The sequence below is a fragment of the Hibiscus syriacus genome, unplaced genomic scaffold (genome assembly GCF_006381635.1).
Source record: "Hibiscus syriacus cultivar Baekdansim isolate YM2019G1 unplaced genomic scaffold, ASM638163v2 tig00111151_pilon, whole genome shotgun sequence".
In the NCBI taxonomy this organism is placed as follows: Eukaryota; Viridiplantae; Streptophyta; class Magnoliopsida; order Malvales; family Malvaceae; genus Hibiscus; species Hibiscus syriacus.
Window position 1 is genome coordinate 433,917 of NW_024062999.1, and position 72,089 is coordinate 506,005.

Sequence of the window (72,089 nt, forward strand, 5' to 3'; positions counted from 1 at the left end):
GTAAGGAATTACCAGCTCGATCGGTCTGAACCTATATAAGGAATTACTAGTTTAACCGAGCTGAACCTGTAAAAACTTCATACCAGATCCTAGAGTACCCCAAAGAAATCAATTTTCAGACATTATATTACAGGAGCAGAGAAATCAGAGTTCAGACATATCAATTCAGTAGGAACAATATCCATAGATCATGAATCAGACAGGCAGACTTAAAACTTCAGTAAGTCAGAAATCTCAGTAAAACACATTTCAGAACAGATAAAACAATCATATAACACATAGGGATCACACTAGAGGATCCAGTTATTTTCTGAAGGTACTTGATATTTATCAGGTAGGGAGCCATGAAACTTCTGTAAATTGATTAAATTCAGAAACAAGATCCCTATAAAAGGGTTTGATAACTAACGAATTCACTAGTTATTCGGGACATGATTTATCAAGATCATATAATATTCAGATATTTTTCGGAGGCACTATGTAATCAGAAAGGTATTCAAAATCTTTTGCATCATAGTTACTTGTGATTTCAGATATGACAAGAGTGATTCCATTATTCAGTAAATTAGGGGCATTTCAAACATTTTGGTTCTTGGAGAATTCTCAGTAATTTAACTCAATAAGGATATAGTAATGATTTGTGGTATTCAAGATTATAAATATTAAACTATTAGGATTTCAAGTACGATTGATCTACAGTTCCCAATATTGTTATACTTGTCAATCATTTGGAACGCCATACTTCACAATTTTTCACTTCTTATTACTGACTGCACCAACTGATCTGATCAATATCAGAATCATCATTGATGAATTCTTGAGGAGAGAAATAGATATTCCATTGGTATTTATTTCATCTTTGCGTCGTAAGAGTATCCAAAATGTCCGACGACTTGAGTCATGCTCTATAACCTTTAGAGGAAGTACAATCATTTAAGTTCATCGGTGTTCCCATAGTCTATCTATATTCCTTTTTACATTTTAAGGGTATTATCGTCATTCCATTCAATTATGTCAATGGCATTACTTCTGATAAATTAGGCTTCAAGGTATTCTAGTTCTTTTAGACTTCAGGGTATTTTGGTTATTTGAACATTGAAGGTTATATTTCATAGCTCGAGGACATTTTGGTAATTCTGATCAATCTAAACGTATGTACCTTTTCGAATGTTAGGATCTGATTATTAGTGACTATCTAAGTAGATCGTGAATTTAACAGATGAAATAATGATTTATCGAATTACAAATACGAATTCTCAAGGTACATTTGCTCTCACGTCAGTCCGGGCCATTTTTACTCCATAGGGGCAATTTCATAATTTTATAATGAGGCGATTCTGGTAGTAAACTTTTTAACGAAAATAATTAGAATTTAATAATTCTGAGGTCATTGGCTCTTCAGATTAATTATTGTACCTGAAATCATTTCTTACCAGTCTTCCAATTCCTTTATGTAATTCAATCGAGTCTTAACCAATTTATCACTAAAACTGTATTCGATTCGAGTCCATTCATAATCAAACATGCATAGTAGACCAATCATATACATCCATGCATTTATCCATTATCAACATGTTCCATAAAGCATGAAAAGAGGTAGTAAAGTATTACCTCGAATTTCGTGCTTCACCGATCAAACATTTAAACTCCATTCGATCACTCTCGAACTTGAATTCAACGTCCAATAAATTCTGGATACTTAGCAAACGAATTTACGTCATAAACTGAACTTAATTGAAAAACCAAATTGAATGCAAAGATAAAACACTGAAAAACGGCTTACCGAGTACGAATTTGGCAAAACGTAATTCGAATTTGGACTCCTGACGTTGAAAAACATAAAATATGACTTTTTGGAAAATTTTACTTTTTTGGTCAAAGTCAACGGTCAGACCGGTCAGGTCGGGTTGACTCGGTTCAGCTCGGGTTGACTCAATTCGGGTCAAACAGACTCGGTTCTAGAAGAAACCAGAGTTGTGAGACAAGCCTCACGCGCACGTGGCGGCACGTAACGACGGTGACGGGTCGAGGGACGGCTGCCGATTACTTCATGTTCAATCACTCACCAAATACAATCAATATTTAGCCAAAACCATGACAAAGTCGGAAGAAAATTAACCAAACTATAAAACCCAAACTTACCCACACCGACGACGAGGAAAACGACAACAACAGAGTAACCCAAGGGCTGGGTTTGGAGTGGATGACGATGGTGAATCCAATGGTGCAGGCGGTGAGGCGAGACGATGGCCTAGGTGGCCGAAATCAAAGGAAAACCGTGTGGCGGCTATGGGGGTTTCGACGAAGCTTCATCGGCTTCTCCACGACAAACGATGGCTCCGTTCGACAAATTGACCGAGGGGTTTTGGTCGCAGGAGATTGGCGCTTCGCCTGGTGTTGGCGGTGTAAGCACCATCGATCGGAGAAAGGCGAATCGGGGGAGGGAAGGTGACAGGCTAGGGATTTTGAAGTTGGGTAAAAATTAGGGATTTTTGGGTTGGCTAGCTTGACGGGGGGTTTATTTTTCAATGCCAAGGAAAATGAGTAAATTCAAGGTTAAGTCCCTAAAATTCCCAAAGTTTCAAAATCGAGCTACAAGTTTCTAGAACTTGCAATTTAGTCCTTTAAATCTACTTAAATTAATAAAATCCAATCTGAAATTGGGATGTGACAAATCACAATTTGTGGAATGGTATAATTTTTTTAAAAATTTATACACTAATTTAAAGTGATAGTCATAATTTGAGAATATCATGTGTAATCTCTCATTTTGATGGCATGACACTTTAGACTATGTAATGTCACGTAACACGATCTAACAGTGTCATAGAATTAAAATGATTAAAAAATTGATAAATTTAGAGTTTAAAAATTAACGATCAAATTTATTTATTTATTTATCAAATTTTGAATTAAATTAATTTATTTTTTTAATATAGGGTAAGTATAATGTAATATCTATTCAAAGATAATTCTCAATTATTTGATGCTGAATGCTTACACCCCTAACATTCCTCATACTCGATTCTGAAATCTCAAGAAATAACAATAATTCTTTTATCACCGAGTTAAATTATATTAGACTTTTAAGAAAAAAAGCATATTTTCCAATACTACTTTCTTATGAATTTTAAATTTTAAATTTTAATTTCAAGATATTCGTTGATTTATGATCATCCGATAAGTAAAAGTAGATGAATGAAATTAATAGTACAAAATGAGAATATATTCGTTAAAAAAATAAATTTTGAAATATTAAAATTTTGAGGAAAAAAAAGAAAGTATAAGAAATAGAAAAGTGTTGAAGAAACACATATGTGCCACAACTTCAAACTTTAAACAAGATAAATTTTAAACAGTAAATTAGTGAAATGGCCAAGTGGTCGGGGGTGGAATGCAGAAACTAAAATAAAATGGAATTGTTATAGTAGTAGTTGGTCTGGGAGGTTGGAATAATTAATAAAATTTTAATTATATATAATTAATGTTTGTATTGGGAGTTGAAAAAGACAGTTGGGTATTAAAGGTATTATGTACTTATTTTTTTAATATTTTTATTTTATTGGTTTACGATTGAATTATTGTTCCGTCATAAAATAAATTTGTATTTTTTTATTAAAATAAATAGAATTTTTGACGAAAAAAATTAATTTCATCGAAAGTTATAACTAAAATCAAAATTTTGTGACGAAGTATTTTATTTTGATCGGTAAATTATAATGGATTTTAAAGTCTTTAAATTTTTTCCCTCGAAAATTTAATTTTTTTTAATTGATATCTGATAAATGTCCCCATTAATGTACTACCTTTCTTGTAGGTAGTCTTTTATATTTGTGGATTTTACTTAACAAAATCCTTAAATCAATACAAGTTTTGAAAAGTTTTTTCCTTGCATGCGTATAAAATGGGGGTGGTGAGGGCCCTAAGTGTCGGGGTGAATTCAAACCTATGGATCTAATCTAGTTAGAAAATGAACTATCCCTTGGGAACAAAATTATGAGTCAAAAACTTTGAAATTTCAAAGAGCTGAACACATCAATTAGATTTTATATTAATGATAATTAAGGGATAACTTTGGTAGCAGTAAAAAGAATGATGAAATTCTGATGCGTTGCTGATCTTATTCGCCACCATATTTTCATCACTGCTTTGCTACTTTGCTTTACTTTTATACTACTCAGCCGAGTGTAGAATATATTAAGCTTTGTCAAGTTGTTTTATATGTTCGGAGAATAGAGTTTTATCCTCGTCCAAGACGTGACATTCCCTCTTATTTAGTTTCATGACGCCCTTGTTACGAATGTCCACCATGCTATGCCTACCCATCTACTAGGGTGCCCGGTGTGAAACCGAACAACGAATGATCACTGTGATATCACTTATACATGACCATTACTCTCCTCCTAAAAGACACGTCTAATAAAATATACAACGTCATGTAAATATGAGTTAAACACAAATATCAAACACCAATAATTTTAAGAACATTAAAGGTGGAAATAACGCAAGTTTTACTTATTTTGCAGATGTTGGAAACTCCAGAGCTACTGTATATCATGTACAGAATTGTTTGATTTGGCTTCTGTTCTATCTACTTGAAACCATTGAAAGAAATACAAAGATAGAATCCATTACTTGAGAAAATCATGAAAGAACTTTGAATATATAAATATATATACAGCTTTCTGTCAAAGGTGTATGATTAATCAGTTGCTTGCAGTGCTACTTGTTGTGTAATGGATCAGGGCAAGAGGGCACTTGTCTGTCAACTGTTGCAAAAAACCTAACTGTCCCATTATCCACGTTCTCATACTTCCATCTCCTCTGAGCAGTCTCCGCTTGATCATCTTCAAGCTTCTCTCTTAGAAACTTTGCTCCCGAGACACCATTGTTGAGAGCTGAAATACTCAGAAACATCAACAGAAGATAGCCTATTAAAACACCCTTCGAGACCATTGTATGCTCTTTCACAACAAGCTGCTAAAAGTGGGAGATAAAAGACTACAAAGAAATCCACAAGAGAGAGATGGTAGAAATATTTATATAGGGATGCAAAATCAGGCTAAAAGGTGAAATTATTTTATGGTCGAATTCTTTTGCATTGACAAATGAGAGTGATGTATAATAGACCTTTGCTTCGGCAGTTTCCGTTGGAGGAGCCCACTGCAGTTTTCTTTATAATCTTGATTAACAAGTTGTCCCTATGTGTTAACAGTGTGTAAACGAAGTTTGACACGGAAGTTAACCAAGTTATTAGGGTGTGTAAAAATGAATTCAGTTTAAATGAATAAAGTTGTATTTATGTTCGTTTGTTCGTTTTTAGATTCAGTTTGTGTTTATTTAAAATTTTAGTATAATATCCGAATTTGTTTATTTATTTTTGAAGTTGTAACCTATGGATTTACCAATTTGTATATGGATTTTATCTTGGGAAGTTACCAAGTTATTAGGGTGTGTAAATGAATTGAACTTGAATGAATAAAGTTGTATTCATGTATATTTGTTTGTGTTTAAAGATCTTTATATTTGATTTGTGTTCGTTTGAATGTTTAGTATAGTATTCGTGTTCGTTGACTTATTTTTGTTTTGAGAAGTTAATGATCTTTTCCTAGTTAGGGGTACTCTTTTCCTCCATATAGATTAAGATTAGGGAGGTTTTTAATGAGGCCCCTAACTTAGGTCTCGTTTTATTAATAAAATCCATTTTGCTGAGAAAAAAAAATTACTAATATAATTATATTGTAATTCTAGATTAAAAACTACTATTTATGAAATGGTTTAACTATTTACTTTCATGATTTATATATAACATACTCGATAGTATGTTCGTTTTGTCGATATATTTATATTAATTTTAAGAGTATGTGTCCATGTTGTTGGTGTGAAATCTTTCCTCATTGATATTGCATTTTGAACTTCGTTGTATTATGGTGAGCTTTACCCCTATTTTTCTTTGGTCTCTTAATTGTTAATTTATGACAACTTTGTTAGGTTAAAGTTTAAACTTGGGTTAATGACATAAAGGATGTACTTGAAATTAATTTTTTATTATGTAAGTACGTTATTATTTTGTGGAATATGCAACCTCTTATGTGTCCAACTTTCACAGGCTTAGCTAGTACTCCAATTCTGGAGTATGCATATGATCCATTTGGTAACCATCATAATTCCTATAAAGTAGATATTGGTGGTCTTGAATTAAATGCATATATGACAGAAGATGATCAACCATCGATTGATTCGACGTAGATGTTGTACGATAGTCTCGTTACTTTTCGAAGCAAATTATAATGGACAACCAGGTCTTAAAACATTCTTTCAATTAAATATTATATATAATTATAATTATTACTTGTGAGTTCATTTTCAACTAAAAGTTTCTTTTTAGTTTTCTACCCTCCGATGGATCATCCTACACTTTATCCAGGATTCAGTGGCATGCAACCTCCTATGCATTCAATTTTCACAGGCTCAGCTAGAAAATCGAAGCCTTTGCTCCCACAATAGATATATCCATCTAGAGGTAGCACATCTTTAGCACCTTTTGTCCAGCCATCCAACAATCAAGAAAAAGCTTATTATTTGATTCCTCCATAACCATAACAACGCAATGGAGAAAATGTGTCTTGAATATAAGATGATATTTGCTTTTAGATTTTGGATTTTACTTTAAGTTTCTGAATATTATCTTTTGTTTTGTTGAACTGTAATGTTTCAATATTTTTATTTGCTCATCAATGAAAAAACAACAAGGTTAGTACACTTTTCCTCCCTTAGGATTTAAAGGGATTTAGAGGGATGTTTCAATATCTATATTCTAGATATAATATTAAATATTATAAATATCACGAAAGTCCGAAATGATACAGTGATCAGTTAAAAGTTTCAGCTGGGATGCTTTGCACCTTTGAAGCAGTTGCATACAGGGCCGGCCCTGAGCATAGGCGAGGAGTGCGACCGTCTAGGGTCCAGGTTTGTAGGGGCCCATTGTTGAAAGTATTTTTAAGTTTAATAATTAAAAAAATATTTTTAAAGATCATTTTTTTATTTGAAACACTCGGAAACATTATAAATGTCCTTAATTTTTATAGTAAATTGTGATATTTATAGTAAACTGTGATATTGATTACTTTTGTCTTACATTACACGTGTAATGTTCGGTGTTCGCACGCAGACACAATATAAGAGGTCCCACTTGTCTTCCTGTCATCACGTCCTGACCTAGGGTCCTTAAAATGTCAGGACCGGGCCTGGTCGCATAGAGCTTGAAAGGGCGGCCAACGACGTATATTATACACTAGATCTTCATTTTCCTTGACATGAAATGCTGCAAACTGGGTACTTTTTCCTCCACATAGTCTCCGAGATTTATATGCTTTAGAATCTGATCTGCACTGGCAAAAATGAGTTTTTGCAGGATGAAGTCCACCTATAACTGAAGCCAATAGTTTGGCTGGTACTTCCAAAATGTTTCTCCACCGATCTTATGAGAACTTGTGTCGTTCGATCACTCGGAATGCTCGACAAGCTGAAACAATCTTCGGGAATAATAATCTGACCAGGTGCGACAGGGTCCGGATTAGGTAAGTGCAGCAGCACGCCTCCGACTCGATTTAGAACCGCAGGATCTCTAGCAAACCATCCTACAAAAGAACTCATGTGAGGTGTACTTCTATAGTTTATCAGAATTGAAATCTCTCTCAACATTTCTGAGAAAGACAAGCTATAAAGACGTTTTGATCAGATACTTACCGACAGTATCAAAACTCTGGGACATCGGAATAACGCCGGAAGTACAAAAGGCATCATGTGAAGGCCTAAACCCGAGAATCCCACAATAAGATGCAGGAGCTCTCACACTTCCTCCAGTGTCAGTTCCTATGTTAGACACCAAAAATTACTTAAAAAACACAGCTCTGGAGAAAAATAAAGAAAACCAGTCCCTGTTTAAGAACACACACCTATGGAGAAGTCGACGAGCCCTGCGCCTACCACAACGGCAGAGCTACTGGAAGATCCTCCAGGTACTCTATCAGGTGCACATGGATTTGTGGGAGTGCCATAATGTACATTTTCCCCATTTATACTGAAAAAAAAGAAACAGTTACTCACACATATGGTGAAGACATGTAAAGAGATTTTAATGCTAACCTGTATGCCATTTCAACCATGACAGTCCTGCCAACACAAGTGGCACCACCCTTCAAGACATCGACAACAGCTGGTGCCGTCGATACGGCAGCCGAATGAGTCCTTTTCCAGTCAGGGTTCCAAAGCCAGTGACATATCCGTCCACATCAAACCTAATCCCAAGTTTTCAATTTCTAAAGTTACCCATAGAGTATAAAAAGGAAGTGAAAATGGGCATATAACCATTAAATAATATCTAAACAAGACGCATGCTTTGAATTATCAAGTAACCATTGCTATTTTTTTTTTCCAATAACCATAACGAGAGAAAGATTATAAAAAAGGATGGCTTACATTTCTTTAACAGCAAAAGTGAGTCCACCAAGGGGAAGTTGCTGAGAGGAAGAATTTGGATGGAGAATAAATTTCTCCATGAAGGCTCCATATTCCATGCTTGTTTCTCCACTTTCTGAATTGTTTCACAGTAGGATAAGTGAAAGTTTGGCCAAGGCAAGAACTGCCCTCAGTTTGAAGGTAAGTGGTAAACTAGGTTGCCTAGAAATAACCGTACCGGTGAATCAACGTAGTAGTATAGTTAATGGCTTAACGCTGCAATATATGACGCAGAACACATCTCAACTGCTACTCTGTATAATATATAGTTTAAGTTTGGACGCTGCTGTTAAGCTATTGGACACAAAACTTGTTCCTGCTATTTTGTTTTTCCTAGAGCCACTTTAGTATACAATACAACTAGCTGAAACACATTGAGAAAATCAATCACCATATAAACATTCTGGTATCTTCCCTAACAAATTGTAATGTGCCAGGTCCAAAATTGTGAGAGAACTATGAGCACAGAGTTCACGAGGAATATCACCTTGTTAATCATTTGAACGAAGACCGACAATCATGATTTTTGACAGCTTTTCGCCAATCCAGCTCGGTGAGTTACATTCAAATTTGTTTTCACTGAGGTCAAGAGCCGACAGCAACGAACAATTCTGCAGTGATGGTGGCAGAACTCCAAAAAGTTTGTTCTTGCGTAGGCGCAAAGAATGAACAAAGTTTAAAGAACCAAAGGAGCTAGCCAGCTAGGAAGGCTACCACTGAGATTATTGTTCTTCAAATTCATGGAAAATATGTTTGGCCAACTCGTCCAACAGTCAGGAATCTGTCCAGATAGATAATTTCAGCTAAATGAAGAGTTCCCAAGCTCTTTGGTTCCTCCATCTTGCAGCACAAGGGTGACATCGACCCTGAAAACGAATTGTTCGAAAGATCTAACGTTCCGACATTGGATAGCAAACAGGGTGATGAACCCCGGAGGAAACTAGAGCTCAGATCAATGGATGATGCATAACAAGCTGGAGGATTTGTATTGAGAATTTGAGCGACTTTCCCTTATATTTGATTGTGAGAAAGATTCACATAAAAGAAATGAGATGACAAGTTCCAAAACCAGTCAGGAATTGTATCAACGATCCCTGCATCGGATATATCCAGAAACAGAAAATCTTTCTGGAAACGTAGCCAATGGGGAAATCTCGGCCCTAAATTCCATGATGACAAAGCTATAGTCCCGAGTTGGAAAGGTTTCCAGGACTCACTTTCAAACTCAGTCCAGGATTTCCAGAAGCCTGAAGTATTTCAATCTCGTGACATTAGAGAAATGAACCTCAGTAACCACATCCTCTAACATATTTTCACCAATCCATAAGACTTCCAGTTCTCTAAGCTCCCGTGGAACCTATTTTCTTATAGGTCCACTTGTCTCAAGGATGCAAATGTTCTTAATGAGTCTGGAACTGGACCCGAAATGGAATTCTTCAAGACATAAAGATCGCGTAGATTTTTGAATTGATCAAGTTGATTGCTAAGATGACCGGAAAGTTCACAATTAGTCAGAAACCATGACTCAAGTCTACCAGACAGGCATCCTGACAGAGATTCTAAGACATCTGATATGTCTTGACTCAATCTGACACCAGACAGAGCAAGAGTTGTCAAGCTGCACAGGTTTCCCAACGATCTTAATGCTGCTCAATGGAGATTGTTGTGGTCAAAGGTGAGGCTTATGGCAGATGTCAAGTTTCCAACATCCTCCGAAATTGTTCATTGTAGGTTGTAATCAAGATTGAGGTATTGAAGACGGTTCAAACTGTACAACCAATAGGGTATCGATGAATTGAATCGGTTCCTCAAAAAGCTGAGATATGTAAGAGAGGTCATGTTTCTTAGACCGTCAGGGAGATGACCCTGGAAACTGTAATAACTAAGATAAATGAAACCTGGGAAGTAAGGGTAAAAATCCAGCTAAAAATAGAGTTACTAAATGTGTTGTAGGAAAGATCCAGGGTTCCTAGAGATGAAAAATTATCAATTGGATAGACTTATGACAATTAAAGAAGGGAGAGCATTCGTCACTTCGAACCAATCGGAGGCTTTGCTGAGAGTTATGCCACTCAAAGAAAGGAATTTCAGCTTTGTAAGATTGGTAAGCCATTGAAGATTCTCTGCATAGAGATAGTCAGATAAAATATCATGGAATCCATAATTAGAGAGGTTGAGATATCTGAGGTTGTGTAAAGAACCTAGGAATCCTGGAATCTGTCCTCCAAAATTGTTGCCACTCAGATCCAGGTACTGCAAATGTTTCAAATCAAGCAAAGAAACCAACTCACCATTAAATCGAGATTGTTCGAAAGTCTTTGCCTGGGGCAGCCGTATCATTGTTCGAATGGTGGAGATTTCCGAGACGAAGCTCAACGACACGCGCGGTTACATTGTCACGTACAAGTCCATTTCAGTCACAACAGTTCCAACTTTCTTTATATTCAAAGAAGAGTTTCTTGGAATCAGATTTCTTTAGATTTCAAAACTAGAAAACTCAAGTAAAACAACTCTAAGAAAACAAAAGTTCCAACTTTCCTGGAATCGTCCATGATCATGCAAAATGAAGCAAAAGAAGAGTTGGTGAATTTGTCTTGTTCATCTTGAAACTTATTTATATTCAAGTATCCTGCATTAGAGGTGCAGCATGGAAAGACTCTTTCTAGTTTTAATTTATTTATTATATCATGGTTCGAATGGTTCGACGAATGCATGAACAACGATTGAAGCAAAGTTGATACCTAAAAAAAAAAAAACGGCACATCAAGTATTTCATATCTTTAGAGCTGAAATTTTATTAAAATTAACTATAAAAAAATGATACCTAAAAAGACAAAGAATCTGATACATAAAACAACCTCGAAATCCTAATAATAATTACTTCTAATCCTAATAAAATCGCGAGCAGTGTCGGTGAATAAAATATCTATTTCGTGCAAAGATTATGCTACAAATTTCATCCACCGCCCGAAAAGCATCACAACAATATTTATCAATCTGTATGGAATCATTATATTTTGGTGTTGCATTCCAAATCTGTTCAAAACACCCGCTGTGATAACTCTCCATCGAACACCAACACCGCTTATCTCTTCTCACAATATAGGGGTAATATTTCGGAACTTCGCAAATGCTCAAAGGAGTCGACGGAATTGGACTAACCACAATTGTTGGTGGTGGTGCTTCAATGGATGGATTTGGTTTAACCATTGTTGGTGGATTTTGCGGTTGTGGGTTTGGTTTAATCACCGATGGTGATGGTGCTATGGACGGATTTGGTTTAACCATTGTTGGTGGATTTTGAGGCTGTGGGTTTGGTTTAATCACTGGTGGCGGTGGCGACGACACTGGTGGAGAAGGCGATGATGACGGTGACGATGGTGGTGGTGACAACAACGGTGATGATGGTGACAACGGCGACGGCGGTGGCGACAATGGTGGTGGCAATGGCGGCGACGACACTGGTGGCGAAGGCAATAACAGCGGTGATGATGGTGGTGGTGGCGACAACGGTGACGATGGTGACAATGGTGATGATGGTGACAACGGCGACGACGGTGGTGGTGGTGGCTGCAATGGGTTATTATAGGATGGTGGAGGCGATGATGGACAAACACAAAAACAATATGTAATACACATTGAATTTTGTTTGATTATTTGGTAAGAAGAGTGACAAGGTGATGAACAATAATTATAACAATAAGCATGAGCGGCACCAGCATCGCAATTTGATTGTGCATCCCCTAGATGTAATATGGATGTAAACAACACCAAAGCTAACAACTTAATAATTAAACCTCCCTCCATCTTTTCTTTTCACTTCTCACAATCTCTTCTATGCTATTTTAATTTAATTTTGTATACATAACTTCACATTTATATACCGAAAGTACAAGATGTATACTCTATCTAAAATGTTATCTTTTTTTATTTTTTAAATTGACTGTTATAAGTTAGGTTTAAGATAACAATTTGATTATCACTCATTTATTTTGAAATTTTCAATTAAATTTATCATTTCACTACCTATATAATTTTATGTATAACATTTTTAAATAAATATCAGTTCCTAGTTTAAGTATAATTATATTTATTTTTGTGTTTTAACAATTAAGTTTAAATATTTATTTTTAATGATAAGTATGTAGTGAAAGATCTTATGGGATAATTTTATGAAATTTCAAATTTGTTTAGTTATTTGAATAATTTTTAGATAATGTTTTTAAATGATAGTTAAATTTGTGTCAGATTTACTAAATTTTAATTTTTTATTAAAATATAATTTATTAAGATATTATTTAAATTATGATAATTTTTAAATATATTTAATATGACGACTAAGATATAATTTTAAGGAAATTTTTTTTAATAATAATTAAGAAAGATAATATAAATTCTTACGGTAAAATTTCAACCTTTGTATAATCTAATAAAACCTTAACTATCATTGTTTATGCATTGAAAATAATAAAATATTTTGAATTAATTTCATGTAAATATATTTTGGCACAAATTTCGTACTTCTTTCAATTTTGAATCTCTTTACCACCTTTACAATGGTTTTCAAATCTTGTTATTGAAAGTGGAGGAATCCACTTTTTTAAGGTTTTAAATTCGTTGCATGAAAATTGAAACCGCAAACAAACCCTGCAAATGCAATTGCTCGACTTATTTAACATTTTAAAGTTGGAATGGTGCGTGTATACAACATCAATTAACTCAGGTTTTCAATAAGATCAAGGTGATTGCTCATGTGACCGAAAGATCACAGTTAACCAGAAACAAGAACTCGAGTCTATCAGACAGGCATCCTGACTGAGATTCTACGACTTGTGAATTGTGATATTGTCTTGACTCAATTTGACACCATGATAGAACAAGATTTGCCATGCTGCAAAGGTTTCCCAAGGATCTTAAGGCTTCTCCTTCTAGATCGTTGTTGGCTAAGATGAGGCTTAATGCTTGTGTCAAGTTTCCGACTCCCTCTGAGATTGTAGCTCGCAAGTTAATGGACTCGAGATTGGGGTGCTGAAGATGGTTCAAACCATACAACTGACCGGGCATCGGTGAATTGAATCGTTTGCTTGCTAAGCTGAGATAGGTATGAAAGGTCATGTTGCTTAGACCATATGAAAGGTCATGTTGCTTAGACCATCAGAGCAGTAAGAGTAGAAAACCAGCTGAAAATGTTGTTACTAAATGTGTTATAGGAAAGTTCCAGAGTTCCCAAATATGAAAAATTAACATTTATAGTTCCCAAAGAAGAGGTTGATCAGTTATCTTCAGTTGAAATTGTATTGCCATCCAAAACATTAAGAGAGGCATGAGCAATCTTGGGCCAATCCTTGATGTTGGGACAGTAATAAAGGTCGAGATACCTTAAATGCTTCAAATTACCAATCCATTTCGGTAATACCTCGAATGTAGACCTCGAAAGATCGAGCATCCGCAACCGTTGGAAACTCTAGAGATATGTTTTGATAAAGGATTTGTCTGTAGGACCATTTCCAATATTTAGAGACCTAAGTGAACTCACATGCCCGAATTTATCAAGGAAATGGGAAGCATTTTCAACAGAAGTATCATGGTTAAGAAGCCATACGTGTAACTGGGGCAATATTTTGCTCAAAACAGTGTACTATACAACATTCATTCTTTGTAACAGATGATTCAATATCATGTAAAAGATCATGCATTTTGGATGTACCTAAAAACAACTGGTGATCATAATCTTGGAAAAGAGATCGGGACAGCAGGTCATTCAGATAACGTCTGCCGATATCATACGAATTCTCATTTGTTTTGGTGGATTCAAGAAGACCATGAACCAACCAAAATGTGATTAGCTCAAGTTCAGAGAAATCTAAATCCTTTGGGAAGATTGAGCAATAAGCAAAACATTGCTTCAGTTAAGGAGATAGTTGATCATAGCTTAGTTACAGAACAGAAAGGGTGTCATTATCTTTCTCTATTAATTCCCAAATTTCACTATTTTTAACAAGTTTCCACTACTACTAATGAGTGTTTAATTTCGTTATTCTTTAATTTTAATTACTCCTTGTTCGTCGATTTACGTTGTTAAGTCGGACATTTTCTTTTATTTTCTATGCAAGACATTGGATTCCAAAAACTATTCTAAAAATGACGAATTTTTGTAGTTTTTATTTTTCTGGAGTCAAGGCTGGACAAGTTGACATGACTTGGGGCATGAATCTGCTGACGTGGAGTCTAGTCAACACCTTTTAGAAGGTCCAGTCAACATTTTTGTGGAATCAAAAGACCCAGCCACAAATTCATACTTGAATTTAGGAATTATCTTTATTTTTGAGATTTTATTCAAACAATTAAGGGAATTAACTATTGTGATTTTTAGGAATTATCTTGAGCATTTTTAGGATTTTACCTTGGGGTAAGCTTCAAACATATCTTTCACATTCGGGTTTTTACTTATTCTTGTTTACTTTAGTTTTATAAAATTTCTTTCTTTTTACGTTTGTTCTTTATTTATTCTAAAAGCTTATTTATTTTAAAAATGCTAAGCATGATTTCTATCATGCTTAGCTATGTTTTCATAGCCAAAGGCTAAAGCGATCGTCTTGTAGCACATTTGACTTCCTGTGAACAAACTTAAAGGTGATCCGCTAAGCAAAACTGAGATCAGATTTGATTCTCAGTGAGATTGTAACACCTCAAATTTTGGTCTAGTAGTTTTGGGTTTACCTGAGAGGTAAGTGGACCCCGTAGATTTCATGGTTTAAGTTTTTAGGCTTAATTGAGTTTTGATTAGGGCCCAATTAGTCACAAAAGGGTTTTTTTTAAAAACAAGTCCAAATGGGAGGGAGCAAAAGAGGAATTGGAGCATTGTTGGAATTTGAAGCTAAAATTTGGGTTTTTATTTCATTTTGGACGTGGGTTCTCCCATTTCCTCTCCATCTTCTTCATTTCTCTTCTTTCTTCCTTCCCTCTCCAAGTCCATAGCAAGGTAAGATCTTGAGCTCTTTTATACTTCATTTTCGTCCTATTAAACCCCTCAGCAACCCCATTTTTGAAGATTCAAGCTTTGGGTTTTATTTTTGCAAGAAAAGATGAGTTTTCATCATCCAAACTTTAAGGAAAGGATTGCTAGCTAAAGGAGGTTCATTTCGGGTTTCTAAAATGAACGTAGTGTGTTTCTAATCTTTTGGAGTATTAAGTTTTCATAAATCACAAGAAATTGAAAAGATTTGTGTAGTTGAGTACTTAGGGTTTCACTTTTGATTCATGCTATAAATCACAAATTTGTTGTTTAGTAACTGTTTTATGACACCTTAAGACCCTAAATAACTACCTATAACATTGGTGCATGATTTAGAATCAAACTATTGCCTTTATGATGAATTTTAATTGTTTTTCGAGCCTAAATATCCATTCCAGGGTTTGAGTATCGATACTGGTGTCATAATTTCGCAAAAGAATGTATTTTTGGTATCGATACTGGTAATCATAATCTTGGAAAAGAGATCGGGACAACAGGTCATTCAGGTAACGTCTATCGATATCATAGGCATTCTAATTTGTTATGGTGGATTCAAGAAGACCATGAGCTAACCAAAATGTGATTAGATCAAGTTGAGAGAAATCTAAATCCTTTAGGAAGATTGAGCAATAAGCAAAACATTGCTTCAACTGAGGAGATAGTTGATCATAGCTTAGTTACATAACAGAAAGGGTGTATTATCTTTCTCCATTAATTCCCAAGTTTCACTATATTTGACAAGTTCCCACTCCTACTTATGAGTTTTTTTTGTTATTATTTTATTTTAATTACTCATTGTTCGTCGGTTATGTTTCTAAGTTGGACATTTTCTGTTATTTTCTATGCAGGACACTGGATTTCATAAATTAACTATTCTAAAAAGGGTGAATTTTTTAAGGTTTTATTTTTCTAGAGTCAAGGTTGGATCAATGGGCATGAATTGGGCAGGACTCCACTAACATGGTGTCTAGTCAACACCTTCTAGAAGGTCCAGTCAGCATTTTTGTGGAATCAAAAGACCCAGCCGCAAATTTAGACTTGAATTTAGGAATTATATTTATTTTTGAGATTTTATTCAAACAATTAAGAGAATTATCTTTTGTAATTTTTAGGTAATTATCTTTTGTAATTTTTAGGAATTATCTTGAGTATTTTTAGGGTTTTAAGAAGCTATAAATACACCTTGGGGGTAAGCTTCAAACATATCTTTCACCTTTGGGTTTTTACTTGTTCTTGTTTACTTTAGTTTATAATTTTTTTTCTTTTTCTTTCGTTTTTTATTTATTTTAAAAGCTTTCTTCATTTTAAAAATGCTAAGCATGATTTCTATCATGCTTAGCTAAGTTTTTCATAGCCAAAGGCTAAAGCGATGACTCAATTCTAATTGTGAGAATTGAAAAACACTCAATACCCTTCGGGTTACATTTTCAGTTTTCTAGAATCAAGGATCAGTAATCGACTGTCCTTTTATAATTAAAATACTTTCAAACAAAAACAACTCGTTGGTTTTTTAGTTGTTTAGACTAATAGTTGGGAGGAAGGATCGGCTTGTAGCACATTCGACTTCTTCTAAACACACTTAGCGGCGGTCTGCTAAGGGAAATTGAGATCGGATTTGATTCTTGGCGAGACTGTAACACCTCAAATTTCAGGCTAGTAGTTTTGGGTTTACTTGAGATGTAAGTGGACCCCGTAAATTTCATGGTTTAAGTTATTGGGCTTAATTGGGTCTGGATTACAACTTAATTGGGTCTGGATTAGGGCCCAATTAGTCACAAAAGGGGGATTTTTAAATAGGACTCCAAATGGGAGTAACCAAAAGAGCAATTAGACCATTGTTGGAATTTGAAGCTAAAATTTGGGGTTTTATTTCATTTTAGATGTGGGTTCTCCCATTTCCTCTCCATCTTCTTCATTTTTCTTCTTCATTTCTTCCCTATCCAAGTTCCATAGCAAGGTAAGATCTTGAGCTCTTTTATACTTCATTTTCGTCCTATTAAATCACCCATGAACCTCATTTTTGAAGATTCTAGCTTTGGGTTTTATTTTTGCAAGGAAATAGGAGTTTTCATCATGTAAGCCTTGATGAGAGGGATTGGTAGAAAAAGGAGGTTCATTTCAAGTTTCTAAAACCAAGGTAGTGTATTTCTAATCTTTTGGAGTATTAAGTTTTCATAAATCACAAGATATTGCTAAGATTTGTGTAGTTGAGTATTTAGGGTTTCACTTTTAATTCATGCTATAAATCACGAATTTGTTGTTTAGTAAGTGTTTTATGATACCTTAAGACCCTAAATAACTACCCATAACATTGGTGCATGATTTAGAATCAAACTATGGCCCTTAAGATGAATTTTGAGTGTTCCAAGCCTAAAATATCCATTTCAAGGTTCGAGTGTCGATACTGGATGAATCGGGGCAAAAATTAGGGATTTTAGGCTAGAGTATCGATACTGATCTCGCAACTGAATGCATTTTTTACTGATATTCATAGGAGTATCGATACTTGACCTTAAGGTATCAATACTACAAGTAGAGTATCGATACAACTCACTTTAGATGGTCAGTTTTGACCCATTTAATGTCTGTAAGAGCTAAGGACGATCTGTAATAGTAAGATTTAATCCGTGAGGGTCATAAACGACCAAGCATACCTAGAAACACTCGTAAGAGCATGTTACATCAAGTGTAACCATATTAAGTGTAATATGCTGAAGTATCTTCAATCGAGGATCTATACGGATAGTTGGGACCGAGGTTTGTTACAGGAGATACCCGATAAGAGGTACGATGTTTATGTCAGATTCAGTGATAGCGAAAAACATGAGCTTCGAGTATGTCGGTGAACCCAGGAAAAGTAAGCCGCCCTTTTCTGTTCAAGAGGTTCTGAAGGGAAGTACGATAAGATCGAATGGAGTACCACTATGCAGAAATGAACTCGAGCCAGAGATCGGGCTAGTCAGTCCCACAGTTAATAAGTAAGCATTCACATAACGTTCTAGGTGAGAAAAAGAGCGAGATAACAATTAATGTGACGTTGACTTCACTTTAGTAAGTCTAGCTACGTTAACTTATACCCAAGTTACCTTAGTTGCCCTAGTGGGGCATTGCAAGTGCGTGCGGCACTTTAGGAGCTAACTAAGGTGAAAGGCCTGAACATTCGTGAGGAGTGGGTTAGTGATATCATTGTTATGTGGCCTATATGCCTGATATGCATGGGTAGTTATGTCAGTTCAGTTCAGTTGGCCAAGAGAAGAAAAGTTCTTCAAATCTGAGATGTAAACTTGTGTTTAACTTAGCAGGGTTAACTCACTATTTATAGGGGATTTTCAAGAGAGATTTAATACAACTAATCAACACTAAATAGATAATAATACCTTGAAATATTCAAAAGTATATAATTATCTTTAATATTCAAAGTTAAAAAGATAACAAATACCTTCTTTTTTTGGTTGCCCTTATGATTCCCAAGGTTTACCTTGACTAATCCGGACCGACCCGGGTCACACACATGACTTTGGTGGGTGAGTCTCCCAACGAGGATTTTCTGCATACACAAGGACTCGAACTCGAGACTTGCTTAAGTGATATTAGTTGCTTACCTTACCATTTAAAATTGACATATTCAAAGAGTAATTATTCTACTAATATTCAAGTTAAATAATATTTAATTTACAATAGTCAAAGGAATATGAATTTAATATAAATATTAAATCATTCAATTAAATACACCATTTTTCCAACAATTCTCTTCCATTTCCCTGTGGAAATAATATTTTATGGGGCAATTTGCAGTCTATGTAATCCTAATTATTATTTTTTGATAGAAAGTTGTTAGTTTTATTAAAAATGGAAAATATCTAAAATTACAATGAATATTTACAAGCATAACCGTAAACTTAAATATAATTACGTTATTTTCCTATTACCATTGAGACAAAACTAGCCATCTAGATCACATAAGGACCAAAGAAGGAAAAGGTTAAAAAACCTAATAAAAAACTCGAATAAAATAAAGATACGAACAAATCTGACTACATCGGTAAATGAACCACAAAAGAGGATGAAGCTACTGAAAGACCACCGACAAATCACAAATCAGAGTCAAGCGACGTGAGAAAACTATCAACGAACACAAAACGTGTATCCAAATCAATCCGAGAGTCCAAAGTATGGGAGATCATCATGATAACAAATAAGTGACATCTTGATCAGTCGTGGTGATTTCAAATCCAACCTTAAGAAAAAAGATAAACAAAAACAACGGCAAAAAACCGTAAGCTACCAAAATGCAAAGAAAAACATGCCGCAAAGGCAGAGATAAACGTGTCATAAAGACAGAGAAAATGTCACAAAGACATAATTATTCTTTTAAAAAAAACTAAAAAAAAACAAAGAAAAAAAGATAACCAGCGGGTAGCAACCAACATTAAAATCGGTGTTGTCGTCGGTTAAACAAAATTAAAGAAAAAAAAAAGTTAGATTGATCAATAAAATTGACACAAATTGTAAAGAAGAAAAAAAGGGAAAAGAGAGGAGGAAGTAATCCTACTTAAGTTCTGATTCTTCGTAATTTTGATCAATAATATCAAATTTGGATTCCAAGAGTGAAAAAATATATGATTTTGAACTTGCAAGGAAGAAGATAATTAATAAATTATCCCTTCTCCATATAAGCTTGTCCCTGCTTAAAACATCAGATCAGAAAGGCAAAGCAAAACATATATTCTTGTATAGAGAGGTTGGAATCTAATCATTCGAGATTAGAAAATGTTCCCAAATACGATTAACCAAAAACTAAATTGAATACTTGCGGAAGATTACCAGGAACCTTATTCTCTCCCATTTTCTAGTGGAAATAATATTTTATGTGGCAATTTGCACTCTAGGAGATTTGAATTAAATTCTGATTCTCCATAATCTTGCAAGGAAGAGGATAACTAGGAGAAATTAATAAATATCCCTTCTCCATATAAGCTTGGCCCTACTTAAAACATCATATCAGATAGACAAAACAAAACATTATATTCATCTTTAGAGAGGTTGGGGTCTCCCCTGTCCTATACTTCCATATCTCCTCCTATGAGTACTCTCAATGTGGATAAAAGGTGCAGAAGGAAAAGGGGCAAAAAGAAAGAAGATTGGTCACCTAACGATCCACCCCTCGACCAACAGAAGACGATGTTAGAACGCTATGACCACAATCACGATGGTTGCCTCAGTAAGGAAGTGCTCAAGCAAGCCTCCAGCAGCCTTGGTTTACGTTTCCCAGCATGGAAAGCACTTGGAGCAGGACTTCATCACACTGATGCAAATAACGAAGGGCTTATAAGCAAGGAGGAGCTCGACACTATGGTTAAATATGCAACCGAACATAGCTATAACATTAAGGTGTACCTAGCTTAAGTGGAAGGGATGATTTCTTTTTCTCGTTTCTATTATGTGTATTACCAACTTATTGGTATAGTTTAAATTTACTCTGAGTACTTGAACTTTCAGTAATTCATATATGTGAAAGCCTCAAAGCTTCAAAATTTGGACTGAAACTTGTAGTACAAGCAAAATCCAGCCGAAAGAAGAAAAAAAAGCCACTTAAGGAATTACAATCCTGGAAGAAAAGAATTAATCATGAAATATGTCCCAGTCTTGAACGAATCTCCCTTTCCCCATCCTAGAAAAAGCAAGAATTCTCTTCAAAATTCGTTTTATATTTTAGCGTCATTTCCCTGCTTATACTGCTTCTGAAATACATTGAGCCGCAACAGAATACAAATTTAAGCATCGATTGCAGTTTGTTCAAGGAAGTTATAACTAAAAAATAGAATTTTTGACGAAAAAATTAATTTCATCGAAAGTTATAACTAAAATCAAAATTATAACTAAATATTTTATTAAAATAAATAGAATTTTTGACGAAAAAATTAATTTCATCGAAAGTTATAACTAAAATCAAAATTTTGTGACGAAATATTTTATTTTGATCGGTAAATTATAATGGATTTTAAAGTCTTTAAATTTTTTCCCTCGAAAATTTAATTTTTTTAATTGATATCTGATAAATGTCCCCATTAATGTACTACCTTTCTTGTAGGTAGTCTTTTATATTTGTGGATTTTACTTAACAAAATCCTTAAATCAATACAAGTTTTGAAAAGTTTTTTCCTTGCATGCGTATAAAATGGGGGTGGTGAGGGCCCTAAGTGTCGGGGTGAATTCAAACCTATGGATCTAATCTAGTTAGAAAATGAACTATCCCTTGGGAACAAAATTATGAGTCAAAAACTTTGAAATTTCAAAGAGCTGAACACATCAATTAGATTTTATATTAATGATAATTAAGGGATAACTTTGGTAGCAGTAAAAAGAATGATGAAATTCTGATGCGTTGCTGATCTTATTCGCCACCATATTTTCATCACTGCTTTGCTACTTGCTTTACTTTTATACTACTCAGCCGAGTGTAGAATATATTAAGCTTTGTCAAGTTGTTTTATATGTTCGGAGAATAGAGTTTTTATCCTCGTCCAAGACGTGACATTCCCTCTTATTTAGTTTCATGACGCCCTTGTTACGAATGTCCACCATGCTATGCCTACCCATCTACTAGGGTGCCCGGTGTGAAACCGAACAACGAATGATCACTGTGATATCACTTATACATGACCATTACTCTCCTCCTAAAAGACACGTCTAATAAAATATACAACGTCATGTAAATATGAGTTAAACACAAATATCAAACACCAATAATTTTAAGAACATTAAAGGTGGAAATAACGCAAGTTTTACTTATTTTGCAGATGTTGGAAACTCCAGAGCTACTGTATATCATGTACAGAATTGTTTGATTTGGCTTCTGTTCTATCTACTTGAAACCATTGAAAGAAATACAAAGATAGAATCCATTACTTGAGAAAATCATGAAAGAACTTTGAATATATAAATATATATACAGCTTTCTGTCAAAGGTGTATGATTAATCAGTTGCTTGCAGTGCTACTTGTTGTGTAATGGATCAGGGCAAGAGGGCACTTGTCTGTCAACTGTTGCAAAAACCTAACTGTCCCATTATCCACGTTCTCATACTTCCATCTCCTCTGAGCAGTCTCCGCTTGATCATCTTCAAGCTTCTCTCTTAGAAACTTTGCTCCCGAGACACCATTGTTGAGAGCTGAAATACTCAGAAACATCAACAGAAGATAGCCTATTAAAACACCCTTCGAGACCATTGTATGCTCTTTCACAACAAGCTGCTAAAAGTGGGAGATAAAAGACTACAAAGAAATCCACAAGAGAGAGATGGTAGAAATATTTATATAGGGATGCAAAATCAGGCTAAAAGGTGAAATTATTTTATGGTCGAATTCTTTTGCATTGACAAATGAGAGTGATGTATAATAGACCTTTGCTTCGGCAGTTTCCGTTGGAGGAGCCCACTGCAGTTTTCTTTATAATCTTGATTAACAAGTTGTCCCTATGTGTTAACAGTGTGTAAACGAAGTTTGACACGGAAGTTAACCAAGTTATTAGGGTGTGTAAAAATGAATTCAGTTTAAATGAATAAAGTTGTATTTATGTTCGTTTGTTCGTTTTTAGATTCAGTTTGTGTTTATTTAAAATTTTAGTATAATATCCGAATTTGTTTATTTATTTTTGAAGTTGTAACCTATGGATTTACCAATTTGTATATGGATTTTATCTTGGGAAGTTACCAAGTTATTAGGGTGTGTAAATGAATTGAACTTGAATGAATAAAGTTGTATTCATGTATATTTGTTTGTGTTTAAAGATCTTTATATTTGATTTGTGTTCGTTTGAATGTTTAGTATAGTATTCGTGTTCGTTGACTTATTTTTGTTTTGAGAAGTTAATGATCTTTTCCTAGTTAGGGGTACTCTTTCCTCCATATAGATTAAGATTAGGGAGGTTTTTAATGAGGCCCCTAACTTAGGTCTCGTTTTATTAATAAAATCCATTTTGCTGAGAAAAAAAAATTACTAATATAATTATATTGTAATTCTAGATTAAAAACTACTATTTATGAAATGGTTTAACTATTTACTTTCATGATTTATATATAACATACTCGATAGTATGTTCGTTTTGTCGATATATTTATATTAATTTTAAGAGTATGTGTCCATGTTGTTGGTGTGAAATCTTTCCTCATTGATATTGCATTTTGAACTTCGTTGTATTATGGTGAGCTTTACCCCTATTTTTCTTTGGTCTCTTAATTGTTAATTTATGACAACTTTGTTAGGTTAAAGTTTAAACTTGGGTTAATGACATAAAGGATGTACTTGAAATTAATTTTTTATTATGTAAGTACGTTATTATTTTGTGGAATATGCAACCTCTTATGTGTCCAACTTTCACAGGCTTAGCTAGTACTCCAATTCTGGAGTATGCATATGATCCATTTGGTAACCATCATAATTCCTATAAGTAGATATTGGTGGTCTTGAATTAAATGCATATATGACAGAAGATGATCAACCATCGATTGATTCGACGTAGATGTTGTACGATAGTCTCGTTACTTTTCGAAGCAAATTATAATGGACAACCAGGTCTTAAAACATTCTTTCAATTAAATATTATATATAATTATAATTATTACTTGTGAGTTCATTTTCAACTAAAAGTTTCTTTTTAGTTTCTACCCTCCGATGGATCATCCTACACTTTATCCAGGATTCAGTGGCATGCAACCTCCTATGCATTCAATTTCACAGGCTCAGCTAGAAAATCGAAGCCTTTGCTCCCACAATAGATATATCCATCTAGAGGTAGCACATCTTTAGCACCTTTTGTCCAGCCATCCAACAATCAAGAAAAAGCTTATTATTTGATTCCTCCATAACCATAACAACGCAATGGAGAAAATGTGTCTTGAATATAAGATATTTGCTTTTAGATTTTGGATTTTACTTTAAGTTTCTGAATATTATCTTTTGTTTTGTTGAACTGTAATGTTTCAATATTTTTATTTGCTCATCAATGAAAAAACAACAAGGTTAGTACACTTTTCCTCCCTTAGGATTTAAAGGGATTTAGAGGGATGTTTCAATATCTATATTCTAGATATAATATTAAATATTATAAATATCACGAAAGTCCGAAATGATACAGTGATCAGTTAAAGTTTCAGCTGGGATGCTTTGCACCTTTGAAGCAGTTGCATACAGGGCCGGCCCTGAGCATAGGCGAGGAGTGCGACCGTCTAGGGTCCAGGTTTGTAGGGGCCCATTGTTGAAAGTATTTTTAAGTTTAATAATTAAAAAATATTTTTAAAGATCATTTTTTTATTTGAAACACTCGGAAACATTATAAATGTCCTTAATTTTTATAGTAAATTGTGATATTTATAGTAAACTGTGATATTGATTACTTTTGTCTTACATTACACGTGTAATGTTCGGTGTTCGCACGCAGACACAATATAAGAGGTCCCACTTGTCTTCCTGTCATCACGTCCTGACCTAGGGTCCTTAAAATGTCAGGACCGGGCCTGGTCGCATAGAGCTTGAAAGGGCGGCCAACGACGTATATTATACACTAGATCTTCATTTTCCTTGACATGAAATGCTGCAAACTGGTACTTTTTCCTCCACATAGTCTCCGAGATTTATATGCTTTAGAATCTGATCTGCACTGGCAAAAATGAGTTTTTGCAGGATGAAGTCCACCTATAACTGAAGCCAATAGTTTGGCTGGTACTTCCAAAATGTTTCTCCACCGATCTTATGAGAACTTGTGTCGTTCGATCACTCGGAATGCTCGACAAGCTGAAACAATCTTCGGGAATAATAATCTGACCAGGTGCGACAGGGTCCGGATTAGGTAAGTGCAGCAGCACGCCTCCGACTCGATTTAGAACCGCAGGATCTCTAGCAAACCATCCTACAAAAACTCATGTGAGGTGTACTTCTATAGTTTATCAGAATTGAAATCTCTCTCAACATTTCTGAGAAAGACAAGCTATAAAGACGTTTGATCAGATACTTACCGACAGTATCAAAACTCTGGGACATCGGAATAACGCCGGAAGTACAAAAGGCATCATGTGAAGGCCTAAACCCGAGAATCCCACAATAAGATGCAGGAGCTCTCACACTTCCTCCAGTGTCAGTTCCTATGTTAGACACCAAAAATTACTTAAAAAACACAGCTCTGGAGAAAAATAAAGAAAACCAGTCCCTGTTTAAGAACACACCTATGGAAGTCGACGAGCCCTGCGCCTACCACAACGGCAGAGCTACTGGAAGATCCTCCAGGTACTCTATCAGGTGCACATGGATTTGGGGAGTGCCATAATGTACATTTTCCCCATTTATACTGAAAAAAAGAAACAGTTACTCACACATATGGTGAAGACATGTAAAGAGATTTTAATGCTAACCTGTATGCCATTTCAACCATGACAGTCCTGCCAACACAAGTGGCACCACCCTTCAAGACATCGACAACAGCTGGTGCCGTCGATACGGCAGCCGAATGAGTCCTTTTCCAGTCAGGGTTCCAAAGCCAGTGACATATCCGTCCACATCAAACCTAATCCCAAGTTTTCAATTTCTAAAGTTACCCATAGAGTATAAAAGGAAGTGAAATGGGCATATAACCATTAATAATATCTAAACAAGACGCATGCTTTGAATTATCAAGTAACCATTGCTATTTTTTTTTTCCAATAACCATAACGAGAGAAAGATTATAAAAAAGGATGGCTTACATTTCTTTAACAGCAAAAGTGAGTCCACCAAGGGGAAGTTGCTGAGAGGAAGAATTTGGATGGAGAATAAATTTCTCCATGAAGGCTCCATATTCCATGCTTGTTTCTCCACTTTCTGAATTGTTTCACAGTAGGATAAGTGAAAGTTTGGCCAAGGCAAGAACTGCCCTCAGTTTGAAGGTAAGTGGTAAACTAGGTTGCCTAGAAATAACCGTACCGGTGAATCAACGTAGTAGTATAGTTAATGGCTTAACGCTGCAATATATGACGCAGAACACATCTCAACTGCTACTCTGTATAATATATAGTTTAAGTTTGGACGCTGCTGTTAAGCTATTGGACACAAAACTTGTTCCTGCTATTTTGTTTTTCCTAGAGCCACTTTAGTATACAATACAACTAGCTGAAACACATTGAGAAAATCAATCACCATATAAACATTCTGGTATCTTCCCTAACAAATTGTAATGTGCCAGGTCCAAAATTGTGAGAGAACTATGAGCACAGAGTTCACGAGGAATATCACCTTGTTAATCATTTGAACGAAGACCGACAATCATGATTTTTGACAGCTTTTCGCCAATCCAGCTCGGTGAGTTACATTCAAATTTGTTTTCACTGAGGTCAAGAGCCGACAGCAACGAACAATTCTGCAGTGATGGTGGCAGAACTCCAAAAAGTTTGTTCTTGCGTAGGCGCAAAGAATGAACAAAGTTTAAAGAACCAAAGGAGCTAGCCAGCTAGGAAGGCTACTGTTGGTTTTTGGCAAAAGTCCCACATTGGTTGTGTATAAGGAGGAGGGGAAATTCTTTTGTTATAAATAAAGCCCTCCTCCTCCTTAGTTAATCATCCCACAAATATAAGCATTCTTCTATTTTAAAGGCTATTTGTATTCTTTCTCTCTTTGTAATATTTCCTCTATTAGTGAAATATTTTGGTGTTCTCTTTTATGTCTATTTAATAGCTATTGTCGGGTATAGTTGTTGTCAATTATTGTCCTATTAAAATTACTTGTCTTGGTAGTTCTGTCTAAGGAAAGTGGGTTTTAAGAGGGACCATTGTGACCCCTCCTCTTTCCTGGGAATCTACCTTGGGGTGATTTTTAGTACAATCGTTTTCACACTAGTCACCTAGATAATAGTTTTCACGGTGAATCTGTTATTGGTGGAAATTAACCCGAATTTCACAACAATTGGTATCAGCGCTCTTGGTTTATTTTAGTATGCTCTGTGGTTGCGGCTTAGGCTGATCTTCCACATCAGAAAAATTTCCTTGGGATAATTGACATTCTGCATTGGCAGCTATTAAATAGAATTTGTAGCAGAAATGGCAGACGCTTCTTCATCTTCAATTTTGGCAAGAAATGCTGTGACAAATGTTAGATTTGCAGTGGAGATTTTTGATGGCACCGGTCATTTCGGCATGTGGCAAAGCGAGGTTCTAGATGCCCTATTTCAGCAGGGTCTAGACATTGCTATTGAAGGAGAGAAACCAGATGATGTTGAGGAGAAAGAATGGAAGAGGATCAATAGAATGGCATGTGGTACTATTCGATCGTGTCTTTCTAGAGAGCAGAAGTATGCATTTTCTAAGGAAACTTCTGCAAGTAAATTGTGGAAGGCACTGGAGGAGAAATTTTTGAAGAAAAGCGGTCAGAACAAACTCTACATGAAAAAGAGACTGTTCCGCTTCAACTATGTACCAGGTACCACTATGAATGATCACATTACTAGCTTTAATCAGCTGGTGACTGATCTGATGAATATGGACGTGACTTTTGAAGACGAAGATCTGGCTCTGATGTTGATGGGATCACTTCCTGATGAGTTTGAGTATCTTGAAACTACTCTACTTCATGGGAAGGTTGATGTGTCTCTCAGTGAAGTAACTGCTGCCTTGTATAGTTATGAATTGAGAAAGAAAGACAAACAAGAAAACACAAGTGTCGAAGCAGAAGCTCTTGTTGTTAGAGGCCGTTCCAAGAGTCAGAATAAAGGAAGCAGAGGGAGATCGAAGTCAAAGTCCAGATTGAGCAAAGATGAATGTGCTTTTTGTCGAGAAAAAGGGCACTGGAAGAAAGAATGTCCCAAGCTAAAGAATAAAGGCAAACCTGAAAGGGGGAAGGCTGTCTCAGAATCAAATGTGGTCGAGTATGATGATGGAGATTCAGATTCGCATTCGCTGCTACGCCATCAACCAGCTGTTCCAGTTCATGGCTGTTAGATTCAGCTTGTAGCCACCATATGACCCCCAATAGAGAATGGTTCTTTGATTTTAAAGAACTAAAAGGTGGAATTGTCTACACAGCAAATAATTCCCCTCTTGACACACTTGGGATTGGTTCAATTCGCTTGAGGAATCAGGATGGATCAATCAGAACCTTAACAGGTGTCCATTATGTACCAGATTTAATGAGAAATCTCATCTCTGTGGGAACCTTAGAGTCAAAAGGTTTAGAAGTGAGGGCAAAAGATGGGATTATGAGGATTATCTCTGGTGCACTGGTGATAATGAAGGGAATCCGAAAAAGAAACAATGTGTATTACTTTCTGGTAGTACAATTGTTGGGACAGCAGCAGTGGCAGCTTCTACTGATGAACAGGAGTCAGAAGCAACCAGGTTATGGCATATGCGCTTGGGGCATGTTGGTGAAAAATCCTTGAAATTACTGATAGATCAAGGATTATTGAAGGGTGCTCGGGCTTGCAAATTAGCTTTTTGTGAGCATTGCATCAAAGGGAAGAAGACGAGGGTGAAATTTGGAACAGCAATCCATGATACTAAAGGTATTTTGGATTATGTTCATTCAGATGTATGGGGGCCTTCCAAGACAACTTCATTGGGAGGAACACACTATTATGTCACCTTTGTTGATGATTTTTCCCGGAGAGTTTGGGTGTATCCAATGAAGACAAAGGATGAGGTGCTAGGATTTTTCCTTAAATGGAAAAAGATGATGGAGACTCAAACAGGCAGAAAAATCAAACGTTTCCGTACAGACAATGGTGGAGAGTACAAAAATGATCCATTTCTGAAAGTCTGTGAAGAGGAAGGTATTGTTAGGCACTTCACTGTCAGAGGTACACCACAACAGAATGGAGTGGCAGAGCGTATGAACCGGACATTAGTGGAGAAGGTTCGGTGTATGTTGTCTAATGCTGGGTTAGGCAAAGAATTTTGGGCTGAGGCTTTGGTCTATGCTTGTCACCTTGTCAACCGCTTACCATCGACTGCTATTGGTGGTAAAACACCATTAGAGAAATGGTTTGGAGTACCTGCTACAGATTATGATTCCTTACATGTGTTTGGTTCCACTGCATACTACCATGTTAAGGAGTCAAAGCTGGATCCAAGAGCAAAGAAGGCGATTTTTATGGGGATCACCTCTGGTGTGAAAGGCTATCGTCTTTGGTGTCCAGAAACAAAGAAAATAATCTTCAGCAGGGATGTTACCTTTGATGAATCTACCATGTTGAGAAAGGTGACTTCAGAAAAATTGGAGCAGACAGATGGAACTCCCAAAAAGGTGGAGTTTGAAGGAAGCAAATTTGTCCCAACCAGTAAAGAAAATGATGTTGACTCTCCTATGGTAGAAGAAGAGTCAGATGAAGAAGAGGTTCAGACCCAAGAACCTCCACAGCAACATGAATCAATTGCACTCAGAAAGGGAAAGAGGACCATTAGACAACCTGCTCGTTATGCTGATATGGTCTCTTTTGCATCACCAATTGCAATTGATGACGTTCCTGCCACTTTTAATGAAGCAGTTCAAAGTTCAGAACATAAAAAGTGGAGGATTGCCATGAATGAAGAAATGCAATCCCTTCAAAAGAATCAGACGTGGAAACTAGCTAGTCTTCCGAAGGGAAAGAAGGCAATTGGGTGCAAGTGGGTATATGCAAAGAAAGATGGATTTCCTGACAAGAATAACATCCGCTACAAAGCAAGATTGGTGGCTAAAGGCTACGCTCAAACGGAGGGAGTTGATTATAATGAAGTATTTTCTCCAGTTGTAAAACATTCCTCCATCAGAATTTTGTTGGCTTTGGTAGCGCAGTTGGATTTGGAACTAGTTCAGATGGATGTAAAAACTGCATTTTTACATGGAGACTTGGATGAGGAAATCTACATGACTCAGCCAGATGGATTCAAAGTTGCTGAAAAAGAAGAGATGGTGTGCAAATTAGAAAAATCGTTGTACGGATTGAAGCAATCTCCAAGGCAGTGGTACAAGCGATTTGACAAGTTTATGATAGGGCAGAAGTACACAAGAAGCAAATATGATCATTGTGTGTATTTACGTGAGCTAGAAGACGGATCCTATATATATCTTCTTCTTTATGTTGATGATATGCTGATAGCTTCCAGGAGTCAGACAGAAATTGCGAAACTAAAGACTCAATTGAACAGGGAGTTTGAGATGAAGGATCTTGGTGAAGCGAAGAAGATTCTAGGCATGGAGATATCAAGGGATAAGAAATTGGGGAGGCTTGTTTGTCTCAGAAAGAATATCTGAGGAAGGTACTAAAACGTTTTGGCATAAATGAGATGTCAAAACCAGTTAGTACACCTCTTGCTCCTCATTTCAAGCTCGGTGCATCCATGTCACCTAAGGATGATGCAGAACGGGAATACATGTCAAAGGTTCCGTATGCAAGTGCTGTTGGTAGCTTGATGTATGCAATGGTGTGTACGAGACCCGATATTTCACAGGCAATTGGGGTTGTGAGCAGGTATATGCATGATCCTGGAAAGGAGCATTGGCAAGCTGTGAAATGGATTCTGCGGTATATTCTAAACACCGTAGATGTTGGTTTGGTCTTTCAGCAGGACAAACAAGATGGTCAGTGTGTAGTTGGGTATTGTGATTCAGACTATGCAGGTGATTTGGACAAGCGTCGATCAACTACTGGTTATGTGTTTACATTTGCAAAGGCACCAGTCAGTTGGAAGTCCACCTTACAGTCAACAGTGGCTTTGTCTACTACAGAGGCAGAGTATATGGCAGTTACAGAGGCTGTGAAGGAGGCAATTTGGCTTCAAGGGTTGCTTGGTGAATTGGGAATAGAACAAAAGCACATCAAAGTGCACTGTGACAGTCAGAGTGCTATTCATTTAGCAAAGAACCAGGTTTACCATGCAAGGACGAAGCATATTGATGTTCGATATCACTTTGTACGAGAGATTCTAGAAGAAGGTGGAGTCATAATCCAGAAGATTCGGACCACTGAGAATCCTGCTGATATGTTGACAAAAGTGGTAACTGCGGTCAAGTTTAAACATTGTTTAGATTTGGTCAATATTGTTACAAATTAAAAGATTGTTTTTTAGAGATGTGTGTGGAATTTGCCAAGGTGGAGATTTGTTGGTTTTTGGCAAAAGTCCCACATTGGTTGTGTATAAGGAGGAGGGGAAATTCTTTTGTTATAAATAAAGCCCTCCTCCTCCTTAGTTAATCATCCCACAAAATATAAGCCTTCTTCTATTTTAAAGGCTATTTGTATTCTTTCTCTCTTTGTAATATTTCCTCTATTAGTGAAATATTTTGGTGTTCTCTTTTATGTCTATTTAATAGCTATTGTCGGGTATAGTTGTTGTCAATTATTGTCCTATTAAAATTACTTGTCTTGGTAGTTCTGTCTAAGGAAAGTGGGTTTTAAGAGGGACCATTGTGACCCCTCCTCTTTTCCTGGGAATCTACCTTGGGGTGATTTTTAGTACAATCGTTTTCACACTAGTCACCTAGATAATAGTTTTCACGGTGAATCTGTTATTGGTGGAAATTAACCCGAATTTCACAACAGCTACCACTGAGATTATTGTTCTTCAAATTCATGGAAAATATGTTTGGCCAACTCGTCCAACAGTCAGGAATCTGTCCAGATAGATAATTTCAGCTAAATGAAGAGTTCCCAAGCTCTTTGGTTCCTCCATCTTGCAGCACAAGGGTGACATCGACCCTGAAAACGAATTGTTCGAAAGATCTAACGTTCCGACATTGGATAGCAAACAGGGTGATGAACCCCGGAGGAAACTAGAGCTCAGATCAATGGATGATGCATAACAAGCTGGAGGATTTGTATTGAGAATTTGAGCGACTTTCCCTTATATTTGATTGTGAGAAAGATTCACATAAAAGAAATGAGATGACAAGTTCCAAAACCAGTCAGGAATTGTATCAACGATCCCTGCATCGGATATATCCAGAAACAGAAAATCTTTCTGGAAACGTAGCCAATGGGGAAATCTCGGCCCTAAATTCCATGATGACAAAGCTATAGTCCCGAGTTGGAAAGGTTTCCAGGACTCACTTTCAAACTCAGTCCAGGATTTCCAGAAGCCTGAAGTATTTCAATCTCGTGACATTAGAGAAATGAACCTCAGTAACCACATCCTCTAACATATTTTCACCAATCCATAAGACTTCCAGTTCTCTAAGCTCCCGTGGAACCTATTTTCTTATAGGTCCACTTGTCTCAAGGATGCAAATGTTCTTAATGAGTCTGGAACTGGACCCGAAATGGAATTCTTCAAGACATAAAGATCGCGTAGATTTTTGAATTGATCAAGTTGATTGCTAAGATGACCGGAAAGTTCACAATTAGTCAGAAACCATGACTCAAGTCTACCAGACAGGCATCCTGACAGAGATTCTAAGACATCTGATATGTCTTGACTCAATCTGACACCAGACAGAGCAAGAGTTGTCAAGCTGCACAGGTTTCCCAACGATCTTAATGCTGCTCAATGGAGATTGTTGTGGTCAAAGGTGAGGCTTATGGCAGATGTCAAGTTTCCAACATCCTCCGAAATTGTTCATTGTAGGTTGTAATCAAGATTGAGGTATTGAAGACGGTTCAAACTGTACAACCAATAGGGTATCGATGAATTGAATCGGTTCCTCAAAAAGCTGAGATATGTAAGAGAGGTCATGTTTCTTAGACCGTCAGGGAGATGACCCTGGAAACTGTAATAACTAAGATAAATGAAACCTGGGAAGTAAGGGTAAAAATCCAGCTAAAAATAGAGTTACTAAATGTGTTGTAGGAAAGATCCAGGGTTCCTAGAGATGAAAAATTATCAATTGGATAGACTTATGACAATTAAAGAAGGGAGAGCATTCGTCACTTCGAACCAATCGGAGGCTTTGCTGAGAGTTATGCCACTCAAAGAAAGGAATTTCAGCTTTGTAAGATTGGTAAGCCATTGAAGATTCTCTGCATAGAGATAGTCAGATAAAATATCATGGAATCCATAATTAGAGAGGTTGAGATATCTGAGGTTGTGTAAAGAACCTAGGAATCCTGGAATCTGTCCTCCAAAATTGTTGCCACTCAGATCCAGGTACTGCAAATGTTTCAAATCAAGCAAAGAAACCAACTCACCATTAAATCGAGATTGTTCGAAAGTCTTTGCCTGGGGCAGCCGTATCATTGTTCGAATGGTGGAGATTTCCGAGACGAAGCTCAACGACACGCGCGGTTACATTGTCACGTACAAGTCCATTTCAGTCACAACAGTTCCAACTTTCTTTATATTCAAAGAAGAGTTTCTTGGAATCAGATTTCTTTAGATTTCAAAACTAGAAAACTCAAGTAAAACAACTCTAAGAAAACAAAAGTTCCAACTTTCCTGGAATCGTCCATGATCATGCAAAATGAAGCAAAAGAAGAGTTGGTGAATTTGTCTTGTTCATCTTGAAACTTATTTATATTCAAGTATCCTGCATTAGAGGTGCAGCATGGAAAGACTCTTTCTAGTTTTAATTTATTATTATATCATGGTTCGAATGGTTCGACGAATGCATGAACAACGATTGAAGCAAAGTTGATACCTAAAAAAAAAAAAACGGCACATCAAGTATTTCATATCTTTAGAGCTGAAATTTTATTAAAATTAACTATAAAAAAATGATACCTAAAAAGACAAAGAATCTGATACATAAAACAACCTCGAAATCCTAATAATAATTACTTCTAATCCTAATAAAATCGCGAGCAGTGTCGGTGAATAAAATATCTATTCGTGCAAAGATTATGCTACAAATTTCATCCACCGCCCGAAAAGCATCACAACATATTTATCAATCTGTATGGAATCATTATATTTTGGTGTTGCATTCCAAATCTGTTCAAAACACCCGCTGTGATAACTCTCCATCGAACACCAACACCGCTTATCTCTTCTCACAATATAGGGGTAATATTTCGGAACTTCGCAAATGCTCAAAGGAGTCGACGGAATTGGACTAACCACAATTGTTGGTGGTGGTGCTTCAATGGATGGATTTGGTTTAACCATTGTTGGTGGATTTTGCGGTTGTGGGTTTGGTTTAATCACCGATGGTGATGGTGCTATGGACGGATTTGGTTTAACCATTGTTGGTGGATTTTGAGGCTGTGGGTTTGGTTTAATCACTGGTGGCGGTGGCGACGACACTGGTGGAGAAGGCGATGATGACGGTGACGATGGTGGTGGTGACAACAACGGTGATGATGGTGACAACGGCGACGGCGGTGGCGACAATGGTGGTGGCAATGGCGGCGACGACACTGGTGGCGAAGGCAATAACAGCGGTGATGATGGTGGTGGTGGCGACAACGGTGACGATGGTGACAATGGTGATGATGGTGACAACGGCGACGACGGTGGTGGTGGTGGCTGCAATGGGTTATTATAGGATGGTGGAGGCGATGATGGACAAACACAAAACAATATGTAATACACATTGAATTTTGTTTGATTATTTGGTAAGAAGAGTGACAAGGTGATGAACAATAATTATAACAATAAGCATGAGCGGCACCAGCATCGCAATTTGATTGTGCATCCCCTAGATGTAATATGGATGTAAACAACACCAAAGCTAACAACTTAATAATTAAACCTCCCTCCATCTTTTCTTTTCACTTCTCACAATCTCTTCTATGCTATTTTAATTTAATTTTGTATACATAACTTCACATTTATATACCGAAAGTACAAGATGTATACTCTATCTAAAATGTTATCTTTTTTTATTTTTTAAATTGACTGTTATAAGTTAGGTTTAAGATAACAATTTGATTATCACTCATTTATTTTGAAATTTTCAATTAAATTTATCATTTCACTACCTATATAATTTTATGTATAACATTTTTAAATAAATATCAGTTCCTAGTTTAAGTATAATTATATTTATTTTTGTGTTTTAACAATTAAGTTTAAATATTTATTTTTAATGATAAGTATGTAGTGAAAGATCTTATGGGATAATTTTATGAAATTTCAAATTTGTTTAGTTATTTGAATAATTTTTAGATAATGTTTTTAAATGATAGTTAAAATTTGTGTCAGATTTTACTAAATTTTAATTTTTTATTAAAATATAATTTATTAAGATATTATTTAAATTATGATAATTTTTAAATATATTTAATATGACGACTAAGATATAATTTTAAGGAAATTTTTTTAATAATAATTAAGAAAGATAATATAAATTCTTACGGTAAAATTTCAACCTTTGTATAATCTAATAAAACCTTAACTATCATTGTTTATGCATTGAAAATAATAAAATATTTTGAATTAATTTCATGTAAATATATTTTGGCACAAATTTCGTACTTCTTTCAATTTTGAATCTCTTTACCACCTTTACAATGGTTTTCAAATCTTGTTATTGAAAGTGGAGGAATCCACTTTTTTAAGGTTTTAAATTCGTTGCATGAAAATTGAAACCGCAAACAAACCCTGCAAATGCAATTGCTCGACTTATTTAACATTTTAAAGTTGGAATGGTGCGTGTATACAACATCAATTAACTCAGGTTTTCAATAAGATCAAGGTGATTGCTCATGTGACCGAAAGATCACAGTTAACCAGAAACAAGAACTCGAGTCTATCAGACAGGCATCCTGACTGAGATTCTACGACTTGTGAATTGTGATATGTCTTGACTCAATTTGACACCATGATAGAACAAGATTTGCCATGCTGCAAAGGTTTCCCAAGGATCTTAAGGCTTCTCCTTCTAGATCGTTGTTGGCTAAGATGAGGCTTAATGCTTGGTCAAGTTTCCGACTCCCTCTGAGATTGTAGCTCGCAAGTTAATGGACTCGAGATTGGGGTGCTGAAGATGGTTCAAACCATACAACTGACCGGGCATCGGTGAATTGAATCGTTTGCTTGCTAAGCTGAGATAGGTATGAAAGGTCATGTTGCTTAGACCATATGAAAGGTCATGTTGCTTAGACCATCAGAGCAGTAAGAGTAGAAAACCAGCTGAAAATGTTGTTACTAAATGTGTTATAGGAAAGTTCCAGAGTTCCCAAATATGAAAAATTAACATTTATAGTTCCCAAAGAAGAGGTTGATCAGTTATCTTCAGTTGAAATTGTATTGCCATCCAAAACATTAAGAGAGGCATGAGCAATCTTGGGCCAATCCTTGATGTTGGGACAGTAATAAAGGTCGAGATACCTTAAATGCTTCAAATTACCAATCCATTTCGGTAATACCTCGAATGTAGACCTCGAAAGATCGAGCATCCGCAACCGTTGGAAACTCTAGAGATATGTTTTGATAAAGGATTTGTCTGTAGGACCATTTCCAATATTTAGAGACCTAAGTGAACTCACATGCCCGAATTTATCAAGGAAATGGGAAGCATTTTCAACAGAAGTATCATGGTTAAGAAGCCATACGTGTAACTGGGGCAATATTTTGCTCAAAACAGTGTACTATACAACATTCATTCTTTGTAACAGATGATTCAATATCATGTAAAAGATCATGCATTTTGGATGTACCTAAAAACAACTGGTGATCATAATCTTGGAAAAGAGATCGGGACAGCAGGTCATTCAGATAACGTCTGCCGATATCATACGAATTCTCATTTGTTTTGGTGGATTCAAGAAGACCATGAACCAACCAAAATGTGATTAGCTCAAGTTCAGAGAAATCTAAATCCTTTGGGAAGATTGAGCAATAAGCAAAACATTGCTTCAGTTAAGGAGATAGTTGATCATAGCTTAGTTACAGAACAGAAAGGGTGTCATTATCTTTCTCTATTAATTCCCAAATTTCACTATTTTTAACAAGTTTCCACTACTACTAATGAGTGTTTAATTTCGTTATTCTTTAATTTTAATTACTCCTTGTTCGTCGATTTACGTTGTTAAGTCGGACATTTTCTTTTATTTTCTATGCAAGACATTGGATTCCAAAAACTATTCTAAAAATGACGAATTTTTGTAGTTTTTATTTTTCTGGAGTCAAGGCTGGACAAGTTGACATGACTTGGGGCATGAATCTGCTGACGTGGAGTCTAGTCAACACCTTTTAGAAGGTCCAGTCAACATTTTTTGTGGAATCAAAAGACCCAGCCACAAATTCATACTTGAATTTAGGAATTATCTTTATTTTTGAGATTTTATTCAAACAATTAAGGGAATTAACTATTGTGATTTTTAGGAATTATCTTGAGCATTTTTAGGATTTTACCTTGGGGTAAGCTTCAAACATATCTTTCACATTCGGGTTTTTACTTATTCTTGTTTACTTTAGTTTTATAAAATTTCTTTCTTTTTACGTTTGTTCTTTATTTATTCTAAAAGCTTTATTTATTTTAAAAATGCTAAGCATGATTTCTATCATGCTTAGCTATGTTTTTCATAGCCAAAGGCTAAAGCGATCGTCTTGTAGCACATTTGACTTCCTGTGAACAAACTTAAAGGTGATCCGCTAAGCAAAACTGAGATCAGATTTGATTCTCAGTGAGATTGTAACACCTCAAATTTTGGTCTAGTAGTTTTGGGTTTACCTGAGAGGTAAGTGGACCCCGTAGATTTCATGGTTTAAGTTTTTAGGCTTAATTGAGTTTTGATTAGGGCCCAATTAGTCACAAAAGGGTTTTTTTTAAAAACAAGTCCAAATGGGAGGGAGCAAAAGAGGAATTGGAGCATTGTTGGAATTTGAAGCTAAAAATTTGGGTTTTTATTTCATTTTGGACGTGGGTTCTCCCATTTCCTCTCCATCTTCTTCATTTCTCTTCTTTCTTCCTTCCCTCTCCAAGTCCATAGCAAGGTAAGATCTTGAGCTCTTTTATACTTCATTTTCGTCCTATTAAACCCCTCAGCAACCCCATTTTTGAAGATTCAAGCTTTGGGTTTTATTTTTGCAAGAAAAGATGAGTTTTCATCATCCAAACTTTAAGGAAAAGGATTGCTAGCTAAAGGAGGTTCATTTCGGGTTTCTAAAATGAACGTAGTGTGTTTCTAATCTTTTGGAGTATTAAGTTTTCATAAATCACAAGAAATTGAAAAGATTTGTGTAGTTGAGTACTTAGGGTTTCACTTTTGATTCATGCTATAAATCACAAATTTGTTGTTTAGTAACTGTTTTATGACACCTTAAGACCCTAAATAACTACCTATAACATTGGTGCATGATTTAGAATCAAACTATTGCCTTTATGATGAATTTTAATTGTTTTTCGAGCCTAAAATATCCATTCCAGGGTTTGAGTATCGATACTGGTGTCATAATTTCGCAAAAGAATGTATTTTTGGTATCGATACTGGTAATCATAATCTTGGAAAAGAGATCGGGACAACAGGTCATTCAGGTAACGTCTATCGATATCATAGGCATTCTAATTTGTTATGGTGGATTCAAGAAGACCATGAGCTAACCAAAATGTGATTAGATCAAGTTGAGAGAAATCTAAATCCTTTAGGAAGATTGAGCAATAAGCAAAACATTGCTTCAACTGAGGAGATAGTTGATCATAGCTTAGTTACATAACAGAAAGGGTGTATTATCTTTCTCCATTAATTCCCAAGTTTCACTATATTTGACAAGTTCCCACTCCTACTTATGAGTGTTTAATTTTGTTATTATTTTATTTTTAATTACTCATTGTTCGTCGGTTTATGTTTCTAAGTTGGACATTTTCTGTTATTTTCTATGCAGGACACTGGATTTCATAAATTAACTATTCTAAAAAGGGTGAATTTTTTAAGGTTTTATTTTTCTAGAGTCAAGGTTGGATCAATGGGCATGAATTGGGCAGGACTCCACTAACATGGTGTCTAGTCAACACCTTCTAGAAGGTCCAGTCAGCATTTTTGTGGAATCAAAAGACCCAGCCGCAAATTTAGACTTGAATTTAGGAATTATATTTATTTTTGAGATTTTATTCAAACAATTAAGAGAATTATCTTTTGTAATTTTTAGGTAATTATCTTTTGTAATTTTTAGGAATTATCTTGAGTATTTTTAGGGTTTTAAGAAGCTATAAATACACCTTGGGGGTAAGCTTCAAACATATCTTTCACCTTTGGGTTTTTACTTGTTCTTGTTTACTTTAGTTTATAATTTTTTTTCTTTTTCTTTCGTTTTTATTTATTTTAAAAGCTTTCTTCATTTTAAAAATGCTAAGCATGATTTCTATCATGCTTAGCTAAGTTTTTCATAGCCAAAGGCTAAAGCGATGACTCAATTCTAATTGTGAGAATTGAAAAACACTCAATACCCTTCGGGTTACATTTTCAGTTTTCTAGAATCAAGGATCAGTAATCGACTGTCCTTTTATAATTAAAATACTTTCAAACAAAAACAACTCGTTGGTTTTTTAGTTGTTTAGACTAATAGTTGGGAGGAAGGATCGGCTTGTAGCACATTCGACTTCTTCTAAACACACTTAGCGGCGGTCTGCTAAGGGAAATTGAGATCGGATTTGATTCTTGGCGAGACTGTAACACCTCAAATTTCAGGCTAGTAGTTTTGGGTTTACTTGAGATGTAAGTGGACCCCGTAAATTTCATGGTTTAAGTTATTGGGCTTAATTGGGTCTGGATTACAACTTAATTGGGTCTGGATTAGGGCCCAATTAGTCACAAAAGGGGGATTTTTAAATAGGACTCCAAATGGGAGTAACCAAAAGAGCAATTAGACCATTGTTGGAATTTGAAGCTAAAATTTGGGGTTTTATTTCATTTTAGATGTGGGTTCTCCCATTTCCTCTCCATCTTCTTCATTTTTCTTCTTCATTTCTTCCCTATCCAAGTTCCATAGCAAGGTAAGATCTTGAGCTCTTTTATACTTCATTTTCGTCCTATTAAATCACCCATGAACCTCATTTTTGAAGATTCTAGCTTTGGGTTTTATTTTTGCAAGGAAATAGGAGTTTTCATCATGTAAGCCTTGATGAGAGGGATTGGTAGAAAAAGGAGGTTCATTTCAAGTTTCTAAAACCAAGGTAGTGTATTTCTAATCTTTTGGAGTATTAAGTTTTCATAAATCACAAGATATTGCTAAGATTTGTGTAGTTGAGTATTTAGGGTTTCACTTTTAATTCATGCTATAAATCACGAATTTGTTGTTTAGTAAGTGTTTTATGATACCTTAAGACCCTAAATAACTACCCATAACATTGGTGCATGATTTAGAATCAAACTATGGCCCTTAAGATGAATTTTGAGTGTTCCAAGCCTAAAATATCCATTTCAAGGTTCGAGTGTCGATACTGGATGAATCGGGGCAAAAATTAGGGATTTTAGGCTAGAGTATCGATACTGATCTCGCAACTGAATGCATTTTTGTTACTGATATTCATAGGAGTATCGATACTTGACCTTAAGGTATCAATACTACAAGTAGAGTATCGATACAACTCACTTTAGATGGTCAGTTTTGACCCATTTAATGTCTGTAAGAGCTAAGGACGATCTGTAATAGTAAGATTTAATCCGTGAGGGTCATAAACGACCAAGCATACCTAGAAACACTCGTAAGAGCATGTTACATCAAGTGTAACCATATTAAGTGTAATATGCTGAAGTATCTTCAATCGAGGATCTATACGGATAGTTGGGACCGAGGTTTGTTACAGGAGATACCCGATAAGAGGTACGATGTTTATGTCAGATTCAGTGATAGCGAAAAACATGAGCTTCGAGTATGTCGGTGAACCCAGGAAAAGTAAGCCGCCCTTTTCTGTTCAAGAGGTTCTGAAGGGAAGTACGATAAGATCGAATGGAGTACCACTATGCAGAAATGAACTCGAGCCAGAGATCGGGCTAGTCAGTCCCACAGTTAATAAGTAAGCATTCACATAACGTTCTAGGTGAGAAAAAGAGCGAGATAACAATTAATGTGACGTTGACTTCACTTTAGTAAGTCTAGCTACGTTAACTTATACCCAAGTTACCTTAGTTGCCCTAGTGGGGCATTGCAAGTGCGTGCGGCACTTTAGGAGCTAACTAAGGTGAAAGGCCTGAACATTCGTGAGGAGTGGGTTAGTGATATCATTGTTATGTGGCCTATATGCCTGATATGCATGGGTAGTTATGTCAGTTCAGTTCAGTTGGCCAAGAGAAGAAAAGTTCTTCAAATCTGAGATGTAAACTTGTGTTTAACTTAGCAGGGTTAACTCACTATTTATAGGGGATTTTCAAGAGAGATTTAATACAACTAATCAACACTAAATAGATAATAATACCTTGAAATATTCAAAAGTATATAATTATCTTTAATATTCAAAGTTAAAAAGATAACAAATACCTTCTTTTTTTGGTTGCCCTTATGATTCCCAAGGTTTACCTTGACTAATCCGGACCGACCCGGGTCACACACATGACTTTGGTGGGTGAGTCTCCCAACGAGGATTTTCTGCATACACAAGGACTCGAACTCGAGACTTGCTTAAGTGATATTAGTTGCTTACCTTACCATTTAAAATTGACATATTCAAAGAGTAATTATTCTACTAATATTCAAGTTAAATAATATATTTAATTTACAATAGTCAAAAGGAATATGAATTTAATATAAATATTAAATCATTCAATTAAATACACCATTTTTCCAACAATTCTCTTCCATTTCCCTGTGGAAATAATATTTTATGGGGCAATTTGCAGTCTATGTAATCCTAATTATTATTTTTTGATAGAAAGTTGTTAGTTTTATTAAAAATGGAAAATATCTAAAATTACAATGAATATTTACAAGCATAACCGTAAACTTAAAATATAATTACGTTATTTTCCTATTACCATTGAGACAAAAACTAGCCATCTAGATCACATAAGGACCAAAGAAGGAAAAGGTTAAAAAACCTAATAAAAAACTCGAATAAAATAAAGATACGAACAAATCTGACTACATCGGTAAATGAACCACAAAAGAGGATGAAGCTACTGAAAGACCACCGACAAATCACAAATCAGAGTCAAGCGACGTGAGAAAACTATCAACGAACACAAAACGTGTATCCAAATCAATCCGAGAGTCCAAAGTATGGGAGATCATCATGATAACAAATAAGTGACATCTTGATCAGTCGTGGTGATTTCAAATCCAACCTTAAGAAAAAAGATAAACAAAAACAACGGCAAAAAACCGTAAGCTACCAAAATGCAAAGAAAAACATGCCGCAAAGGCAGAGATAAACGTGTCATAAAGACAGAGAAAATGTCACAAAGACATAATTATTCTTTTAAAAAAAACTAAAAAAAAACAAAGAAAAAAAGATAACCAGCGGGTAGCAACCAACATTAAAATCGGTGTTGTCGTCGGTTAAACAAAATTAAAGAAAAAAAAAAGTTAGATTGATCAATAAAATTGACACAAATTGTAAAGAAGAAAAAAAGGGAAAAGAGAGGAGGAAGTAATCCTACTTAAGTTCTGATTCTTCGTAATTTTGATCAATAATATCAAATTTGGATTCCAAGAGTGAAAAAATATATGATTTTGAACTTGCAAGGAAGAAGATAATTAATAAATTATCCCTTCTCCATATAAGCTTGTCCCTGCTTAAAACATCAGATCAGAAAGGCAAAGCAAAACATATATTCTTGTATAGAGAGGTTGGAATCTAATCATTCGAGATTAGAAAATGTTCCCAAATACGATTAACCAAAAACTAAATTGAATACTTGCGGAAGATTACCAGGAACCTTATTCTCTCCCATTTTCTAGTGGAAATAATATTTTATGTGGCAATTTGCACTCTAGGAGATTTGAATTAAATTCTGATTCTCCATAATCTTGCAAGGAAGAGGATAACTAGGAGAAATTAATAAATATCCCTTCTCCATATAAGCTTGGCCCTACTTAAAACATCATATCAGATAGACAAAACAAAACATTATATTCATCTTTAGAGAGGTTGGGGTCTCCCCTGTCCTATACTTCCATATCTCCTCCTATGAGTACTCTCAATGTGGATAAAAGGTGCAGAAGGAAAAGGGGCAAAAAGAAAGAAGATTGGTCACCTAACGATCCACCCCTCGACCAACAGAAGACGATGTTAGAACGCTATGACCACAATCACGATGGTTGCCTCAGTAAGGAAGTGCTCAAGCAAGCCTCCAGCAGCCTTGGTTTACGTTTCCCAGCATGGAAAGCACTTGGAGCAGGACTTCATCACACTGATGCAAATAACGAAGGGCTTATAAGCAAGGAGGAGCTCGACACTATGGTTAAATATGCAACCGAACATAGCTATAACATTAAGGTGTACCTAGCTTAAGTGGAAGGGATGATTTCTTTTTCTCGTTTCTATTATGTGTATTACCAACTTATTGGTATAGTTTAAATTTACTCTGAGTACTTGAACTTTCAGTAATTCATATATGTGAAAGCCTCAAAGCTTCAAAATTTGGACTGAAACTTGTAGTACAAGCAAAATCCAGCCGAAAGAAGAAAAAAAAGCCACTTAAGGAATTACAATCCTGGAAGAAAAGAATTAATCATGAAATATGTCCCAGTCTTGAACGAATCTCCCTTTCCCCATCCTAGAAGAAAAGCAAGAATTCTCTTCAAAATTCGTTTTATATTTTAGCGTCATTTCCCTGCTTATACTGCTTCTGAAATACATTGAGCCGCAACAGAATACAAATTTAAGCATCGATTGCAGTTTGTTCAAGGAAGTTATAACTAAAAAATAGAATTTTTGACGAAAAAATTAATTTCATCGAAAGTTATAACTAAAATCAAAATTATAACTAAATATTTTATTAAAATAAATAGAATTTTTGACGAAAAAATTAATTTCATCGAAAGTTATAACTAAAATCAAAATTTTGTGACGAAATATTTTATTTTGATCGGTAAATTATAATGGATTTTAAAGTCTTTAAATTTTTTCCCTCGAAAATTTAATTTTTTTTAATTGATATCTGATAAATGTCCCCATTAATGTACTACCTTTCTTGTAGGTAGTCTTTTATATTTGTGGATTTTACTTAACAAAATCCTTAAATCAATACAAGTTTTGAAAAGTTTTTTCCTTGCATGCGTATAAAATGGGGGTGGTGAGGGCCCTAAGTGTCGGGGTGAATTCAAACCTATGGATCTAATCTAGTTAGAAAATGAACTATCCCTTGGGAACAAAATTATGAGTCAAAAACTTTGAAATTTCAAAGAGCTGAACACATCAATTAGATTTTATATTAATGATAATTAAGGGATAACTTTGGTAGCAGTAAAAAGAATGATGAAATTCTGATGCGTTGCTGATCTTATTCGCCACCATATTTTCATCACTGCTTTGCTACTTTGCTTTACTTTTATACTACTCAGCCGAGTGTAGAATATATTAAGCTTTGTCAAGTTGTTTTATATGTTCGGAGAATAGAGTTTTTATCCTCGTCCAAGACGTGACATTCCCTCTTATTTAGTTTCATGACGCCCTTGTTACGAATGTCCACCATGCTATGCCTACCCATCTACTAGGGTGCCCGGTGTGAAACCGAACAACGAATGATCACTGTGATATCACTTATACATGACCATTACTCTCCTCCTAAAAGACACGTCTAATAAAATATACAACGTCATGTAAATATGAGTTAAACACAAATATCAAACACCAATAATTTTAAGAACATTAAAGGTGGAAATAACGCAAGTTTTACTTATTTTGCAGATGTTGGAAACTCCAGAGCTACTGTATATCATGTACAGAATTGTTTGATTTGGCTTCTGTTCTATCTACTTGAAACCATTGAAAGAAATACAAAGATAGAATCCATTACTTGAGAAAATCATGAAAGAACTTTGAATATATAAATATATATACAGCTTTCTGTCAAAGGTGTATGATTAATCAGTTGCTTGCAGTGCTACTTGTTGTGTAATGGATCAGGGCAAGAGGGCACTTGTCTGTCAACTGTTGCAAAAAACCTAACTGTCCCATTATCCACGTTCTCATACTTCCATCTCCTCTGAGCAGTCTCCGCTTGATCATCTTCAAGCTTCTCTCTTAGAAACTTTGCTCCCGAGACACCATTGTTGAGAGCCGAAATACTCAGAAACATCAACAGAAGATAGCCTATTAAAACACCCTTCGAGACCATTGTATGCTCTTTCACAACAAGCTGCTAAAAGTGGGAGATAAAAGACTACAAAGAAATCCACAAGAGAGAGATGGTAGAAATATTTATATAGGGATGCAAAATCAGGCTAAAAGGTGAAATTATTTTATGGTCGAATTCTTTTGCATTGACAAATGAGAGTGATGTATAATAGACCTTTGCTTCGGCAGTTTCCGTTGGAGGAGCCCACTGCAGTTTTCTTTATAATTTTGATTAACAAGTTGTCCCTGTGTGTTAACAGTGTGTATACGAAGTTTGTCACGGAAGTTAACCAAGTTATTAGGGTGTGTAAATGAATTGAGCTTAGATGAATAAAGTTGTATTCATGTTCGTTTGTTTGTTTTTAGATTCAGTTTGTGTTTATTTAAAATTTTAGTATAATATCCGAATTTGTTTATTTATTTTTGAAGTTGTAACCTATATATTTACCAATTTGTATATGGATTTTATCTTGGGAAGTTACCAAGTTATCAGGGTGTGTAAATGAATTGAACTTGAATGAATAAAGTTGTATTCATGTATATTTGTTTGTGTTTAAAGATCTTTATATTCGATTTGTGTTCGTTTGAATGTTTAGTATAGTATTCGTGTTCGTTGACTTATTTTTGTTTTGAGAAGTTAATGATCTTTTCCTAGTTAGGGGTACTCTTTTCCTCCATATAGATTAAGGTTAGAGAGATTTTTAATGAGACCCCTAACTTAGGTCTCATTTTATTAATAAAATCCATTTTGCTGAGAAAAAAAATACTAATACAATTATATTGTAATTCTAGATTGAAAACTACTATTTACGTAAATGGTTTAACTATTTACTTTCATGACTTATATATAACATACTCGATAATGCGTTCGTTTTGTCGATATATTTTTATTAATTTTAAGAGTATGTGTCCATGTTGGTGGTGTGAAATCTTTCCTCATTGATATTGCATTTTGAACTTCGTTGTATTATGGTGAGCTTTACCCCTATTTTTCTTTGGTCTCTTAATTGTTAATTTATGACAACTTTGTTAGGTTAAAGTTTAAACTTGGGTTAATGACATAAAGGATGTACTTGAAATTAATTTTTTATTATGTAAATATGTTATTATTTTGTGGAATATGCAACCTCCTATGTGTCCAACTTTCACATGCTTAGCTAGTACTCCAATTCTGGAGTATGCATATGATCCATTTGGTAACAATATGTGGTCTTAAATTAAATGCATATATGGCAGAAGATGATCAACCATCGATTGATTCGATGTAGATGTTGTGCGATAGACTTGTTACTTCTCGAAACAAACTATAATGGACAATCGGGTCTTAAAACATTCTTTCAATTAAATATTATATATAATTATAATTATTACTTGTGAATTCATTTTCAACTAAAAATTTATTTTTAGTTTTCTACCCTCTGATGGATCATCCTACACTTTATCCAGGATTTGGTGGCATGCAACCTCCTTTGCATTCAATTTTCACAGGCTCAGCTATAATATCGAGGCCTTTGCACCCACAAACGACATATCCATCGAGAGCTAGCACACCTTTGACACCTTTTGTCCAGCCATCCAACAATCAAGAAGAAGCTTATTATCTGATTACTCTATAACCAAAACAATGCAATGGAGAAAATGTGTCTTGAATATCAAATGGTATTTTCTTTTAGATTTTGGATTTTACTTTAAGTTTCTGAATATTATCTTTTGTTTTGTTGAACTGTTATGTTTCAATACTTTTAGTTGCTTATCAATGAAAAAACAACAAGGTTAGTACACTTTTTCTCCCTTAGGATTTAGAGGGATATTCTTAGAGACGGCTACCTTGTTTATTTAAAAAAATTAAAATTAAAATTAAAATTATATTTTTACTTTTCTTTAAAATTATGCATAATATAACTACCCGAATAGATTACAAAAGAAACAAAAGGATTATTATTCTATTTTTATTTTATATGATAATTTTATAAGTATTTTAATTTTGTGACAGAATATATGAACCCATCTCAAATTTGTGACGAAATATATGGACATGTCACAAATTTGTGGCAGGTCCATATGTTCCGTCACAAAATTTAAAGTTTTTTTATTTACCTGCTCATTTTCTCCAATTTCCTCAATTGAAACATAAAATTTGTGACGGATTCACATGTTCCGTCACAAAATTTAGATATTTTTACTTACCCGCCCATTACCTTCAATTTCTCTCCATTGAAACATAAAATTTCAAACATACCTATTTTGTACCCTATTTTTTTTTTCTTTTTTAAACCTTTCTAAACTCATTTATCTCTCATTTCTTTCTTCTCTTTTTATTACCTCTTTGGTTTCATGAAAAGTTCATCTCTTAATTTCATCTTTTTTTTATTATCATTTATCAATATTAATGTAAGATTTAATTTTTGTTCAGTGTATTGTTTTAATATTTACTTTTTTATATTATTTTTAGTTAATCACAAACATATTTCATTATATTTTATTTATTGCTTTGAAATTTTGAAATGATAACAATTCTTTAATATGCAAATTTAATAATTTACTCTTTTTATTATTGAACGTTGTATTATTTTTTATGTATAGTGTACAATCAAATATTTATATTATAGTAAACTCATATTTAGTCATAGCTAATATGGTGAATTTAATTTTTTACAATATACTATTGTTTTCTTATTAAGTGATTATCTATATAAAATTTGCACTTGTTAGAAGTATTATTATTATCCATTTTTTTAAATTAATGAAATTATTTGAATTATATTAATTATTAATTTTTGGTACATTAATTAATTAAACAAAAATAGATTTATAGTATTTTTGGAGGGAATGAAAAAATTTCGGATAGATTCCCGAGAATTTTTCCCTCCTTTTTTTAAAAAAAGATTTAATTTTTCAGACGGAAGAGACGTAGTCCATCGGAAGTTAAAAAATCAATTTTTTATGTTTTTTAATATCTCGACTGAAAAGATTCATGCCTTCAGAAACCTAAAATATAATATTTTAAGTATATAATTTTTTGACGGATTTTAAATGTTTCGTCAGTAAATTTACTGATGGATTTTCGTCAGTACATTTCTGACAGATTAATTTATTTTGTCGGAAATTTTAGTTTTAACCAACGTTTTACTAATCACTCTCTTCTCTAAAAAATTCCGTTATTAATATCAAATTTCATCATAAATTCCCTAAAAAATTCCATCAGCAATTATACATTTTCTTGTAGTGTATTCGTTGTGCATATTATATTTTTAGGAATAGAACTTATCTTTGAACCTAAGAAAAAAACATTATTGATAATGCTAGTTACAGACCCTAAATAACAACAATAAAACAAGTACAATGTAATTTTAGAGGAATTTCTTTTTTCAAATAATTTAATAATTATAAGATAATATATGATTATAATGTTTTTCAATCATTGACAACGAAGACACACCTGCATAACATTAGAAAACATGAGAAAGGACATTGATAAACTATTTTGCCTTTTCTCTCTAAATGTACAGGGTGCATATTTGATTTCACCCAGTCTGCAAATGAATTGAATCGGTTCAAACTGTACAACCAGTCGGGTATCGATGAATTGAATCGGTTCCTCGAAAAACCGAGATATGTAAGAGAGGTCATGTTTCTTAGACCATCAGGGAGATAACCCTGGAAACTGTTATAACTAAGATCAAGTGAAACCTGGGAAGTAAGGGTAAAAATCCAGCTAAAAATAGAGTTACTAAACGTGTTGTAGGAAAGATCCAGGGTTCCTAGAGATGAAAAATTATCAATTGGATAGACTTATGACAATTAAAGAAGGGAGAGCATTCGTCACTTCGAACCAATCGGAGGCTTTGCTGAGAGTTATGCCACTCAAAGAAAGGAATTTCAGCTTTGTAAGATTGGTAAGTCATTGAAGACTCTCTGCATAGAGATAGACAGATAAAATATCATGGAGATCAAGATACTGCAGGCTTGTAAGGTTTCCAAATTGAGGCGGGATTGATCCCTCAAATCCAGAATTAGAGAGGTTGTGCAAAGAACCTAGGAATCCTGGAATTTGTCCTCCAAAATTGTTGCCACTCAGATCCAGGTACTGCAAATGTTTCAAATCAAGCAAAGAAACCAACTCACCATTAAATCGAGATTGTTCGAAAGGCTTGCCTAGGGCGGCCGTATCATCGTTCGAATGGTGGAGATTTCCGAGACGAAGCTCAACGACACGCGCGGTTACATTGTCACGTACAAGTCCATTTCAGTCACAACAGTTCCAACTTTCTTTATATTCAAAGAAGAGTTTCTTGGAATCAGATTTCTTTAGATTTCAAAACTAGAAAACAAAAGTTCCAACTTTCCTGGAATCGTCCATGATCATGCAAAATGAAGTAAAAGAAGAGTTGGTGAATTTGTCTTGTTCATCTTGAAGCTTATTTATATTCAAGTATCCTGCATTAGAGGTGCAGCATGGAAAGACTCTTTCTAGTTTTAATTTATTTATTATATCATGGTTCGACGAATGCATGAGCAACGATTGAAGCAAAGTTGAATACCTAAAAAAAAAAAAACAACGGCACATCAAGTATTTCATATCTTTAGAACTGAAATTTTATTAAAATTAACTAAAAAAAACAAATGATACCTAAAAAGACAAAGGATCTGATACATAAAACAACCTCGAAATCCTAATAATAATTACTTCTAATCCTAATAAAATCGCGAGCAGTGTCGGTGAATAAAATATCTATTTGGTGCAAAGATTATACTACAAATTTCATCCACCGCCCGAAAAGCATCACAACAATATTTATCAATCTGTATGGAATCATTATATTTTGGTGTTGCACTCCAAATCTGTTCAAAACACCCGCTGTGATAACTCTCCATCGAACACCAACACCGCTTATCTCTTCTCACAATATAGGGGTAATATTTCGGTACTTCGCAAATGCTCAAAGGAGTCGACGGAATTGGACTAACCACAATTGTTGGTGGTGGTGCTTCAATGGATGGATTTGGTTTAACCATTGTTGGTGGATTTTGCGGTTGTGGGTTTGGTTTAGTCACCGATGGTGATGGTGCTATGGACGGATTTGGTTTAACCATTGTTGACGGATTTTGAGGCTGTGGGTTTGGTTTAATCACTGGTGGCGGTGGCGACGACACTAGTGGAAAAGGCGATAACGGCGGTGACGATGGTGGTGATGACGACAACGGTGATGATGGTGACAATGGTGACAACGGCGACGGCGGTGGTGGCAGCGGTGACGACACTGGTGGCGAAGGCGATAACGGTGGTGACGACAACGGTGACGATGGTGATGATAGTGACAACGGCGATGGCGGTGGCGACTGCCATGGGTTAATGTCGGATGGCGGAGGCGATGACGGACAAACACAAAAACAATACGTAATACACATTGAATTTTGTTTGATTATTTGGTAAGAAGAGTGACAAGGTGATGAACAATAATTATAACAATAAGCACCAACGGCACCAGCATCGCAATTTGATTGTGCATCCCCTAGATGTAATATGGATGTAAACAACATCAAAGCTAACAACTTAATAATTAAACCTCCCTCCATCTTTTTCTTTTCACTTCTCACAATCCCTTCTATGCTATTTTAATTTAATTTTGTATACGTAACTTCACATTTATATACCGAAAGTACAAGATGTATACTCTATCTAAAATGTTATTTTTTATATTTTTTAAATTGACTGTTATAAGTTAGGTTTAAGATAACAATTTGATTTTTACTCATTTTTTGAAATTTTCAATTAAATTTATCATTTCACTACCTATATAATTTTATGTATAACATTTTTAAATAAATATCAGTTCCTAGTTTAAGTATAATTATTTATTTTTTGTTTTAACAATTAAGTTTAAATATCTATTTTTAATGATAATTATGTAGCGAAATATCTTATAGGATAATTTTACGAAGTTTCAAATTTGTTTAGTTATTTGAATAATTTTTAGATAATGTTTTTTAAATGATAGTTAAAATAAGTTGTGTGCGATTTTACTAAATTTTAAATTTTTATTTAAATATAATTTATTAAGATATTATTTAAAATATGATAATTTTTAAATATATTTAAAAAAATTACTAAGATATAATTTTAAGAAGATTTTTTAAATAATAATTAAGAAAGATAATATAAATTCTTACGGTATAATTTCAACCTTTGTATAATTTAATAAAACCTTAACTATCATTGTTTATGCATTGAAAATAATAAAATATTTTGAATTAATTCCATTTTAATATATTTTGGCACAAATTTCGTACTTCTTTTTATTTTTTTTAAAATTTAAGTTAGGTTTAAGATATCAATTTGATTATCACTCCTTTATTTTGAAATTTTCAATTAAATTTATCATTTCACTACCTATATAATTTTATGTATAACATTTTAAATAAATATCAGTTCATAGTTTAAGTATAATTACATTATTTTTGTGTTTTAACAATTAAGTTTAAATATCTATTTTTAATGATTATTATGTAGCGAAAGATCTTTTGGGATAATTTTACGAAATTTAAAATTTGTTTAGTTATTTGAATAATTCGTAGATAATGATTTTTAAATGGTAGTTAAAATAAGTTGTGTACGATTAGGGCTGTAAATGAGACGAGACAGATCGTGAACTACTCGAGATCGACTCGATCAAGGCTCGATAAATACTCGGATCGAATGGACTTGACTCGAGCTCGAGCTCGACTCGAATTCTTAACAAGTCGAAACGAGTTACTTGATACTCGACTCGAAAAACTCGTGAGCAGCTCGAAAATATAATATATAAGATTATATTTTTTAAAAAAAAAATTATTAAAAATATTAATATTTATGTATTGATTTTTTAAAGAGAATACATTAAGATTTTCATGTATTTAAGGTTCGAGTTCGAGTTTGAGGCTTCAATCAAGTTAAGTTTAAGAAATTTTTTTCTTCATTTCGAGCCTTTTCAAGCTGCTCACGAGCTTCAGTTCAGGATTTCGAGTTCGAGTCGAGCTTGAAAATTTTAAGCTCGCGAGTTTTCGAGTCGAGCTCAATTTCAGAGTTTTCGAGTCGAGTCGAGCTCAGCAATACTCGAGCTCGATTCGGCTCGTTTATACCCCTATGTACGATTTTTCTAAATTTTAATTTTTTATTTAAACATAATTTATTAAGATATTATTTAAAATATGATAATTTTTAAATATATGTAAAATGATGACTAAGATACAATTTTAAGGAATTTTTTTAAATAATAATTAAGAAATATAATATAAATTCTAACGGTAAAATTTCAACCTTTGTATAATCTAATAAAACCTTAACTATCATTGTTTATGCATTGAAAATAATAAAATATTTTGAATTAATTTCATTTTAATATATTTTGGCACAAATTTCGTAGTTCTTTCAATTTTGAATCTCTTTACCACCTTTACAATGGTTTTCAAATATTGTCATTGAAAGTGGAGGAATCCACTTTTTTAAGGTTTTCAACTCGTTGCATGGAAATTGAAACCGCGCAGACGGAATTGTTCGACTTATTTAACATTTTAAAGTTGGAATGGTGCGTGTATACAACCAGGGTATCAAATAGCGTTCTGAAAACGCTATAGCGGTCGTAATATTGTGGTCGTGCCACCGTCCGAAACCGTTATTCATGGTTTTTGCGGTGGGTCACAGATTCACACCGATTACGGTCGATTACGCCCGTAATTTAATAGAAAACGGACGATTACGCCGATAACGGTACGCAATCACCGTTATTCCAACCATTAATGCAAAAAATAAAACTTAAGGAAAGATATTTTGTGTTCGTCGTCACCAAAGCTGTATTTTTTTTCTTTCTTTCCAAATTCACGTTTTTTATACATGCATGTTGAGATTCAAAAGGAAAAAGAAAATGGAAAAGTAAAAAGGAAGAACAAACCTGTTTTGTGGGTCGCGCCGGAGTGGAGTTCACTGTAATCAGAGAAAAGAATCTTCGTCGGAGCTTAAGATTGTTGAAGAAAAAGAAAAAATCATTTACGCTCTGGATTTAGGCTAGAACATGTTATGGTTTTAGAGTTTTTTTTTTCTTGTTTTTGATATTGAGTGTTGAGAGAAGAAAACAGGAAGAAATGAGACTGGGGGAGGGATATAGTTTAGGATTAAAATATTTTAGGGTTATTAGGTTTAAAACAAAACATTTTGGGCCCATTTTTTTAAAGAAAATTATAAAATATATCTTTAAGGAATATATTAGTTTTTCATCCTTTCACTTTTTAAAATTTATAATTTAATATATAGTTTAGAATGTAAACTTTAATTTTTGTTTAATTTAATCCTAATTTCAGCAATTTAAATAATAATGTGTTCACAATGTTATCATGAATTAATTATCTTATCATATTACCGGAATTTTAAAGTTTTTTATATGGTTAAACTATATTATATATGTCCTTTTAGCTTAGAAAATTTTGTAAAAATCATTAAAAATGACTTCTTATAATTATAATTATTATGTTTTATGATAAGTTGTGTGAAATTTAGAATAATTCACGACCGCGGCACCCGCAGTGACCGCTATGACATCCGTTATGTCCACAACCGCGATAAACGCGACGCGACCGAAAACGTGGCCGTGAACGCTATTTAAATCCCTGTATACAACATCAACTAACTCAGGTTTTCAATAAGATCAAGGTGATTGCTCATGTGACCGGAAAGATCACAGTTAACCAGAAACAAGAACTCGAGTCTATCACAGTCATCCTGACTGAGATTCTACGACTTGTGATATGTCTAGACTCAGTTTGACACCATGATAGAACAAGATTTGTCATGCTGCAAAGGTTTCCCAAGGATCTTAATGCTGCTCCTTCTAGATTTTTGTTGGCTAAGATGAGGCTTACGGCTTGTGTCAAGTTTCCGACACCCTCTGAGATTGTAGCTCGCAAGTTATTGGACTCGAGATTGAGGTGCTGAAGATGGTTCAAACCATACAACCGACCGGGCAACGGTGAATTGAATCGTTTGCTTGCTAAGCTGAGATAGGTAAGAAAGGTCATGTTTCTTAGACCATCAGAACAGTAAGAGTAGAAATCCAGCTGAAAATGGAGTTACTAAATGTGTTATAGGAAAGTTCCAGAGTTCCCAAATATGAAAAATTAACATTTATAGTTCCCAAAGAAGAGGTTGATTAGTTATCTTCAGTTGAAATTGTATTGCCATCCAAAACAATAAGAGAGGCATGAGCAATCTTGGGCCAATCCACACCTGTTTTCTGTTTGCATCTTTCAGCTAATAGAGGACAGTCTTCAATCCTCAATTGTTTAAGGTGTTGCATGATTTTTGGCAGGCTAGATAATTCCGGGCAATCAACGTATTCGATGTTTTCAAGTGATGTGAGATTGTGCCACTCTGGTGAACTTTTTAAGTTCTCACAGTCTACAATGGCCAGATTCTTCAAGGTGTTGGTGCATCCCCGTAGAAGCCATTGGGATAGAGCCACCAAATTTCATAAATGTCCGACGGACAAGGATTGCAGGATGAAACCACCATCACAATGACCCTCTTTGAGTTCATGTATTGCAGTTAGATATTCCAAACCGTGTGCAGTGATACCAAGTTTCTGCAACAAAGAATACACAGTGTATGAAGGGATGTGAGTTTTTGAATTCTGAAGAGATTTCAAGTGTTCTAATCCATGACCCCGAAGATTTCGTTTCTTCGTAGTTAATGATAAAAGTCTCAGACTGCTCAGACTGATCATGTACCTCATATCCTTAGGCAACTCTTCAATTTGTTCACAACCATGGAAAAACGGAGTTTGCAAATTTTGCAACTTACAAATGGAGTTGGGAAGTTTCTTGATGTTGGGGCAGTAATAAAGGTCGAGATACCTTAAATGCTTCAAATTACCGATCCATTTCGACAATACCTCGAATGTAGACCTCGAAAGATCGAGCATCTGCAACCGTTGGAAAATCTAGAGATATGTTTTGATAAAGGATTTGTCTGTAGGACCATTTCCCATATTTAGAGACCTAAGTGAACGCACATGCCCGAATTTATCAAGGAAATGGGAAGCATTTTCAACAGAAGAATCATGGTTAACAAGCCATACGTGTAACCGGGAAAATATTTTGCTCCAAAGAGTGTACTATACAACATTCATTATTTGTAACAGATGATTCAAGATCATGCATGTTGAATATACCTAAAAACAAGAGGTGATCATAATCTTGGAAAAGAGATCGGGACAGCAGGTCATTCAGATAACGTCTGCCGATATCATAGGGATTCTCATTTGTTTTGATGGATTCAAGAAGACCATGAGCCAACCAAAATGTGATTAGCTCAAGTTCAGAGAAATCTAAATCCTTCGGGAAGATTGAGCAATAAGCAAAACATTGCTTCAGCTAAGGAGATAGTTGATCATAGCTTAGTTACAGAACAGAAAGGGTGTCATTATCTTTCTCCATTAATTCCCAAATTTCGTTATTATTTTATTGTTAATTACTCCTTGTTCGTCGATTTACGTTGTTAAGTCGGACATTTTCTTTTATTTTCTATGCAAGACATTGGATTCCAAAAACTATTCTAAAAATGACAAATTTTGTAGTTTTTATTTTTCTGGAGTCAAGGTTGGACAAGTTGACATGATTTGGGGCATGACTCTGCTGACGTGGAGTCTAGTCAACACCTTTTAGAAAGTCCAGTCAGCATTTTCATGGAATCAAAAGACCTAGCCGCAAATTCATACTTGAATTTAGGAATTATCTTTATTTTTGGGATTTTATTCAAACAATTAAAGGAATTAACTATTGTGATTTTTAGGAATTATCTTGAGCATTTTTAGGATTTTAGGAAGCTATAAATACCCCTTGGGGTAAGTTTCAAACATATCTTTCACATTCGGGTTTTTACTTATTCTTGTTTACTTTAGTTTATAAAATTTCTTTCTTTTACGTTTGTTCTTTATTTATTTTAAAAGCTTTATTTATTTTAAAAATGCTAAGCATGATTTCTATCATGCTTAGCTAAGTTTTTCATAGCCAAAGGCTAAAGCGATGACTCAATTCTAATTGTGAACATTTTCAATTTTCTAGAATTAAGGATCGGTAATCGACTATCCTTTTATATTCAAAACACTTTCAAATAAAAAGAGCCCATTGGTTTGTTAGTTGTTTCGGTTAATAGTAGGGAGGAAGGATCGTCTTGTAGCACATTTGACTTCCTGTGAACAAACTTAAAGGTGGTCCGCTAAGCGAAACTAAGATCAGATTTGATTCTCAGTGAGACTGTAACACCTCAAATTCTGGTCTAGTAGTTTTGGGTTTACCTGAGAGGTAAGTGGACCCTGTAGATTTCATGGTTTAAGTTTTTAGGCTTAATTGAGTTTTGATTAGGGCCCAATTAGCCACAAAGGGGTATTTTTAAAAAGAAGTCCAAATGGAGGGAGCAAAAGAGGAATTGGACCATTATTGGAATTTAAAGCTAAAATTTGGGTTTTTATTTCATTTTGGACATGGGTTCTCCCATTTCCTCTCCATCTTCTTTATTTCTCTTCTCTTTTCTTCCCTCTCCAAGTTCCATAGCAAGGTAAGATCTTGAGCTCTTTTATACTTCATTTTCGTCCTATTAAACCCCTCAGCAACCCCATTTTTGAAGATTCAAGCTTTGGGTTTTATTTTGCAAGAAAATATGAGTTTTCATCATCCAAGCTTTAAGGAAAATGATTGCTAGCTAAAGGAGGTTCATTTCGGGTTTCTAAATGAACATAGTGTGTTTATAATCTTTTGGAGTATTAAGTTTTCATAAATCACAAGAAATTGAAAAGATTTGTGTAGTTGAGTACTTAGGGTTTCACCTTTGATTCATTCTATAAATCACAAATTTGTTGTTTAGTAACTGTTTTATGACACCTTAAGACCCTAAATAACTACCCATAACATTGGTGCATGATTTAGAATCAACTATTGCATTTTGATGAATTTTAATTGTTTTTCAAGCCTAAAATATCCATTCCAAGGTTTGAGTATCGATACTGGGGCCACAATTTCACAACAGAATGTATTTTTGGTATCGATACTCATAGGGGTATCGATACTGGTCATCATAATCTTGGAAAAGAGATCGGGACAACAGGTCATTCAGATAACGTCTATCGATATCATAGGAATTCTAATTTGTTTTGGTGGATTCAAGAAGACCATTAGCCAACCAAAATGTGATTAGATCAAGTTAAGAGAAATTTAAATCCTTTGGGAAGATTGAGCAATAAGCAAAACATTGCTTCAACTGAGGAGACAATTGATCATAGCTTAGTTACATAACAGAAAGGGTGTATTATCTTTCTCCATTAATTCCCAAGTTTCACTATCTTTGAAAAATTCCCACTCCTACTTATGAGTGTTTAATTTTGTTATTATTTTATTTTTAATTACTCCTTGTTCGTCGGTTTATGTTGCTAAGTTGGACATTTTTTGTTATTTTCTATGCAGGACATTGAATTTCAGAAATTAACTATTCTAAAAAGGGTGAATTTTTTAAGGTTTTATTTTTCTAGAGTCAAGGTTGGACCAATGGGCATGACTCCACTAACATGGTGTCTAGTTAACACCTTCTAGAAGGTCCAGTCAGCATTTTTGTGGAATCAAAAGACCCAGCCGCAAATTTAGACTTGAATTTAGGAATTATCTTTATTTTTGAGATTTTATTCAAACAATTAAGAGAATTATCTTTTGTAATTTTTAGGAATTATCTTGAGCATTTTAGGGTTTTAAGAAGCTATAAATACACCTTAGGGGTAAGCTTCAAACATATATTTCACCTTCAGGTTTTTACTTGTTCTTGTTTACTTTAGTTTATAAATTTTTTTCTTTTTCTTTCATTCTTTATTTATTTTAAAAGCTTTCTTTATTTAAAAATACTAAGCATGATTTCTATCATGCTTAGCTAAGTTTTTCATAGCCAAAGGCTAAAGCGATGACTCAATTCTAATTGTGAGAATTGAAAAACACTCAATACCCTTATGGTTACATTTTTAGTTTTCTAGAATCAAGGATCAGTAATCGACTGTCCTTTTATAATTAAAACGCTTTCAAACAAAAAGAACTCGTTGGTTTTTTAGTTGTTTCGACTAATAGTTGGGAGGAAGGATCGGCTTATAGCACATTCGGCTTCTTCTAAACACACTTAGTGGCGGTCTGCTAAGGGAAATTGAGATCGAATTTGATTCTTAGCAAGATTGTAACACCTCAAATTTCGGGCTAGTAGTTTTGGGTTTACTTGAGATGTAAGTGGACCCCATAAATTTCATGGTTTAAGTTATTGGTCTTAATTAGGTCTGGATTAGGGCCCAATTAGTCACAAAAGGGGGATTTTTAAATAGGACTCCAAATGGGAGCAACCAAAAGAGCAATTAAACCATTGTTGGAATTTGAAGCTAAAATTTGGGGTTTTATTTCGTTTTAGATGTGGGTTCTCCCATTTCCTCTCCATCTTCTTCATTTTTCTTCTTTATTCCTTCCCTATCCAAGTTCCATAGCAAGGTAAGATCTTGAGCTCTTTTATACTTCATTTTCGTCTTATTAAATTGCCCAGGAACCTCATTTTTGAAGATTCTAGCTTTGGGTTTTATTTTGCAAGGAAAGAGGAGTTTTCATCATATAATCCTTGACGAGAGAGATTGGTAGCTAAAGGAGGTTCATTTCGAGTTTCTGAAACTAAGGTAATGTATTTCTAATCCTTTGGAGTATTAAGTTTTCATAAATCACAAGAAATTGCTAAGATTTGTGTAGTTGAGTATTTAGGGTTTCACTTTTGATTCATGCTATAAATCACAAATTTATTGTTTAGTAAGTATTTTATGACACCTTAAGACCCTAAATAACTACCCATAACATTGGTGCATGATTTAGAATCAAATTATGTCCTTTAAGATGAATTTTGAGTGTTTCAAGCCTAAAATATCCATTTCAAGGTTTGAGTGTCGATATTGGATGAATCGGGGGAAAAATTAGGGATTTTGGGCTAGAGTATCGATACTGATCTCGTAACTGAATGCATTTTTGTTACTGATATTCATAGGAGTATCGATACTTGACCCTAAGGTATCAATACTACAAGTAGAGTATCGATACAACTCACTTCAGATGGTCAATTTTGACCTATTTAATGTCTGTAAGAGCTAAGGACGATCTATAATAGTAAGATTTAATTCGTGAGGGTCATAAATGACCAAGCATACCTAAAAACACTCGTAAGAGCATGTTACATCAAGTGTAACCATATTAAGTGTAATATGCTGAAGTATCTTTAATCGAGGATGTATACGGATAGTTGGGACCGAGGGTTGTTACAAGAGATACCTGATAAGCGGTACAATGTTTATGTCAGATTCAATGATAGCGAAAAACATGAGCTTCAAGTATGTCGATGAACCCAGGAAAAGTAAGCTTCCCTTTTCTATTCAAGAGGTTCTGAAGGAAAGTACGATAAGATCGAATGGAGTACCACTACGCAGAAATGAACTCGAGCCAAAGATCGGGCTAGTCAGTCTCACAGTTAATAAGTAAGCATTCGTATAACGTTCTAGTTGAGAAAAAGAGCGAGATAGCAGTTAATGTGACGTTGACTTCACTTTAGTAAGTCTTTCTATGTTAAGGTATACCCAAGTTACCTTAGTTGCCCTAGTGGGGCATTGCAAGTACGTGAGGCACTTTAGGAGCTAACTAAGGTGAAAGGCCTGAACATTCGCGAGGAGTGGGTTAGTGATGTCATTGTTATGTGGCCTATATGCTTGATATGCATGGGTAGTTATGTCAATTCAGTTCAGTTGGCCAAAAGAAGAAAAGTTCTTCAAATCTGAGATGTAAACTTGTGTTTAACTTAGCAGGGTTAACTCACTATTTATAGGGGATTTTCAAGAGAGATTTAATACAACCAGATATCTTTTAATAATCAACATTAAATAGACAATAATACCTTTTAATTTGAAATATTCAAAAGTATATAATTATCTTTAATATTCAAAGTTAAAAAGATAACAAATACCTTCTTTTTTTGGTTGCCCTTCCGATTCCCAAGGTTTGCCTTGACTAATTCGGACCGACCCGGGTCACACACCTGACTTTGGTGGGTGAGTCTCCCAGCGAGGATTTTCTGCATACACAATGACTCGAACTCGAGGCTTGCTTAAGTGATATCAAGTTGCTTACCTTACCATTTTAAATTGACATATTCAAAGAGTAATTATTCTACTAATATTCAAGTTAAATAATATATTTAATTTACAATAGTCAAAAGGAATATGAATTTAATATAAATATTAAATCTGTCAATTAAATACATCATTTTTCCAATAATTCTCTTCCATTTCCCGGTGGAAATAATATTTTATGGGGCAATTTGCAGTCTATGTAATCCTAATTAATTTTTTTTTTGATAGAAAGTTGCTAGTTTTATTAAAAATGGAAAATATCCAAAATTACAATGAATATTTACAAGTATAACCGTAAACTTAAAATATAATTACGGTATTTTCCAATTACCATTGAGACAAAAACTAGCCATCTATATCACATAAGGACCAAAGAAGGAAAATGTTAAAAAACCTAACCAAAAAAATCGAATAAAATAAAGATACAAACAAATCTGATTGCATCGGTAAAAGAACTACAAAAGGGGATAAAGCTACTGAAAGACCATCGACAAATTGCAAATAAGAGTAAAGCGACGTGAGAAAACTATTCACGAATGCAAAACGTGTATCGAAATCAATCTGAGGGTCCAAAGTAGGGGAGATCAACATGATAACAAATAAGCGCCATCTTGATCAGTCGTGGCGATTTCAAATCCAACCCTGAAAAAAAAAGATAAACAAAAACAACGACAGAAACCGTAAGCTACCAAAATGCGGAGAAAAATATGCCAAAAAATCATAGATAAACGTGTCGTAAATGCAGAGAACATGTCAAAAAGACATAATTATTTTTATTAAAAAATTTAAAAAAAAACAAAGAAAAAAGATAACTGGCAGACGGCAATCAACATTAAAACCGATATTGTCTCCGGTTAAACAAAATTAAAGAAGAAAAAGTTAAATTGATCAATAAAATTGACACAATTTGTAAAGAAGAAAAAAAGGGGAAAAGAGAGGATGAAGTAATCCTAATTAAGTTCTGATTCTTCATAATCTTGATCAATAATATCAAATTTGGATTCCAAGAGTGAAAAATATATGCTTTTGAACTTGCAAGGAAGAAGATAATTAATAAATTATCCCTTCTCCATATAAGCTTGGCCCTGCTTAAAACATCTGATCAGAAAGGCAAAGCAAAACTTATATTCTTGTATAGAGAGGTTGGAATCTAATCATTCAAGATTAGAAAATGTTCCCAAATACGATTAACCAAAAACTAAAATGAATACTTGTGGAAGATTACCAGGAACCTTATTCTCTCCCATTTTCTAGTGGAAATAATATTTTATGTGGCAATTTGCACTCTAGGAGATTTGAATTAAATTCTGATTCTCCATAATCTTGCAAGGAAGAGGATAACTAGGAGAAATTAATAAATATCCCTTCTCCATATAAGCTTGGCCCTACTTAAAACATCATATCAGATAGACAAAACAAAACATTATATTCATCTTTAGAGAGGTTGGGGTCTCCCCTGTCCTATACTTCCATATCTCCTCCTATGAGTACTCTCAATGTGGATAAAAGGTGCAGAAGGAAAAGGGGCAAAAAGAAAGAAGATTGGTCACCTAACGATCCACCCCTCGACCAACAGAAGACGATGTTAGAACGCTATGACCACAATCACGATGGTTGCCTCAGTAAGGAAGTGCTCAAGCAAGCCTCCAGCAGCCTTGGTTTACGTTTCCCAGCATGGAAAGCACTTGGAGCAGGACTTCATCACACTGATGCAAATAACGAAGGGCTTATAAGCAAGGAGGAGCTCGACACTATGGTTAAATATGCAACCGAACATAGCTATAACATTAAGGTGTACCTAGCTTAAGTGGAAGGGATGATTTCTTTTCTCGTTTCTATTATGTGTATTACCAACTTATTGGTATAGTTTAAATTTACTCTGAGTACTTGAACTTTCAGTAATTCATATATGTGAAAGCCTCAAAGCTTCAAAATTTGGACTGAAACTTGTAGTACAAGCAAAATCCAGCCGAAAGAAAAAAAAAAGCCACTTAAGGAATTACAATCCTGGAAGAAAAGAATTAATCATGAAATATGTCCCAGTCTTGAACGAATCTCCCTTTCCCCATCCTAGAAGAAAAGCAAGAATTCTCTTCAAAATTCGTTTTATATTTTAGCGTCATTTCCCTGCTTATACTGCTTCTGAAATACATTGAGCCGCAACAGAATACAAATTTAAGCATCGATTGCAGTTTGTTCAAGGAAGTTATAACTAAAAAATAGAATTTTTGACGAAAAAATTAATTTCATCGAAAGTTATAACTAAAATCAAAATTATAACTAAATATTTTATTAAAATAAATAGAATTTTTGACGAAAAAATTAATTTCATCGAAAGTTATAACTAAAATCAAAATTTTGTGACGAAATATTTTATTTTGATCGGTAAATTATAATGGATTTTAAAGTCTTTAAATTTTTTCCCTCGAAAATTTAATTTTTTTTAATTGATATCTGATAAATGTCCCCATTAATGTACTACCTTTCTTGTAGGTAGTCTTTTATATTTGTGGATTTTACTTAACAAAATCCTTAAATCAATACAAGTTTTGAAAAGTTTTTTCCTTGCATGCGTATAAAATGGGGGTGGTGAGGGCCCTAAGTGTCGGGGTGAATTCAAACCTATGGATCTAATCTAGTTAGAAAATGAACTATCCCTTGGGAACAAAATTATGAGTCAAAAACTTTGAAATTTCAAAGAGCTGAACACATCAATTAGATTTTATATTAATGATAATTAAGGGATAACTTTGGTAGCAGTAAAAAGAATGATGAAATTCTGATGCGTTGCTGATCTTATTCGCCACCATATTTTCATCACTGCTTTGCTACTTTGCTTTACTTTTATACTACTCAGCCGAGTGTAGAATATTAAGCTTTGTCAAGTTGTTTTATATGTTCGGAGAATAGAGTTTTTATCCTCGTCCAAGACGTGACATTCCCTCTTATTTAGTTTCATGACGCCCTTGTTACGAATGTCCACCATGCTATGCCTACCCATCTACTAGGGTGCCCGGTGTGAAACCGAACAACGAATGATCACTGTGATATCACTTATACATGACCATTACTCTCCTCCTAAAAGACACGTCTAATAAAATATACAACGTCATGTAAATATGAGTTAAACACAAATATCAAACACCAATAATTTTAAGAACATTAAAGGTGGAAATAACGCAAGTTTTACTTATTTTGCAGATGTTGGAAACTCCAGAGCTACTGTATATCATGTACAGAATTGTTTGATTTGGCTTCTGTTCTATCTACTTGAAACCATTGAAAGAAATACAAAGATAGAATCCATTACTTGAGAAAATCATGAAAGAACTTTGAATATATATATACATCTTTCTGTCAAAGGTGTATGATTTATTAGTTGCTTGCAGTGCTACTTGTTGTGTAATGGATCAGGGCAAGAGGGCACTTGTCTGTCAACTGTTGCAAAAAACCTAACTGTCCCATTATCCACGTTCTCATACTTCCATCTCCTCTGAGCAGTCTCCGCTTGATCATCTTCAAGCTTCTCTCTTAGAAACTTTGCTCCCGAGACACCATTGTTGAGAGCCGAAATACTCAGAAACATCAACAGAAGATAGCCTATTAAAACACCCTTCGAGACCATTGTATGCTCTTTCACAACAAGCTGCTAAAAGTGGGAGATAAAAGACTACAAAAAATCCACAAGAGAGAGATGGTAAAATATTTATATAGGGATGCAAAATCAGGCTAAAAGGTGAAATTATTTTATGGTCGAATTCTTTTGCATTGACAAATGAGAGTGATGTATAATAGACCTTTGCTTCGGCAGTTTCCGTTGGAGGAGCCCACTGCAGTTTTCTTTATAATTTTGATTAACAAGTTGTCCCTGTGTGTTAACAGTGTGTATACGAAGTTTGTCACGGAAGTTAACCAAGTTATTAGGGTGTGTAAATGAATTGAGCTTAGATGAATAAAGTTGTATTCATGTTCGTTTGTTTGTTTTTAGATTCAGTTTGTGTTATTTAAAATTTTAGTATAATATCCGAATTTGTTTATTTATTTTTGAAGTTGTAACCTATATATTTACCAATTTGTATATGGATTTTATCTTGGGAAGTTACCAAGTTATCAGGGTGTGTAAATGAATTGAACTTGAATGAATAAAGTTGTATTCATGTATATTTGTTTGTGTTTAAAGATCTTTATATTCGATTTGTGTTCGTTTGAATGTTTAGTATAGTATTCGTGTTCGTTGACTTATTTTTGTTTTGAGAAGTTAATGATCTTTTCCTAGTTAGGGGTACTCTTTTCCTCCATATAGATTAAGGTTAGAGAGATTTTTAATGAGACCCCTAACTTAGGTCTCATTTTATTAATAAAATCCATTTTGCTGAGAAAAAAAATACTAATACAATTATATTGTAATTCTAGATTGAAAACTACTATTTACGTAAATGGTTTAACTATTTACTTTCATGACTTATATATAACATACTCGATAATGCGTTCGTTTTGTCGATATATTTTTATTAATTTTAAGAGTATGTGTCCATGTTGGTGGTGTGAAATCTTTCCTCATTGATATTGCATTTTGAACTTCGTTGTATTATGGTGAGCTTTACCCCTATTTTTCTTTGGTCTCTTAATTGTTAATTTATGACAACTTTGTTAGGTTAAAGTTTAAACTTGGGTTAATGACATAAAGGATGTACTTGAAATTAATTTTTTATTATGTAAATATGTTATTATTTTGTGGAATATGCAACCTCCTATGTGTCCAACTTTCACATGCTTAGCTAGTACTCCAATTCTGGAGTATGCATATGATCCATTTGGTAACAATATGTGGTCTTAAATTAAATGCATATATGGCAGAAGATGATCAACCATCGATTGATTCGATGTAGATGTTGTGCGATAGACTTGTTACTTCTCGAAACAAACTATAATGGACAATCGGGTCTTAAAACATTCTTTCAATTAAATATTATATATAATTATAATTATTACTTGTGAATTCATTTTCAACTAAAAATTTATTTTTAGTTTTCTACCCTCTGATGGATCATCCTACACTTTATCCAGGATTTGGTGGCATGCAACCTCCTTTGCATTCAATTTTCACAGGCTCAGCTATAATATCGAGGCCTTTGCACCCACAAACGACATATCCATCGAGAGCTAGCACACCTTTGACACCTTTTGTCCAGCCATCCAACAATCAAGAAGAAGCTTATTATCTGATTACTCTATAACCAAAACAATGCAATGGAGAAAATGTGTCTTGAATATCAAATGGTATTTTCTTTTAGATTTTGGATTTTACTTTAAGTTTCTGAATATTATCTTTTGTTTTGTTGAACTGTTATGTTTCAATACTTTTAGTTGCTTATCAATGAAAAAACAACAAGGTTAGTACACTTTTTCTCCCTTAGGATTTAGAGGGATATTCTTAGAGACGGCTACCTTGTTTATTTAAAAAAATTAAAATTAAAATTAAAATTATATTTTTACTTTTCTTTAAAATTATGCATAATATAACTACCCGAATAGATTACAAAAGAAACAAAAGGATTATTATTCTATTTTTATTTTTATATGATAATTTTATAAGTATTTTAATTTTGTGACAGAATATATGAACCCATCTCAAATTTGTGACGAAATATATGGACATGTCACAAATTTGTGGCAGGTCCATATGTTCCGTCACAAAATTTAAAGTTTTTTTATTTACCTGCTCATTTTCTCCAATTTCCCTCAATTGAAACATAAAATTTGTGACGGATTCACATGTTCCGTCACAAAATTTAGATATTTTTTACTTACCCGCCCATTACCTTCAATTTCTCTCCATTGAAACATAAAATTTCAAACATACCTATTTTGTACCCTATTTTTTTTTTCTTTTTTAAACCTTTCTAAACTCATTTATCTCTCATTTCTTTCTTCTCTTTTTATTACCTCTTTGGTTTCATGAAAAGTTCATCTCTTAATTTCATCTTTTTTTTATTATCATTTATCAAATATTAATGTAAGATTTAATTTTTGTTCAGTGTATTGTTTTAATATTTACTTTTTTATTATATTATTTTTAGTTAATCACAAACATATTTCATTATATTTTATTTATTGCTTTGAAATTTTGAAATGATAACAATTCTTTAATATGCAAATTTAATAATTTACTCTTTTTATTATTGAACGTTGTATTATTTTTTATGTATAGTGTACAATCAAATATTTATATTATAGTAAACTCATATTTAGTCATAGCTAATATGGTGAATTTAATTTTTTACAATATACTATTGTTTTCTTATTAAGTGATTATCTATATAAAATTTGCACTTGTTAGAAGTATTATTATTATCCATTTTTTTAAATTAATGAAATTATTTGAATTATATTAATTATTAATTTTTGGTACATTAATTAATTAAACAAAAATAGATTTATAGTATTTTTGGAGGGAATGAAAAAATTTCGGATAGATTCCCGAGAATTTTTCCCTCCTTTTTTTAAAAAAAGATTTAATTTTTCAGACGGAAGAGACGTAGTCCATCGGAAGTTAAAAAATCAATTTTTTATGTTTTTTAATATCTCGACTGAAAAGATTCATGCCTTCAGAAACCTAAAATATAATATTTTAAGTATATAATTTTTTGACGGATTTTAAATGTTTCGTCAGTAAATTTACTGATGGATTTTCGTCAGTACATTTCTGACAGATTAATTTATTTTGTCGGAAATTTTAGTTTTAACCAACGTTTTACTAATCACTCTCTTCTCTAAAAAATTCCGTTATTAATATCAAATTTCATCATAAATTCCCTAAAAAATTCCATCAGCAATTATACATTTTCTTGTAGTGTATTCGTTGTGCATATTATATTTTTAGGAATAGAACTTATCTTTGAACCTAAGAAAAAAACATTATTGATAATGCTAGTTACAGACCCTAAATAACAACAATAAAACAAGTACAATGTAATTTTAGAGGAATTTCTTTTTTCAAATAATTTAATAATTATAAGATAATATATGATTATAATGTTTTTCAATCATTGACAACGAAGACACACCTGCATAACATTAGAAAACATGAGAAAAGGACATTGATAAACTATTTTGCCTTTTCTCTCTAAATGTACAGGGTGCATATTTGATTTCACCCAGTCTGCAAATGAATTGAATCGGTTCAAACTGTACAACCAGTCGGGTATCGATGAATTGAATCGGTTCCTCGAAAAACCGAGATATGTAAGAGAGGTCATGTTTCTTAGACCATCAGGGAGATAACCCTGGAAACTGTTATAACTAAGATCAAGTGAAACCTGGGAAGTAAGGGTAAAAATCCAGCTAAAAATAGAGTTACTAAACGTGTTGTAGGAAAGATCCAGGGTTCCTAGAGATGAAAAATTATCAATTGGATAGACTTATGACAATTAAAGAAGGGAGAGCATTCGTCACTTCGAACCAATCGGAGGCTTTGCTGAGAGTTATGCCACTCAAAGAAAGGAATTTCAGCTTTGTAAGATTGGTAAGTCATTGAAGACTCTCTGCATAGAGATAGACAGATAAAATATCATGGAGATCAAGATACTGCAGGCTTGTAAGGTTTCCAAATTGAGGCGGGATTGATCCCTCAAATCCAGAATTAGAGAGGTTGTGCAAAGAACCTAGGAATCCTGGAATTTGTCCTCCAAAATTGTTGCCACTCAGATCCAGGTACTGCAAATGTTTCAAATCAAGCAAAGAAACCAACTCACCATTAAATCGAGATTGTTCGAAAGGCTTGCCTAGGGCGGCCGTATCATCGTTCGAATGGTGGAGATTTCCGAGACGAAGCTCAACGACACGCGCGGTTACATTGTCACGTACAAGTCCATTTCAGTCACAACAGTTCCAACTTTCTTTATATTCAAAGAAGAGTTTCTTGGAATCAGATTTCTTTAGATTTCAAAACTAGAAAACAAAAGTTCCAACTTTCCTGGAATCGTCCATGATCATGCAAAATGAAGTAAAAGAAGAGTTGGTGAATTTGTCTTGTTCATCTTGAAGCTTATTTATATTCAAGTATCCTGCATTAGAGGTGCAGCATGGAAAGACTCTTTCTAGTTTTAATTTATTTATTATATCATGGTTCGACGAATGCATGAGCAACGATTGAAGCAAAGTTGAATACCTAAAAAAAAAAAAACAACGGCACATCAAGTATTTCATATCTTTAGAACTGAAATTTTATTAAAATTAACTAAAAAAAACAAATGATACCTAAAAAGACAAAGGATCTGATACATAAAACAACCTCGAAATCCTAATAATAATTACTTCTAATCCTAATAAAATCGCGAGCAGTGTCGGTGAATAAAATATCTATTTGGTGCAAAGATTATACTACAAATTTCATCCACCGCCCGAAAAGCATCACAACAATATTTATCAATCTGTATGGAATCATTATATTTTGGTGTTGCACTCCAAATCTGTTCAAAACACCCGCTGTGATAACTCTCCATCGAACACCAACACCGCTTATCTCTTCTCACAATATAGGGGTAATATTTCGGTACTTCGCAAATGCTCAAAGGAGTCGACGGAATTGGACTAACCACAATTGTTGGTGGTGGTGCTTCAATGGATGGATTTGGTTTAACCATTGTTGGTGGATTTTGCGGTTGTGGGTTTGGTTTAGTCACCGATGGTGATGGTGCTATGGACGGATTTGGTTTAACCATTGTTGACGGATTTTGAGGCTGTGGGTTTGGTTTAATCACTGGTGGCGGTGGCGACGACACTAGTGGAAAAGGCGATAACGGCGGTGACGATGGTGGTGATGACGACAACGGTGATGATGGTGACAATGGTGACAACGGCGACGGCGGTGGTGGCAGCGGTGACGACACTGGTGGCGAAGGCGATAACGGTGGTGACGACAACGGTGACGATGGTGATGATAGTGACAACGGCGATGGCGGTGGCGACTGCCATGGGTTAATGTCGGATGGCGGAGGCGATGACGGACAAACACAAAAACAATACGTAATACACATTGAATTTTGTTTGATTATTTGGTAAGAAGAGTGACAAGGTGATGAACAATAATTATAACAATAAGCACCAACGGCACCAGCATCGCAATTTGATTGTGCATCCCCTAGATGTAATATGGATGTAAACAACATCAAAGCTAACAACTTAATAATTAAACCTCCCTCCATCTTTTTCTTTTCACTTCTCACAATCCCTTCTATGCTATTTTAATTTAATTTTGTATACGTAACTTCACATTTATATACCGAAAGTACAAGATGTATACTCTATCTAAAATGTTATTTTTTATATTTTTTAAATTGACTGTTATAAGTTAGGTTTAAGATAACAATTTGATTTTTACTCATTTTTTGAAATTTTCAATTAAATTTATCATTTCACTACCTATATAATTTTATGTATAACATTTTTAAATAAATATCAGTTCCTAGTTTAAGTATAATTATATTTATTTTTTTGTTTTAACAATTAAGTTTAAATATCTATTTTTAATGATAATTATGTAGCGAAATATCTTATAGGATAATTTTACGAAGTTTCAAATTTGTTTAGTTATTTGAATAATTTTTAGATAATGTTTTTTAAATGATAGTTAAAATAAGTTGTGTGCGATTTTACTAAATTTTAAATTTTTATTTAAATATAATTTATTAAGATATTATTTAAAATATGATAATTTTTAAATATATTTAAAAAAATTACTAAGATATAATTTTAAGAAGATTTTTTAAATAATAATTAAGAAAGATAATATAAATTCTTACGGTATAATTTCAACCTTTGTATAATTTAATAAAACCTTAACTATCATTGTTTATGCATTGAAAATAATAAAATATTTTGAATTAATTCCATTTTAATATATTTTGGCACAAATTTCGTACTTCTTTTTATTTTTTTTAAAATTTAAGTTAGGTTTAAGATATCAATTTGATTATCACTCCTTTATTTTGAAATTTTCAATTAAATTTATCATTTCACTACCTATATAATTTTATGTATAACATTTTAAATAAATATCAGTTCATAGTTTAAGTATAATTACATTATTTTTGTGTTTTAACAATTAAGTTTAAATATCTATTTTTAATGATTATTATGTAGCGAAAGATCTTTTGGGATAATTTTACGAAATTTAAAATTTGTTTAGTTATTTGAATAATTCGTAGATAATGATTTTTAAATGGTAGTTAAAATAAGTTGTGTACGATTAGGGCTGTAAATGAGACGAGACAGATCGTGAACTACTCGAGATCGACTCGATCAAGGCTCGATAAATACTCGATCGAATGGACTTGACTCGAGCTCGAGCTCGACTCGAATTCTTAACAAGTCGAAACGAGTTACTTGATACTCGACTCGAAAAACTCGTGAGCAGCTCGAAAATATAATATATAAGATTATATTTTTTAAAAAAAAAATTATTAAAAATATTAATATTTATGTATTGATTTTTTAAAGAGAATACATTAAGATTTTCATGTATTTAAGGTTCGAGTTCGAGTTTGAGGCTTCAATCAAGTTAAGTTTAAGAAATTTTTTTCTTCATTTCGAGCCTTTTCAAGCTGCTCACGAGCTTCAGTTCAGGATTTCGAGTTCGAGTCGAGCTTGAAAATTTTAAGCTCGCGAGTTTTCGAGTCGAGCTCAATTTCAGAGTTTTCGAGTCGAGTCGAGCTCAGCAATACTCGAGCTCGATTCGGCTCGTTTATACCCCTATGTACGATTTTTCTAAATTTTAATTTTTTATTTAAACATAATTTATTAAGATATTATTTAAAATATGATAATTTTTAAATATATGTAAAATGATGACTAAGATACAATTTTAAGGAATTTTTTTAAATAATAATTAAGAAATATAATATAAATTCTAACGGTAAAATTTCAACCTTTGTATAATCTAATAAAACCTTAACTATCATTGTTTATGCATTGAAAATAATAAAATATTTTGAATTAATTTCATTTTAATATATTTTGGCACAAATTTCGTAGTTCTTTCAATTTTGAATCTCTTTACCACCTTTACAATGGTTTTCAAATATTGTCATTGAATGTTAGGAAGTGTGAACAACAGAAAAAATATGCTCAGTAAAGAATCACTTAATTCATATCAACTGATACATTGTTTTTATAGCAGTTGTTTAGCTAGTCATTAACCGCTTAACAAACTAACTAACTTGACTAACAACCTAACAGCCTAACCACCCTTACATA

The 72,089-nt window shown here is 34.1% G+C and overlaps 3 protein-coding genes and 1 pseudogene across 3 annotated transcripts; 2 read left to right on the forward strand and 2 right to left on the reverse strand.

Annotated features, from left to right (window-relative positions):
* Window positions 1–7,291: 7,291 nt before the first annotated feature.
* LOC120154769 lies at window positions 7,292–26,445 on the reverse strand (annotated as a pseudogene).
* An 8,049-nt stretch (window positions 26,446–34,494) lies between these two features.
* LOC120154868 (glycine-rich cell wall structural protein 1.0-like) lies at window positions 34,495–34,953 on the forward strand. Its single transcript, XM_039166514.1, has 2 exons — window positions 34,495–34,624; window positions 34,670–34,953. Exons 1-2 carry the CDS (start codon window positions 34,495–34,497, stop codon window positions 34,951–34,953), a joined length of 414 nt encoding a protein of 137 aa, XP_039022445.1.
* Window positions 34,954–50,563: 15,610 nt separating this feature from the next.
* LOC120154869 (nacrein-like protein F) lies at window positions 50,564–55,176 on the forward strand. The gene is made up of 5 exons (XM_039166515.1): window positions 50,564–50,693; window positions 50,739–51,025; window positions 54,293–54,363; window positions 54,460–54,585; window positions 54,966–55,176. Exons 1-5 carry the CDS (start codon window positions 50,564–50,566, stop codon window positions 55,174–55,176), a joined length of 825 nt encoding a protein of 274 aa, XP_039022446.1.
* A 9,048-nt stretch (window positions 55,177–64,224) lies between these two features.
* On the reverse strand, window positions 64,225–69,871 carry LOC120154870 (anther-specific proline-rich protein APG-like). Its single transcript, XM_039166516.1, has 5 exons — window positions 69,431–69,871; window positions 68,422–68,549; window positions 68,296–68,377; window positions 67,970–68,152; window positions 64,225–64,479 (listed from the first exon to the last, which is right to left on the reverse strand). Exons 1-5 carry the CDS (start codon window positions 69,869–69,871, stop codon window positions 64,225–64,227), a joined length of 1,089 nt encoding a protein of 362 aa, XP_039022447.1.
* Window positions 69,872–72,089: the final 2,218 nt, after the last annotated feature.

What these genes read in the sequence shown, in the direction of transcription:
- LOC120154868 (XM_039166514.1), top strand. Translation starts at nt 34,495, where the DNA reads ATGCTCAAAGGAGTCGACGGAATTGGACTAACCACAATTGTTGGTGGT. An exon ending in TTTAATCACCGATGGTGATG is followed by an intron (nt 34,625 to 34,669) that starts GTGCTATGGACG and finishes GTGGATTTTGAG; the next exon opens with GCTGTGGGTTTGGTTTAATC.
- LOC120154869 (XM_039166515.1), top strand. Translation starts at nt 50,564, where the DNA reads ATGCTCAAAGGAGTCGACGGAATTGGACTAACCACAATTGTTGGTGGT. An exon ending in GACAAACACAAAAACAATAC is followed by an intron (nt 51,026 to 54,292) that starts GTAATACACATT and finishes CAACTAACTCAG; the next exon opens with GTTTTCAATAAGATCAAGGT. An exon ending in AACCAGAAACAAGAACTCGA is followed by an intron (nt 54,364 to 54,459) that starts GTCTATCACAGT and finishes CATGCTGCAAAG; the next exon opens with GTTTCCCAAGGATCTTAATG.
- LOC120154870 (XM_039166516.1), bottom strand. Translation starts at nt 69,871, where the DNA reads ATGTGTATTACGTATTGTTTTTGTGTTTGTCCGTCATCGCCTCCGCCA. An exon ending in CACCACCACCAACAATTGTG is followed by an intron (nt 68,550 to 69,430) that starts GTTAGTCCAATT and finishes AAACATTTGCAG; the next exon opens with TACCTGGATCTGAGTGGCAA. An exon ending in CTCAGCAAAGCCTCCGATTG is followed by an intron (nt 68,153 to 68,295) that starts GTTCGAAGTGAC and finishes CTTACTTCCCAG; the next exon opens with GTTTCACTTGATCTTAGTTA.